This window comes from Ochotona princeps, chromosome 4, assembly GCF_030435755.1.
Source record: "Ochotona princeps isolate mOchPri1 chromosome 4, mOchPri1.hap1, whole genome shotgun sequence".
NCBI classification, from domain to species: Eukaryota; Metazoa; Chordata; class Mammalia; order Lagomorpha; family Ochotonidae; genus Ochotona; species Ochotona princeps.
The window spans coordinates 78,766,503-78,838,591 of NC_080835.1; the positions used below are offsets into that span (position 1 = coordinate 78,766,503).

A 72,089-nucleotide genomic window follows, 5' to 3' on the forward strand; every position below is an offset into this window, starting at 1 on the left:
TTTAAAAGGTAAGTTTACAGAGAAAGACAGACCCACACACTCAGGCAGAGAGACAGAGCAATCCTCCATCTGCTGATTCACTCCTCAAGTGGCCACAATGGCTTGGGCTGGGCAATACTGAAGCCAGGAGCCTGGAGTTTCATCTGATTCTCCGTCAAGGGTGGCAAAGCCCAGTCAAGACTTAGGCCACTTTCCACAACATTCCCAGATGCATTAGTGGGCAGTTGGATGGGAAGTGGAGTAGCCAGGATTTAAAAGGGCAGCCATAAGCAACAGCTTTACCTGCTGTGCCACAATGCCACCCCACATTGTCTTGATTACTTTAGATTCATAATAAGTCTTTCTTCTTTTTTTTTTAATAGGAAAGGCAGATCTATAAAGAGAAGGAGAGACAGAACTTCATTCTGCTAGTTTACTCCACAGGTGGCCACAATGGCCAGATCTGAGCTGATCCAAAATTCAAAGCCAGGAGCCTCTTCAGTTTCCCACGCGGGTGCAGGGTCCCAAAACTGGGCAGTTCTCCACTGCTTTCTCAAGCCACAAGCAGGGAGCTGGGTGGGAAATAGAGCAGCTGGAACCCAAACCTGTGCCCATATGGGATCTTGGTGTGTACTGGGCAAGGATTTAGTCACTGAGCCATTGTGCCAGACCCCATAGTAACCTTAAACTAAGGTACTAACCATCCTCAAGCTTTATTCTTCTTCACATTGTTTGGGTTATTTTAAATTCTGTGCATTTCTATGTGTTTACAGAATAAATTCATCAATTGCTACAAAGAAATCGGAAATTTTGACTGGGAAGGTGTTGAATCCATGAATACATTAAGAAACAACTTTCATCTTAACAACACTGTCTCTTAATCCATGGAATTGGGACAAAAATCCATAAAATTGATTTTTTCGATGTTTCTTCGTGCATACTCACTGCAATCCTAGCCCCTCAGCAAAGTCACAGTCATGAATGCATGCTGATAAGCATGTTGGGGTTGTATTTGTTTTAAAAGTATGAAAAATGACAAATTTCATATTTCAATCAGCATATTAAGTTCCAGCACAAGTTGTGTGGCACAAATAGTGGAAAGCTTGTAGGAAAATGAGTCCCTACAAATTTAGTGAAACTTTGGCAGTGGAATTAATGGTTCAGGAAAGATACTATCTAGATCGCAGAAGCTAAAAGGCATCTGGTTACATCCAGGTCACAAACAGAAGTTTCCTTCCATGAGATATAAGTCTGTCTCCCCATAGAAGCCACCTCAGATATGTCTCCTTATATTTAGTGGGATCAGATCAAAACAAAAAAAATTTTTTTTTAAATCTACTCATCATACTCCACAGGATACAAGGCTCAATAACTTTGGAATCCAACTCATTTTTCTAGCAATTAGTAATCCACATGTATTTAATCACCTTATAAGCTACCCAGCTTTGGAAGGCAGCCAACTCTGAGTTAGGAAAGTCTTGGTCTCCTTTCCTGTTTGCTTTCTTTCTTTCTGCTTTCTCTCTTCCTCTTTCTCGTTACTCCCTCTCCCACTGCTTCTGTTTTCCTGTTCTCCTGTTTAAATGTAAGTGCTCCAGGGATCAGCACCATGACATTGCAAACTAATCCTCTTCTAATCCAGCTCCCTGTGGGCAGTGGAGGATGGCCCAAATCCATGGGTCCATCACTCCCAGTTTCAGACTAGCCCAACTCTGGCCATAGCAAACATTTGGGGTGTGATCCAGCAGATGAAAGCTCTCTGTCTCCCTCCCTCACCCCCTCCCCTCTTTTTTTTTCACTGTCAAGTAAAATGACCAATGTCCAGCGCAATGGTCCAATGGCTAAATACTAACCCAGCATACACTGGGATCCAATGTGGGTGCCAGTTCATGTTCCTGATGCTCTACTTCCCATCCAGCTCCCTGCTTGTGGCCTGAGAAAGCAGTAGAGGCTGGCCCAAAGCCTTGGGACATTGTATCCATGTGGAAAACTTAGAAGAAGCTCCTAGTTCCTGCCTTTGGATTAGCTCAGCTCTGACCATTGTGGTCACCTGTGGAGTGAATTAGTGGCAGAAGATCTTTCTGTCTCTCCTTCTCTCTGTAAATCTGCCTTTCAATAAAAATAAATACTTTTAAATGAACAAATCTTTCATTTTTCTCTTTTTAACAAGCATAATGATCATACCTCTCCTTAACTTTGATCCCTCCAAGGTTTTGGTATACCTTAGAAGAGTGGGCTCCTCACACTTCTCTCTTACGTACAACACAGCATTGTCCAACAATAGTTGAAAGTCTACATATCTCTACTTGTTTCCCAAGCTATGGAAAAATTTTTGGCTTTCCCTGCTTATACTGTTTTCTGTAAACAGATTCAATCTCACAATCTCTGGATCAGCCATGGGAACCATTGGAATTGTCCACAGGACAGAATTCTTATTTTTCAGCAGCTTCTTCACAACCTGAGGATTTCTGCGTAGCTACACTCTGCCTTACTTCCACTAGGAAGAGAACAACAGGAAAGCAACATGCACCCTTTCTCTGGGACTTAAACTGTATCTCAACAGAAGAAAGAACTGAACAAATAAACTATAGCCATGAAAGAAAGAAGAAGAAAAAAGAAGGGAGGAAGGGAAGGGAGAAGGAAAGAAAAAAGGAAGGGAAGGGAAGCGAAGGGACAGAGGGAAAAGGTAGAGAGGGAGAGAGAACTCTTCAATTATTTTTATGGTTCTTGTTTCTAGTAATGTTCCCAGTTACTGACCAAAGGAAAGCCTGTCTCTTGTTGTAAACGCTGTGCAGAATAACCTCCTGGGGCAGGTGTTGTGTAGATCAGGTTAGGCTGCCGGTTGAAAAACGAACATCTCTTTTGAACGCTAGCTTGAGTCCCTGCTCCACTTCTGATTCAGCTCTTTGTTAATGTGCCTGGGAAAGCAGCGGCAGATGGCTCAAGTGCTTTGGTGCCTGTACCCACATGGGAGGCCTGGAGAGAGTTCCAGGCTCCTGCTTCAGTCTTAACAGCCCAGTTATCGTGACCACTTAGGTCACAGTGGAAGGCCTCACTTTCTCTCCTCCTGTGTAACCCTGCCTTGCAAATAAATAGAATAAATCAATAACTTGAACATGGATAGCGGTTCTCTCTGAAAAAAACAAAAAGCGTCAGCCAGCACAGTGGTGTAGTAAGCTAAGGATCCACCTGTGTCACTGGCATCCCTTATGGGCACCAGCTTGAGTAACCAGAGGCTCCACTTCAGATCCAGCTCCCTGTTTATGAGCTGGAAAAGCAATGGAAGATGACTTAAGTCCTTGGACCTCTGCACCCAAATGGGAGACCTGAAATAAGCTCCTGGCTCCTAGTTTCAGAGGCCTCTCTCTCTCCTGTCTCTGTGTGTCTCTCTGTGTCCCTCTGTAACTTTGCCTTTCAATTAAAAATAAAATCTCTTTTTTAAAAAGCCTGAAAGAGCATACTTGATGGGGTATTGAGAACACTTGTCCTGGCTTTCACTTAGTCAACATTTCTATCAGTGACTTGCTAGCAGACACAGGAAGCTGTGGCACTGGGACAGTTATTGTGGCAGAGAAGTCAGTCTCACCAAAATATCCTATTTTCCAACCCTCCTCGAAGTCAGCTGGGATCATGTATCTATTTCTGGCTAATGGGTTAGGAGCCAAGTGCCCCATCCACGTTTTTTCCCCGCAGCAGAGCTCGGAGGCCTGTGTCCCAAATGGTTTGTCATAGAATCGAAGTTGGCAGCCAAACCCACAGTGTACTTAATGTAAATGGAAGTAGACCTTTGTGCTTAATCACTGAGGCTTTTGTCCATGAGGGTAGCCAACTGCTCATTACGTCAATGAGTGTGGTCAAACGTCTTCTTGCAGCTGAGAGCCACCCTAGTGGAGGATCAGCACTTTCAATCACAAGGCTTCTCCTTTGCCTTTCTTTTAACTGATACACTGAGCTTACAGACATGTCTCAGCACAACGTGATCAAAGGCAGCAGGAGGAAACATTTCAGGGATGAAACAAAGGGTTTCGTGAAACAGGAATTTCAGCAACCAGTCTTCACACGAACCTAACCATCCCCAGCCTTACAGGGCTTTGGGGTGCAGACTGGACATCGGGACACCTCTGCATGCCCTGCAGCACAGCCCCAGTAAGTGGGCTTTCCTTTGGAGGAAGATGGATTCCCAATCCATGCCAAGGGGGAGACTCAGCAGTGTGCTGTGCCAGGAGAAAGTCGAGGGGTACTGGCCTGCTCATCACAGTCTGCAGCTCATTGTCACAGGCGGGGTTGAGGGAGGAGAGGCGATTTCTGGGATGCCAGAGGTGGTTTGACCTGATGCCCTGGCTCAATAATACTCTGTGCAACCAGGTAATACAGATTGAAGATGGAGAAGCACTGGCGGCCCTTCCCCCACATCAATACACCCACAAAGCTCTCTAACACCAAATCTCTTGAGACTTGCCTTGGAATAATCACAAGGGAAGTTCTAGGATTGGAATCCCCTGTAAGAACAAATATTATCTAAAGAGAAAACTAGGAAGCGCCAGTACAGCTGTATTTCCTTTTGCATGAGGACTATTTATTTATCTGTATTTTGATCCAACCTATTTAGAGTCAATTGCTTAAGTAGCAAAGTGAGCTCCGAGACAAAAAGCAAAGGAACTTCAAAACTTTTAATCTACTAAATTTTATTTTATTTTATTATTTTATTTTATAAAAAGGCAGAGAGAGAGAAAGAGGGCTTCATCTACTGATTCACTCTCCAAATGCCCACAACAGGCTTGGGTCAGACTGAAACCAAAACCCTGGAACTCAGTCCAGGTCTCTCATGTGGACCTCTTGCCTCCCAGCATGCACGCTCATTAGCAGGAAACCAGAGTAGAAAACAAAACCAGGACTCAAACCCAAGCCCTCCAACATGGAACAGCAGCAGCTCAAGCAGGGGCATAACCACATACCCACCCAGGACAGGAGCCTTCAGTAGCCCATGAGTGTCACCACAGCCAGGTGTCCAGGTGAAAACAGAGAACAAATCCTCAGCATGGTGTTCAGCTCACCGTGGAGCCCAGGCAATACAGACTTACTGCAGACTTGGAATGCTAAGAATTTTGGACAAGTCAGCCTAAATGATGGCCCGAGGTGACAGGCCTGCCCATGCAGCTGCCAAGCTGTTACTTGGAGGAGACCTGGGTGCCTTAGAACATGTCTGCAGAAGCATTCTGGGGTCTGCTGGGCAGTTGCAGTGTGCTACATGCACAGAGCTAGGCCTGGGGCCAGGGTGCAACAGGGACAGTCAGTCCTACTGGCCTCCAGGCATCCCAGGTGTCCTTGATTAGGTTTATCTGCGTGAGGCTGTGGCCTGAGATGATGCTGGGCCGGGTCCCAGCTGGGGGAATGCCCTCAAGTCAGCACAATGACTGTATTCCTGGCTCCACCCGACTGAGGTTTTTGTTTTTGTTTCTCCTGGGAAAACTATTTAAATCCTCAGTGTTCGGGCTCCTTCTCCATCAATGACCCTCCTAAAAGGACCTGCATCCCAGGGCTGTGGTAATCATGAAATATGACAACCCACATCAAATACTTCCCACAGGTGGTGGCACCAGGCAGCCACTGGGCATGCTATAGGTGGCGACTGAGCAGGAGAGTGGTTAACGGCTTGAGAATCAGAGCAAACAGCCTGCAGATTAGACAGGTCTGTACCACCTCCTCCTTCCCCCTCAGTAATTTACTTACCTTCTCTGGGTCAAGTGTATCCGATCACCTTCTACCTGCTGAGTAGTTTGTGCCTACTGACCCAAATGGTCCACCCAACCATTGGGTAAGAATCTCATCTCCACATACCCATTACTCAGTTTCAGTCTCAGCTTCTAGGGATCACTGCTTCATTTCATAACCTCTCCTGATTCCCTGGCTGATTTCAAGCAAACCCCAGGTTTCTAGAAAAAAGCGGTTCATCTGTCAATATATTCTACATCTGTGCTGTTCCTGGAAGCTTTATCGTCCACATAAACACACATGGTTCTGAACAAGGCACACAGTCGAGTGCCTAGCCCATTGCTGCATTCTTACCTTCTAGTCTCAGAATGGCATTTCTGAGCTCCCTGCTGAGCCCACTGGGCTCTGGCCACAGGCCAAGGCGGACTGAGCAGAAAGACAGCGAGGCTTCCGGCTCCCCAGCAAGCTCAGCAGGGACTATGTCCGGACATTATCTCTGGCCTCAGCCTCACTCAGATAAGCTTCATGAAGGATACCTGGGATGTCTCTTCTGAGCCATGTGGACCACGGCCCTCTTGGTGCCAAACTATGGGCAGGCAGAGCCACTTCGAGGGGTGGAAAGCTGTGGACTAGCTCCAGGTCACCCCAGAGCTGCCTTGGAGTGCTGAGATAGTAACCAGTATTCTTCCCCTGTCTCATGCCTGTTACCCCTAAGACCACTTCTCCTGGTTCCCACAATTCTGCTTCTTTCCTCTACTCTTTCGCAGGTTTTTGTAGTTCCCTTCACTGGGCTATTTATCTTTTCAGATTACATTTGCCTAATTTCTCCTCTCCTCTCCTCCCCTAAAAGACCTAAGTGGACACAGCCTGGTTGTGAAGGCAAGTATTGAAAGTGGCTCATCAGCCACCCAGTGCCCAGCAAAAGAGGTTCCCTGACAGGTTACCAATGGGACACCCACTGCTTACACATGCAGGAGTTCGGAATGGGGCATACATGAACACAACCCAGGTTCCTTCCCCAAAGCTTTCATTATGAGGAAAACCAGAGGGGTCAGCATTGAAACATGATGAAATTGGGTACACAGGTATGTGACAAGATGGAACTATTAAGCCGCCACCTCTGACGCAGGTATCCAATCTGAATACTGGTTCAAGTCCTGGCTGTTGCACTTCCAACCCAGCTCCTTGCTAATGCACCTGGGAAACCAGAGGAAGATGGCCCAAATATCTGGATTGCAGGCTCTTGGTTCAGCTTGGCCCAGCCACAGTCATTGTGGCAATTTGGGCAGAAGATCTGTTTCTCTGTCCCTTCTGTGTAACTTTGCCTTTCAAATAAAATATATAAAAAGAAAAACTGGGGAGCATTAAGTATTGAAAGTCCTGTTAATAAACAGAGAATGAGACAGCACGGGTAAACTGACACTGCAGTGAATTTTAGTAGGTGTCGATTCTTTGTTAGGAGAGCTGGGTGTTTCAGAACACAAAAAAGACACCCGAGCCGAGTATGAAGGCCCAAGAACACCTGGCGAGCACGGCCTGCGTGCAGAGCAAGCAGCACAGACCTGGATTCAGGCAGCAGAGTGCCACAACTCTGTGGCACAGCTGTAGCTAGCAGGAGGATCTGAGGCCAAATCACAGAGAATCCTGCCTGCAGCTGAGACACGCCCGGACTCTGCTGGCCTGTGTCTTTCCTGAACTTGCTTGGTAAGTATCACCAGGGTGCTCGTTAAAAGCTGTTTTCCAAGTGCCACCCTAAACCTCCTGCATCAAAACCTGCAGCTGAGGTTTCACGTAGGGGTTTTGGACAAGCCCTCAGGTGCTTCTTCCCATTAGACAAGTTTAGAAGAAAACCCGGGAATGAAGTCAAGCAATGGAATTCATTCCGGACCAGTTCTCACCTATGTGTCCCAGGCACTCAGGATAACCGGGCCTTGCAGATCTCCATGGCCTGAACCTCCAGAAGCCTCGCTTTGCAGCAGAGGCTGGCATGCTGACCTGGCCTGCAGATTTCCAGAACTCATGACCTAGGAACCTGTACATGACCTTTGCTGCCGGGAACATCTCTGCCAATCAGTATTTAGACTGAGAAAGAGCAAACCTAGAGTAATATGGAATGGACCTTCTTCCTTTTCACTTTTTTGCCTTTTCTATTAGACTATAAGGGCTTACAATTGCAAGGTACTAGCCACGGACTGACCCAACACTGAAATAACAGGGGTTGAAGAAGACACATCTGGGGAGAGGGATTATGGTAGTGAATAGAAATTTTTATGGATCAGAAGACCATATTTGTAACCATTTGGCAAACTGTAGTAGGATATGCCTTGATGGAGAGATATATAGAGGCTCTTCCTGCGAGTATTCTTAATACTGGTGGGCCCGGCGTGGTAGCCCAGCAGCTAAAGTCCTCGCCTTGCACACCCCGGGATCCCATATGGGCACCAGTTCTAACTCCAGCGGCCCGGCTTCACATGCAGCTTCCTGCTTGTGGCCTGGGAAAGCAGTTGAGGATGGCCTAAAGCCTTGGGACCCTGCACCTGCATGGGAGACCTGGAGGAGGCTCCTGGCTCCTGGCTCCTGGCTTTGGATCAGCTCAGTTCCAGTCACTGCAGTCACTTGGGGAGTGAATCATTGGATGGAAGATCTTCCTCTCTGTATATCTGACTTTTCAATAAAAAATAAAATAAATCTTAAAAAAAGAATACTGGTGAAAGCTTCCTTCCAGAGAGTGCTGAGTGATCTGCCAACACAGATTCTACCTATGCAGTGTGTATGGGGGCTGGGATTAGATTTCATAATAGCAGGCTGGTGTTGCTAAACCTGCCATGATGGAAAAATGCACTCTGTGTTGGCTCTCTTGGCTTCGGACAGTTCAGAAAGGATTAGTGTGAGATTCTATTGCAATTCACGGTTGATACAAAATATATAGAGAGAGGGGGAGGGGGAAGGGTAGAGCGGAGAAAGAAGGAAAAGAGGCAAAGCCAAAATGAAAACTCATTTTAGCTCTTCTATTAAAGCCAGATGTATTTTAGGCCTCGTTTCCAGGCAACTGCATAATGGTAATATTCTTGAAGCCTTTCTTTAAAGACTCACAACTGTCAGAGACAGGGAAGGTCAGAAGGTAATTATAAAGTAATAAGGATGACGTGCAAGAAGCAAAATCACTCCAGCATCGCTTGGGAAGCAGTGACATTTTGAATTTTGCATTCATTGTCAGAAACTCTAAGACCTTCCTTGGGCACTTAGCCATGCCCCTTTGGCAAGAGCTAATCAAACTCAGGACATTGGCATTTAATATGACCGTCATGTCGCCACACCTCTCAAGTCACTCACCAAGGACTGATGGAGTTCCCGCTGTGTATATAATCCTGCATGAGCTGATCAGGAAAGCATGTAACAAGCATCTAAGACAATGTAGAATCAATGAAGATCTTGGAAATGGCCCTGGAGAGCAGCCCAGCACACTCAACATGCAGACAAGGAAACAGAAAAGCAGAGAGCGGGAGGTGAGAACTCCCTAAGTGCCTGCATGTGCCTGCCTTGGATTGTCCACAGTGGTGACTCGAAGTTGTTTCTCTGTGTGTGTGTGAGTCACTATGCAACAAAGAAGGAAATTAACATTTACTGAGTTTCCCAAGCACTTTTCTGGGCCCTTTATGTTCCATGATCATTTGATTTTCATAATATCCCAGGGCTTATTGGTATCATTTTCCTAGTATTCAAACAAACAAAGCTGGGACTTGGAGAGGTTCCCAGCCTTCCTGGATCTCCTGCTTACTGTAGAGATGATATCATGGAAGCTCTGTGTTAATCCTCACCTGCAGGTTGATGACCATACCATGTCTTGCAGGATCTACTGCAAGATTCAGTGAGGTAGCTTGCACTAGTCTACAGTAAATCAGCCATTTCTTTTCTCAAAACCTTCCAGCAAGGTCCCATCAAATGAAGACAGACTCTGTGACCTACTCAGCCTTTACTGTCTGGAAACTTGGTCCCCAACACTGACCTTCCTGATCACCCTCCTATCACTCCCTACCTCTCCCCATTCCACGCTCTGCCAACACCTGCCCACATTCCTGTGCCGTCTGCCTGAGACCACCATGTTGGATATGGCAGCTTCTCCCTCTTCTCCCACTCCCATCCCTCCCCACTGCGTTACTGAGCTCCATAGCACTTAGCACCAACTAAAACACCTTACACATTAACTTTATTCTCTCTACACACAGGAAAGTAAACTGTGAGGATGGAAATTTATTAGTTTTTTTGTTCCAAATCCCCGACACCTGGAAAATGTTCAGCAATCTGTTACATGAATATGTGGTTACCATCTTCTTTCTTCCTTTCTTTTCCTTCCTTCCTTCTATCCTCCTCCAAGATCATAAGCCTCTTACTCAAGCAAAAGATCCTACACTTCCAAAGCACAAAAAAGATGAGAAAAACTGGAACTGCCAGCACTATGAAACACATTACCAAGGTTCCAAGACAAAGAGCATGTGCAAACTAGGGATGCATAATGCTGCTGTGACCTCTAACCCATTTCAACTCCTTCCTGAGTTTGCAAGCTCTAGGATTTTGTTCCTTTTTTCCCACTCTATCCCCCAGGACCCTGTAGCATGAAAGCATCCACTTTCTACTTTCCAACATTCAGTACAATATTTATTGCCTGACTACTGTGTGTCAGGCTCCATGCTCCAGCAACTATAGGACACAGTATGTGTTAACAGCTTAATGAAAGGCAAACTCCAACAACCAATCTCAATATATTACAAAATGGTGACTGCCAAGATGGAATCACATCCCAGGAGTTCCAAAGAAAAGGAGAGAGGCACTTAACCTGCTCTGCAAATTCAGAGGCTTTCCAAAGACATTTTGAAGGATAAACTAAAGTTAGTGAAGCCCAGAAGGGGCAGGAAAGGACTCCAGAGCGGCACCGGTGCTCTGGAGGTTATAAAACAGGGTTTCATGTTGTTTCAGGGTTATGAAATAGCACGATGTATTCAGTGAACCATGAAGGGTTGTTACTGGAATCTAAGACAAGCAGCTCCCCAAAGGCTGGACTTACGTAAAGTCAAGTAACTCAACTTGTTTTTGGATTGATCGTCTTACTGGACGGTGATTTCAATCCAGACTTATTAAAACATTAGGAAGGCCTGTCGAAACAAGACATGTGGAGACTATTTAAATGATTTTCAGTAAGAGGGAATCCCCTGGCTACAACTTAGGGAATATATCCAGCTTTTTCCACAGGCCAGCAGGAGTGAATCCTTCAGAAACCCATGTAACCTCAAGCACAGTCTTTGTGGAGACTGGGTGATGCGTCCCAGTCCATGCAGGTTCACTCCAGATCAGCCAGTCTCCAAAGACCAGAGAAGTCCTTCAGCAGACGAATCAACGTGGAGGTTCCTTGAAGAGGAAATTTACTGAAAAACCCTACTGACATGTCAGAAACTTCTGAATATGGCTGACTTCTCATGGAATCTCTAAACCCCAATCTTCTGAACATTGGCAGCTACTATACCCATCCACCAATGTTTTATTTCCAAAATATTAAAAACAAACAATGTAAAATTCTTGCAAACATACAAGAATCAGAAGATTCCACAGGAAATGTTGGGTTCCAGCTTTTCTTTAAAAAAAAAAAAAAACTCTAAAAATGGAGTCCTTCTTTTGGATTTAGTGACAGCAGCCAGCTAGACAGAGACAGCAGTTGCTGGGACCCTCCCCTCCACCTCCTCCCAGGTGAGGCAGGACCCCATTTGCAAGTTTTCAAAAACTGACTCCAAACATTCTTGGATGTCTCTTCCTTATGCAGTAACTCCCTCTCCCAGTTTCCCCTTAACCTTCACCAACCCTCTTACCCTCACCCCAACCCCACTCTCCCAACTGCCTGCTTCCCTTCCCATGTCTTTGGTATAGTCTTATCAGGGGACCAAATTCAAAAATTCTTTCAGAAAGTGCTACCTAAAATGAGTGCTTTCAAAATGAGTCCTCCCAATACTCTCTCCCCTACATATTACTTGGTGCCCTTTATTTATTCCATTGTTCCATATTTATTCCATTGCCCAGGCATGGAAGATCCCTTGAGAAAGGAAGAGATATGCACAATACAAAGGAAAAGACAGAAAAGAAGAGCCAAGCGAGGGATGCAGTAGACATCTCCCAGAGAATCAGATCCTGAAGCCTGAGGATGCTGCATAGTGCACTAACAACAACAATAAAAAAAAGGGATGGGGACGGATTCCTCTCATTCTCAAGCCCCATGGACAAATATTTTTCTAAAAGTATTAATAGCTATGCACTTCTACATTGCACTACTAATTAGAACTGAACATGCTTGGGAGTTTTGAATGAGGTGTTAAGTGCAAAGTATGTTAACTTGGGCAAGGGTAAGCTTTTTCCAGTTCAAAATTAATATCCCTACAAAAGAAATAACAGTGATGAAATGTTTCGCCCAGATGGTTTGGCTCTTTGATATCTACAAACATTTTAAAAACACTTAAAATATTTTCAACTTTCCTATGCACTTCCATTAGGTGATGACGGCTGACTTACTTGTTTCCTGTTTGGTTTTTCCTTTGCTCTCGCTCCAAGTAACTCTCGACTTGGTAGGCTGCAGTCAATCCACAAAATCAGATTTGTGGCATTAAAAAAGTTGGGTAATCATTGGGTCACAAGCATGCCAACAGGTGGTTTCATAATCTAATGCCTTGTGATTAGCTCTGCTGTCCTGCTCAGCCTAACTTCTGAGTATTAAGATTTTTTTTTAAGATTTACTTATTTTCTTATTGGGAAAGTCAGATATACAAGGAGAATGAGAGACAGAGAAGAAGATCTTCCATCTGATCATTCACTCCCCAAGTGGCCACAATGGTTGGAGCTGAGCCAATCCGAAGCTAGGAGCCAGGAGCTTCTTCCAGGTCTCCCACAAGGGTGCAGGGTCCCAAGGTTTTGGGCCATCCTCGACTGCTTTCCCAGGCCACAGGCAGGGAGCTGCATGGGAAGTGGTGCCACCAGGATTAGAACTGATGCCCATATGGGATCCCAGGGTGTGCAAGACGAGGCCTTAGCTGCTGGGCTACTGCACCGGGCCCACCAGTATTAACATTTTGAGGTGTACACATTAACTGCTTCAACTTGAGACCATATTCTTCCATAGAATGGAGCACCACAGTTTCTGGAGAGCTCCAGGAATCTTGTTCAAGTCATTTTTGTGCATGATTACCATACCAGTTGGTTGAGTGATGGACACAAAACGTTTTAGTCCCTGATGAACAGAAGGAAATGTCAAGAAAGCGCCCAAGGAACTTTTGTCTTCTACAAGAACCTTCTGCCTGCTAAAGGCATGGCCTCCCCAGTACTACCCCTCAAGCACACGAGCAAGTCCTAATAGGGCATGCCACATCAAAGTGCGTCCAGACACTCTGCATGGACACAAACACTTCACTTTCATTCTTGTAAATTCTGTAAGTATTCTTAAAATAATCAATTTGTTCTGAAGGGCACAGTTATCAGGCAAAAGCAATAATGACTTTAAAGCACTTGAAAGCCAATCTCATTAATCTAGGATTTCAAACCAAAGCCTATTGGCAGTGTAACCTTTCAGGGTTCCTCATTTAACATGATCATACTTACTAATCAAATGTTTGATCACAAGATTTTTTTCATCCTCAGGCTCCCACTATTTTACCCCAAAAGTCTTCTGGTACACACTGGTAGGCAAAGGAAGGAAAAAAAATTTGAGATTTACTTATTTTTGGGCCTGGCACAGTTACCTAGTGGCTAAATCCTCACCTTGCAACTGCCGGGATCTCATATGGGCACCAGTTCATGTCCCAGCTGCTCCACTTCCCATCCAGCTTCTTGCTTGTGGCCTGGGAAATATAAAACTTTCACAACTTGCAATCCTTTCCAAGGTATTATCTAACTTTAGAGTTTCAAAGTCTAGGAACTCACAGGAAGTCAAAGTTACCTTCCTCTGCAGCAGGGCTCAGCAAACACTTTCTGTATAAGACAGGAAGTGAGTTTTTTAATCTTTATAGGCCATATGGTCTCCATCACAACTCAACTTTGCTATTGTAGGATGAAAGCAGCTATCAGTAGTAAATAATTAATGAGCATGGCTATATTCCAACAAAACTTTAATAAAAAAAAAAATACAGGAGGTGGGTTGGATTTGACCCACAAAGCACAGTCTGCCAAGCCCTGTCTTAGAGTAACTGATGATCCTTAGGCAACCCAAATGGACATTTCTCTCAGGTACAACTCTGAAGAGACATGCTCCAATGTTTTTCCTTTACTTCCAAGTTTTAGATGACTTTTTAAACAGAACCTGAGTCTTCTCCAAATGATAAATCTCATGTTCTGCCACCAAATGAAGAGCTTTGCTGTCTCTCTGAGTCTCACTCATGTCTTTGGAGATCAGAAAATAAACAAATAAGCCTCTACTAAAGAAAGGTTGGGACCAGCGCCATGGTGGCATCAACATCCCATTTAGGGGCCAGTTCATATCCCTGCTGCTCCACTGAAGATCCAGCTCCTTGGGCCCGGCAGCGTGGCCTAGCAGCTAAAGTCCTCACCTTGAACACACCGCGATCCCATATGGTCGCTGGTTCTAATCCCAGTAGCTCCACTTCCCATCCAGCTCCCTGCTTGTGGCCTGGGAAAGCAGTCGAGGACGGCCCAAAGCTTTGGGACCCTGCACCCGCGTGGGAGACCCAGAAGAGATTCCTGGTTCCCGGCATCGGATCGGCACAGCACCGGCCCGTTGCAGCTCACCGGGGGAGTGAAACATCGGATGGAAGATCTTTCTCTCTGTCTCTCCTCCTCTGTATATCCGGCTTTCCAATAATAATACATCTTTAAAAAAAAAAAGATCCAGCTCCTTGCTAAAATATCTAGAAGTATCTAGATATTTTATATCTAAATATCTAGAAATATCTAGCCCAACTCTTGGGCCCCTGTCCCCATGTGTGGGACCTGCAGTAAGCTCCCGGCTTCTGCCTGGACTAGCCCCAGCCATTGAGACCATGTGGGGAATGAGCTAGTAGATGGAAGATCTGTCTCCTCTTCTCCTAAAACTTTGTCTTTCAAATAAAAATAAATAAAACTTTTTTTAAAAGACACAAAAAAGACATGAAGAAAACCACTTCCCAGTATTCCCACCTTTGGCCTGCTTACCTGAGGAAAATATTCTGTGAACCACACCATCCCCTCTCCCTGTTCTGAGGAATCCTCGTTGGGACCAACTACCATGGATGAGAAACCACTGAAGGCCGTCAGAAACCACAATCCCAGATACTTCCCAATGGGGGCCTCATTTAGAAACAAGGAAGCAGCTGGAGTAACCACCACTGACTAACCTACAAGATCAAAACCAGGAGAAAGATCTGCACTATAATCAATCAAAAGTTATTACAGCCAAAAAATGTTGAAGGGGGAGGGGAGTCATGAGTTGAGTTGATGAGAGTCCCTTGTGAGATAGTGCAAATTAAATGATATCTCGGAATCTTATGTATCCTAACTCCCCATAAGTCAGAAAAAGAATGCAGAGGGCCCGGCACAGTAGCCTAGCAGCTAAAGTCCTCACATTGAATGTGCCAGGATCCCATATGGGCACCAGCTCTAATGCTGGCAGCCCTGCTTACCATCCAGCTCCCTGCCTGTGGCCTGGGAAAGCAGATGCGGATGGCCCAAAGCCTTGGGACCCTGCACTCACGCATGGGAGACCTGGAAGAAGTTCCTGGCTCCTGGCTTCAGATTGGCACACTACCGGCCGTTGCAGTCACTTGGGGAGTGAATGATCAGATGGAAGGTCTTCCTCTCTGTCTCTCCTCCTCTCTGTATATCTGACTTTGCATAAATAAATAAATAAATAAATAAATAAATAAATAAATAAATCTTAAGAAAAAATAGAATGCAGACTCAGTATACTGGCTCATCCTAACAGATAACTGCTATAGACACAGGCAGGAAACGTATTCCTTACAGGTTTTACTAATCTGAACATGTATTATATATCTACTAAATTAGCAACTATGAAAGGCACTGCAGTTTAGATCATTAACACAGAGATCAAAGAGTCAAGCGCTATCCCATCAAAAGAGTGATACAGTGCGAGCTGACCACTGTGGCCGCTAAACACTGGCAGGGATGGTTTCAGGCAGCGGTAGGTAAGACAGAGGCAAGAACTATAAACTCAGTTCATTCTGTGCTGCTTCTAGCACAACACTGCAGGCTAACTTCCAAACACCAGAAACATATGCAGCTCGGTTTTAAAGGCTGAGAAGTCCCCGAAGTAGGGGCTGCACCTGCTAAGGGCTGTTGTACTGTATCCTAACATGGTGAAAGACGGAGGTACAAAGAGTGCCAAGAGAGATGGCAGGAAAGAGGGCCAAACTCCTCCCCCTTTTATCAAGACCCCACTACTGCCATGAAGGCAGTAACCCACTTACAAGGGCAGAGCCCCCCTACCCATCCACCCCTTAAAGGGACTTTCAACACAGCTGCGCTGGGTGTAAAGTTTTCAATGCCTAAACTTCAGAGACACTCAGGCCCCAGCTGCTACTGGACAATCAGGCTGAATGCCGACTTCAGAAATGCCTGGTTCACAAGGGGACCCAGCATGGATCACTGGCTCTGCTTAATTTTATATTATCAAGTATCAAGCCTAAAAATTAAGTATTTTAGCTAAGCAAATAAAAGTCAAATAGAAAAAAAAGGGTAACTGTGAGAAGTATTACTAACAGTTACTGCCCAAGTGAGGCCTCTCATTGTACACATCTTTATCCGCTCCACCAGCAATGTGCTCCCTTGAACTTCCTTCCCAGTCCGGCTCGGCTCAGGCTGCTAGTGATCACGCCTTCCTCCTGCCAGCTGGCTGGCTAATTTTTCATTTTTTAGAAACAAAAGCTTTGATAAAAATAACCTGATATCATGTGATGTGTTGACACATTAAAGGATTCTTGTTGCTCAACTAAGATTATATTTCTATTCTTCAGTTATTTCTTTAATAGGAAATAAACATCATACATAATTTCTTAATGTCTTACTATGATTTATACTTAGTTTCATTTGCTATTTTTAGGAAATTATTTCTATCTTTATGTGCAGAACTATCAGTTCTCTTACAAATAAGAAGGCACTTAAACAAATGCTGATCATGAATGTAGCTCATCAGAAAATCTCAGTTCAGGGAAACAAGTTTAAAAGGGCATCATAAAGAGACTATATCCTTCAGAAAACAATGTTTAAAAAAAAAGCTTTATTTATTTGTTCGAAGGGCAGAGTGACAGGAAGAGGAGGAGAAATAGATGTTCCATCCACTGATTGCTTCCCCCAGAAGCCACAACAGGTGGGGTTGGGCCAGGATGAAGCCTGGAGACTGGACTCAGGTCTCCAAAATGGGTGGCAGTGGCCCAAGTACTTGGGCCATCTTCTTCTGCTTTTTCAAATACATCAGCAGAAACTGGAAGCCAAGATTCAAACCAGCATTCTGATACAGGATGCCAGCATGACAGGCAATTGCTCAACTCGCCACATCACAATACCAACTGCAGAAAACAACTTTTCAATGGAAATGCAATTGCTTTAATAAATGCTTATTGCCAACTATGGAGACTACACAAATCATTTAGGTTATTTAAATAGCTATCGAAAAATAGGAAACCTGTCATTTAAGACAGAAAAGTGAGATTTTTACAAAGAAATGGCAAGGATTTTAGAAATTCTTAGAAAGGTTCATGTATAAAATAATTCAGTGGTTCTCAATTACTTACATAATTATAGGTTAATTTTATCTGTGACAACGAAATACAATATTAGCTCATAATTAACAAACACAAGAAATACTGTGTGCAACAAAAAAATGCCTTTTCTGATGGCAAATAAATAAATAAAATTATATAGCATTACACAGGAGCCCCCACCCGCATTTTTCCTTTTCATTTAATAGGCACCCACCATTTTTTTCCTTTCAAGAGAGAAAAATAGGAGTCCTACAATAAAATAAATGAGCCATCTAAATAAAGAAGACATATAATCTTTAAGGCTTTAAAACGGGTCTTTAAATTCTTTCATAACTCATCCCTTTAAATAATGGCCCAGATATGATACCTTCTTTTAAAGGGAGAGAGATTTATTCATTTGAAAGGCAGAGTGACAAAGAGAGCAAGAGATACATAGAGACGTTTTCCACCTAATTCACTCACTAAGGGGCCAGAAAAGCTAGGACTGGACCAGGCAGAAGCCAGATGCCCAGAACTTCATCTGAGTGTCCCACGTGGGCGACATCTGCATCATCATCCACGGCTTCCCCAAGGTTTATCAGCAGGGAATTGGATTGGAAGTGGAGCAGACAGGACTTAGGCCTGATATGGGATAGCAACTTAACTCACTGTGCCACCACATATGGCTGGCCCCCTAATAATATTGTGTGGCTTCTGCAACCTGCTCAAAGATGGATAGTCTCTACCTGGCATGTGGGTGCTCTCCTAGGGTGCTTGCCATTCTTATAAGCCCAGCATCTTGTGACAAAGTCTAGGCCACATGGAGAGGCCACATGTGGGTGCTCTAGCCAACAGTCCCTCCTAGATGCCTGGTGGGATGTCAATAAGTGGCTTGTCACGTAAGGGACCAGCTGGCGGACAATCTCAGCAACTGGCCTTGCAGTCCCAGATACTGTGGAGCAGATATAAGCCATTCCTGCTCTGCACTCTGAATTTCTGACCCAAGGAAACTGAGGTAATAAAGGATTACAGTTTTTCTAAGTTAACAAATGAGGCAATTTATTTTGCAATAATAAAACAATTCTCTAGAATGTACATTCATCATATAGAAGGATTTTTTTGAGATTTATTTATTTTTATTGGAAAGTCAGATATACAGAGAGGAGGAGAGACAGACAGGAAGATCTTCCGTCTGATGATTCACTCCCCCAAGTGACTGCAACGGCCGGTAGTGTGCCAATCCGAAGCCAAGGTCCAGGAATTTTTTCCAAGTCTCCCATGCGGGTGCAGGGTCCCAAGGCTTTGGGCCATCCTCGATTGCTTTCCCAGGACACAAGCAGGGAGCTGGATGGAAAGCTGGGCGTTGGGATTAGAACTGGCGCCCATTTGGGATCCCGGGCTGTGCAACACGAGGACTTTAACCACTATGCTAGCGTGCTGGGCCCACAAGCATTTTTTTTTTCAAACTGGAGAAAAACCATTATAATTACAGAATACATACCCCATTCAATAAGTTCAGAAGGCTTTATTTAGGTAGCAAAACTAAGCTGCATTAATTTAAACTTTACTAATTTTAAATCTAAGATGATTTAGACCAAATTTGAATGTTTGGACTGAATGTTACCATTCAAGTACCTCTGGAAAGGTGAGTTGAGTTAATCCCAAACTAAGAGCATAAGTTGCTTTCTGGTACTTTGAAAGTGTGAAATAACTCTATCTAGAAAGCATTCAATAGTTATTCAGTGTCAAATGAACATGAGATGCCTCAAGTTCTTATTCATTTTTCACACATTATTCCATTGAAATCCTATTAGGCAAACAGGTCAGTTTAGTGCAAGCAAATTACCTGTGCACACATATTTTCACTTCTCCTAACTACAGGTGAGCTCCCTCAGGTGTTCCTTGCCCCATCCACCTCTCCATTCTCAATGACAACACAATGTTGTTTGTCAAGTTACACACTTAATGAGTATTTATTCAAATGATTAAAGTGTCACTATGAACTTGAAGCTAAATTCCAATTTACTTTACATTTTTTAGTAATTCGTCTTGCATTCTCTCACAATTATATTAGAATTTTTAGTGTATTTCCAAAGAGGATAGCATGTACGTCTTTTTTACCTTTTATGAATTTATTTGTAGTGAAAATGAGTATACAAAGGTTTTGCATACATCCCTGGTAATCAATAGTGCTCCCTCCTAGGACAGCAGGACAGTGCCCGTGCAGCTCCAGCCCAGGCTCAGGGAACAGCATCTCAGGGACGCACTGCACAGCGGGCCCCTCACTCCCTTCTCCAGCTCAGGACACAGAGACCCAATGCACAAGCTTTCCCCGTTAGACATCAGCTTATTTTTAAAGGATTACAAAGATATACGTCTCTGCTGGAAATAGAAAACAATGAAGGCATCTAATTTTAGTTTATTCCTCTAGTTTAGTCAGAGAGGAGATCAAATTTTGACAGTGTTCTAAGGCCTATCCTCAGACTTCTACTGCTCATTAAATCCAAAATTTTAAATTCTTATTTATAAACTAGAAATAAGACATTTGTACTTTTCCTAGTTTCAATGTGAATATGATGTGTAGTAACAAGATCCAAATTCAGGTGTCTAGTCCCATCCTTACTTAGCTCTAAGGTCCCAAATAAGCCACTTCAGACCTCCGCCTGCACTCACACCAAACTTTCACCTTTCATGAACTTCCTCCCAGATAAGCAAACACAGATCAAATGGCAACATTCTGCTCAAGTGGATAAACATACAGAAGTAAAAGACGTCATGTCTCTATCCTGCTGGCTGTTTTCTTATTTTTGACAGACATTTCTGTGCAATTTAAAATAAAAACTGCTTATTTCCAGAACTATGAAAGTCATAAGGCAAAATAAGTACCAAGCTAGTCATATTAATATATCCACCCATTCATTATTATATTAAGAAACAGTAATTATAAAAATAGGTAAAATTGTGTAAAATGTATCTCTTTATTCCAGGTTAGGAGTTCTTGCCCATATCAACAGACTGTCTGGCATCAGACACTGCATCAGGTACTCGAACAGTCATATTGTCCATAGACTTTGTCAAACAGATTTGGCAGCCCAACCGTGATCTGCACAAAAACGGAGAAAGTAGAGTTTAGTAGTAAGCATACACTATTCACATTGTTACATGTTCCTATTCCAAAGCAGCTAAACAGTTTATTAGTACTTTTCATTTCCTTGTATAAACAGATATAATCAATCCTGTCAACCAGAGGCTACAGAAAGTCAACATGAAAAACAAAGAAACCTACAGTGCTGAAGTTTCACATTAGCCTTCTGTTTCTACCACTGACAACCAAAACTACTACTATTCACCATGTTCCCATTGGGTGGAAGAGCTGTCAAGCACTGAAATCATCAAAGGATACAACTCAGCGCAGAAAAGAGGCTCTGAGTAAGACCAAGACAATAATTAGCCAATTTTCAGATAACTACAACTATACAGACTATAAAAGGAAGCTACACTATTATAAAGGCCTATAAAACAAGAAATTTGGAATAAACACCTAGAGATAGGTCAGAAATGGTAAGAGTATTTTTCCCACTTTTTTAACTTCTTTGAAGCTAAAACAATCCTAGTATCAATGGCAACCCACAGTCACTGCTACCCTGTGGGAACATTAAAGCTGCAAATTCAGGGCCCGGCAGCATGGCCTAGCAGCTAAAGTCCTCACCTTGAAAGCCCCGGGATCCCATATGGGCGCTGGTTCTAGTCCCGGCAGCTCCACTTCCCATCCAGCTCCCTGCTTGTGGCCTGGGAAAGCAGTTGAGGACGGCCCAAAGCTTTGGGACCCTGCACCCGTGTGGGAGACCTGGAAGAGGTTCCAGGTTCCTGGCTTCGGATCGGCACAGCACCAGCCGTTGCGGTCACTTGGGGAGTGAATCATTGGACGGAAGATCTTCCTCTCTGTCTCTCCTCCTCTCTGTATCCGACTTTGCAATGAAAATAAATAAATCTTTAAAAAAAAAAATGCTGCGAATTCAGCTACTGAACTCACACAGGCGTCCCTTCAACTCGGTTCTAGAAACTATGTTAGACCACATGTGAATGTTAAAGCTTTTCCAAGTAAGTTCACAGATTACAAAACAAACATCAAGACAGAAACACAGCAGAGTATAAACCAGAAATTAGCGAACCTAATTTTTGTTATTGGAGCAATAACCGTAATTCCATTGCCTTTTTCTTACAGAATTATCACTAATTTTATTTTATTTGCACTTTCTGTTTTAAACAACTGTTATTTAAAACTATAAATACATCTAAATGACTTTCAATATGCACAAATATTAAGCAATAAGGTGACACTGACATGTTTACATGTTTTAATTAGCACTGCTTTTCTTAGTTAAAACATACAAAAAAATGTCAATTTTTTAGTCAAATTCTCCTTGATTTAATGAAGTGTGAAAAGCAGGTCTTGGTTTTGTCAATGTGTCCACAAAATATTCATCAATCACCCAGAAGTACAACACCAAATTCCAGTGAGCAACACAACTCAGCAGTCTACATTTAACACAGAAGAGACAGCACAGCAGTTAGAACCACGCCAGTGGTCCAGTACCCAGCACTTACTACAACTTGCTTACAGATAACTTCCTCTTCGTTTCCTAAACTAATTTTCAAATAAAGAAAGGGAACATGAATATGCAAATAAGAAAGAGCATGGATAATTACCTTTTGAGACTGACAAAAGCTAGGAGACTGAAAAAAACAACCGACAGTGAAAGTCGACAGGAAATAGTACTTCTGACCAGAGGAGATGGTGCTAGAAGGGGCTCTGCAGGATGGGTAACATTTAAGTCAGTACATAAATAAACAAATGGACAAAGCATTTATGCAAGGAAATTGCAGGCACTTATCAGGCAACAGATGTATTATAACTTGACTGCTGTACAGCAAAGAGAATGACAGGGCTTGAAAGGTGGTCAGGGACACAAGAAGCTCTGAGTGCCAATCAACGGGTGGTAACTGTGAGCAGTGCGAGGTCAGGGAGAGTCTGGAGTAAAGGTGTATTACCAACCATAGGAAATACTGACTGCTGACAGGAAAAAACAACACTGTCTTCCACCAATACTTCCTTGTAGAATTACAAACAGCCTTGAAGAAACACAATCATGTATTAAGCTCTGTCTGCAAGAGAAAATGTAGCAAACCAGCTTGGATAAATTCATTAGCCCCAGAGAAAACTTGCTCTTGACATTCATAAAGAGAAATCAAATAGTATTACTCTTCGAGGAACTGTTAATTTAGTAAGAAGAAACAGTCACCAGTGAAACCAGGCAAATCGCAGCAAGAGCAGTGACAGAAAAACACAAAGTGTGTCACAGCAACAAGGAAAGGCAGCACCTCTCACTCCTCCCACAAGAGGAAGCAGTGCAGGGCTAGCTGTTTCCTTCCTCTACCTCCTTACTGGTTTTGGACTCTACTATTCAGCCAAAACAGACAGTGCCTTACACCCCTGGAGGAGACAGATGGCAAGGCTCCCTTCATTTCCCACAACATTCCGACATTTGTGCAAATCAGTCCCTCTTGTCATCTACCACAAGACATGGAAAGAGGAAATAACATCGGATGTTTACTTTTCTTCTAAGATTCAGGTTTTCGAATCAGAGCAGCAGCTTGAAATTGTAAAACACCAAGGGCTTGGGGCCCAATGGAAAACTAAATTCTTCAAGTCAGCCTCTGAAATGTGCTAACTCTGTCAGCAAACATACGACGAAACCTAATTTTCCACCTATAAAATGGTTATAATACTATCCAATCCTGGAGATTAGAAACAATTTTCCTCGTGTGTCTGTACATTTTAGTGAATATCCAACACCAAGGCTAGTTTGATTATAGCTATAATTCTTGAACTTTGGGGCCAGCATTGCGGCATACTGCTTAAAGCTGATACCTGCGATACCAGCATCCCATTTGTATACTGGTTTCAGTCCCAGCTGCTCCACTTCCAGTCCAGCTCCCTGCTTGTGGCCTGGGAAAGCAACAGAGGATAATCCAACTGTGTGGGCCCTTGCAGCCACATGGATGACCAGGAAGAAACCACTGGCCCCTAGCTTTGGAATGGCCTAGCTCCAGCAGTTGTAGCTACTTGGGGAGAGAACCAGAGGATGAAAGACTTCTCTCGCTGCCTTTCTATAACTCTGCCTTACAAATAAATAAATCTTTCTAAGAGATTTTGTAAAATTCTTAAATATCCCTCCCATCAACTATTAGTTCCACAATAGTTGTTTATCTCTTATTGTGGATCTCACACTTGAGATGCAATGATGAAATAAGATACGGGGTCCTGCCATAAAAAGAGTGAGGAAAAAGTACAATATAGCCTATCAAGATCAAATCTGGTAATTCATAGACAACAGACGCAAAGCGGCACCAAACAACAATAAAACTACTATACCAATGCATGAGGGGGGAATCGGGTGCGATCCTGACAACCTCTTAACAGGAGGTCATGTGCGTGGAGCAGGGGGGCACTCCAGAGTGGAGCAGGTGGTAAGGAGGAAGCTTGGATCCAAACCATGAAGACTCCCAGACCTTCACCACAAACTATTAATACGAGCAACAAGGACTATATCCCAACTGCCAAGGAGGCCACAGGGAATTGGATGCCCTCGGAGGCTGAGTACTCTGAGGTCACCCACCCCCAACCGGAGCTTCCGCAGGGGATGGAAGAAGTCCAAACACTACCGCGCAGAAACCAACGTCATCGGAAAGACAACCAGAAGCCCTGAGCGGTCCTCAGAAACAGAAGAACAATAAACGTCCTTCGGGACCAGGGAGGAGAGCTTTCTCTGGTCCGAGCCTGGCTCCATCTCTGGACCCCCGCCCTCCCTTGCAATGACCATCAGGATCGCTCCGAAAACCCCTCATAGCAAACAAACAATCATACAAACTAAAAAAACCTAAAATAAATAGACAAACAACAGAAAGTAGAGCTTGGAATCTGACAGGAAAGAGCTGGCGTGGATTGGCTCATGCCTCGCTGGGTGGGACACAAAGATTAGTCACTCCTCACCATGGTGTTGAGGATTTTCCTGCACACGCCCTCCCCCCAAAAAAAATGTTCTGCACCTTAACTGTCAACAAATGTCTTGTTAGAGTTACAAGCCAGTCTAGATTACCCTAAAATCTGCCAAGATCAGTAAAATTATACTTCAATACAACAAATGGCTAAATACTAAAATGAAATAGACACGAGACAGCTGAATGGTACCTTATAGCCATTTTAAGGTATATAGCAGCCGGTCCTATACATAAACTAAAATTGAAATGTCAATGAACTAATCATAGGTTGTGGTTAAGAATTTGCTTTTTTTTTTTAAACATACTGGTTACTCAAAACCATGTCAATTCCATAATGTTGCAAATTGCTGTTGATGTTATATTGGGACTCTTAATTGACTGGGATGATATTCTACCAGCTCTAACTTCGGACCAGAAATGATCTCCCCAAGAAACTGTTCAACCCATCTGGACAATAAGTAGCTGGACTCTATGCTTGGTATACTTATGCAAGGAAAAAATCTTGATTGAATTTGAACTGTAATACTACATCAAAGTGGAGGAATCCACCAGGGGGGAGGGGCGTGAGGCGGGGTGGGGGGATTCCCAGAGCCTATGAAACTGTCACATAATGCAAAATAATTAATTTAAAAAAAGAAAAAAAAAGATACGGGGTCCTGAAACTAGTACAGTAGCTAATCCTCTGTACTGTAACACTGGCGTCCTTCCACTTTGGATGCCAGTTCATGCTCCAGCTGCTTCACTTTTTTTTTTAAGATTTATTTGTTTTTATTGGAAAGGCAGATACACAGAGAGGAGAGACAGAGAGGAAGATCTTCCGTCCGATGAGTCAGCCCTCAAGTAACCACAACAGCCAGAGCTGAGCTGATCTGAAGTCAGGAACCCGGAGCCTCCTCCAGGTCTCCCACGTGGGTGCAGGTTCCCAAAGTTCTGGGCCGTCCTTGACTGCTTTCCCAGGACACAAGCAGGGAGCTGGATGGGAAGCAGGGCTGCCGGGATTAGAACCAGCACCCATATGGGATCCCGGTGCCTTCTAAGGGGAGGACGTTAGCCACTAGGCCACTGAGCCGGGCCCTGGTTAACTTCTAATCCAAATCCCTGTTTGTGGCCTGGAAAAGCAGAAGATGGCCCAAGGCCTTGAAAACCTGCACCCACATGGGAGATGCAGATGAAGTTCCTGGCTCCTCACTCTTAGCCTTAGAACAGCTCAGCTCTGGTCATTGTGGCTACTTGGGAAATGAACCAGCAGATGGAAGACTTTCTGTATCTCTCCTTCTTCCTCTGTAAAATCTGCCTTTAAAAAAAAAAAAAGACATGGGGGCCAGTGTTGTGCATAGTGGGGTGGGTTAAGTTACCACCTATAACGCTGACATCCCATATGGGTGCCAATTCAAGTCTCAGCTGCTCCATTTCCAACTCACCTCCCTGCTAATGTGCCTGGGAGAGCAATGGAAGATGGCCAACTGCTCAGGCTCCTACACCCCATGTGAGACCTGGGATGGAGTTCGAGGCTCCTGGCTGCAACCTGGCCTAGGTCTCTCTGGCTACCATAGCCATTTGAATGAATGAAAGATATGCCTCTATCTGCCTATCTCTATCTTCTCTCTTTGAAATTCAGTCTTTCAAATAAAACAAAGGTTGGATGGATGGATGGGAAAGAGGATAATGGCATAAAAGGCAGAGATGGAAGTGGAAAAGGGAAGGCAGAAAAGAAAAAGAAAGGAGACACCACCGCGGCTGCAACAGGAGAATGGGGAGGTGACCTGTACGGAAACAGACACACGAGAGCACGCACTTTCAAGCCCATCCAGCCAAGGTGAAGAACACCTGATAGACACTGAAGCAACAGTGTTTTAACTTAAAACTAAAAGACATCTAAATAGCACTTAATTTTAAAATAACCATAAAAACTAAATGGCCAAATTTTCCTATTTATTTGTTTTGGAACTATATGGTATCCTAAAAATAGGAATTTACATGTGAGTACTTGTTTTGAGCAAAATTCCATTCCAAATACATCCCAGTGTTTTGTAGTGCTACACAAAACACATTTTATTCCTTTGTTACCAACTCTCTCTAGAAAAATTCCAGGTGCTTCTAAACATGGAACATTTCCTTAGGGATATTCTTGGCTACTTTGCAGTTATTAGTGGCCCTTTGCATCCTTTCAGAGTCTGTTTCTCTTCTATCTGGAGCTCTGCCTCTTTTCCTTCTTTTGCTTTTCTGTTAGGATGTAACTACACCTACAGATTTTATCACATTGAATGGGCACTCTAAATGCTTGTCTCTTATTAAGAAATCAGATTCTTGGGCCCGGCAGCATGGCCTAGTGGCTAAAGTCCTCGCCTTGAAAGCCCCGGGATCCCATATGGGCACTGGTTCTAATCCCGGCAGCTCCACTTCCCATCCAGCTCCCTGCTTGTGGCCTGGGAAAGCAGTCGAGGACGGCCCAATGCATTGGGACCCTGCACCCGCATGGGAGGACCCGGAAGAGGTTCCAGGTTCCCGGCTTCGGATTGGCGCGCACCGGAATGTTGCGGCTCACTTGGGGAGTGAATCATTGGACAGAAGAACTTCCTCTCTGTCTCTCCTCCTCTGTATATCTGGCTGTAATAAAATGGATAAATCTTTTAAAAAAAAAAAAGAAAAGAAATCAGATTCTCAAAACCAACTAATATAGTCACCAAATGCCCTTGCTAGCACTATTCTTTAGGGGGAAACTGAAGAGCGAACAGATGGTGTAAGGGAGGGACAAGTGAATGGTAGCCACAGTCCACTGTCTCTTTTTTTTTTAAGATGTAGTTTATTTTTATTACAAAGTCAGATATACAGAGAGGAGGAGAGACAGAGAGGAAGATCTTCCGTCCGATGATTCACTCCCCAAGTGACCACAACGGCTGGTGCCATGCCAATCCGAAGACGGGAACCTGGAACCTGCTCCAGGTCTCCCACGCAGGTGCAGGGTCCCAAAGCATTGGGCCGTCCTCGACTGCTTTCCCAGGCCACAAGCAGGGAGCTGGATGGGAAGTGGAGCTGCCGGGATTAGAACCGGCGCCCATATGGGATCCCGGGGCATTCAAGGTGAGGACCTTAGCTGCTAGGCCACGTCACCGGGCCCCCACAGTCCACTGTCTTTCCCAGTGTCTCTTCCAGGGTCCCAGCCTCACTTCCAATGAGAGAGAAGCGTAAAATATGATTCTCCTTCAGTAAATAAACACAAATGACCCGAACATTTCTGTGAGGATAACATGACAAAGTAGCTAACAACTGTAGTTACCTAACACACGTGAAATGAATAAGGCTACTATGGCTACTTTTAGCTTTTAAGAAATTGTTTATCAATAGGGTCACCAAATTTCAGTTAAACAAACATAATCTTAATTAAATAACATACCCTCATTAGCTTTCCTCTTTGAGACAGTAAACCAGCTAGCTAAATTTCTTGACTCCAACCGAAGTCTAGATAATTTGAAAAGCAGTGTGGTATCACTTGACGTCATTTTCTTTCTTTCTTTTTTTAATATCATTTTATGACACAGTTTCATAGGCTCTGGGATTCCCCCAGCCCCTCTCCAAACCCTCCCACATACTGAATTCCTCCATATTGTTACAGTAGTGCAGATCATATCCAGTCATGATTCCTTCATTCCAGGAATGGACCATGCGGACAGTCCTGCATCTTATTGTTCAGATAAATTCAACAGTTCCACTGGGAGACCATCCTTGGTCTGAAAGTAGAGCTGGCAGAGTATCATCTCCTCCAATGAGATGTCAGATGTCACTTTCTATTGTAAAATCTTAACCACTTAAGAGTAACTCTACCTATTAGTTAAAAACTATGGACTAATTTTAATATACTTTTAAAAGCCTTCTTCACTTTAACATAATTACTATTCTATATTAGGTTTCTTTAAAAATTCTATTCAATCAAACAGGAAAACTTTCCACTATAATTATCAAATCCATCCTTCAGGAATATGTAAAAAGCACTAAACTTACTTCCATCCATTAAATTATGATAAATTTTAATTCTCAGAGTAAAAATAACGAAGTTCTAGAATCTAAAACTTCCAGTTATAATACTTCCAATTAATTTTGTTTTACTTTCATAAAAAAGAAAACTTCATAAAGGCTAAACTGTGCAAAAGGGAGAACACAGAAATGCCACGTTTGCCATCTAAAACCTGCGGCTGCTATTCAGGCTGGGAGTGCACTGTCACAACCTGAAATCGACACACTGTAATGAAAGGTACCCTCCCATGCTACTAATACAACTGAGGCAATCCTCAACTTTTACCTGTCTGTTAGTCCATACGCCAGGTCAAGCATGTCATTCTCCTCATCAGTGACTGGCTGTAACTTGTCATATATGTGTTCTTCAAAAATGAGGTGACACGTGGAGCAGGCCAAGGTTCCCTCACACGCACCTGCAAAAGCAGCACCTGGTGAGCATGCTCCCCTCTACAGCAAACACTGTTCACACTGAGCTCATTCAAGTTACACATTCTGACATTTCAGAACACAAGAACAAAAGGACTTTCTCTCTCACTAACAATGGAAATTAGGAACAATTATTCTACTCTCAAAACCACCCACAGAGTTTGAAAGCACTCACTTCACAAAGATTCTGGGCTAGACCTTGTGAAAGCAAACATAAAAATATGCAGGCCCAGCATCAAAAGATTAATCAGTTAATAAGCTGAGATACATGCACATACAAAACTATGCATCTGAACATTCCCATGGCAATATTTTGCATCAAAGCTATGCAAACTATACACCTTTTCCTGGGGAGCACAACACAGTTTATGAAGACTTGTGTAGTAGGGGAGAACTAGAATGCAACCAAATTTACACTTGTCTCAAGTTAAATATCCTTTCCTTTTAGTCACCCCTTATATTCAGGACAGAATCAAACAAACCATTTTAAAATTAGCTGTGCGTGGTTTTACATGAGGTTAAGAATTTTTTTCTTCTTCCAATATTAACTCCTTATTTACTGAGCACCTACTATGTACTCAACACCATGAAAAAAGATAACTAAAAAATTCATCCCACCCAAGCAAACCAGGACAGAGCCTGTTCTACAACCTCCCTCTCCCAGGGCTACCCAGTGTCTGCTTCAAACATTTCATGACAGAAGAGCAGCTACTGTAGTAAGTCAGCCATTGTTGCCAATCACAGAGCTGAAATCTGTCACTCACTCTGCCACTCTCACTTACTGGCCCACTCTTACCCACCAGAGTAGAATCTACACAGTACAATTTTCTTGTGTATCTGAAACGATTCTTCTCCAGCCTGAGCATCCCCAGAAGCCTTTAGATTTTTCTTACAGAAAACATCTTCAATTAATTGCCCTTGATCTGCCTAGGCTTTTCTTAAAATATGACACCCAGGGGCTGGCACTATGGCACAGGCTAATCCTCTGCACTGTAGCGCTGGCATCCCAAATGGGAGGCCAGGCCATGTCCCGGCTGCTCCACTTATGATCCAGTTCTGACTATGGCCTAGAAAGCAGCTGAGGACGGCACAATTCCGTGGGACCCTACACCTTCGTGGGAGACCTGAAGATCTTGGATCCCAGCTTCTGAGCAGCTCAGCTCCAGCCAATGCACCCATTTGGGGAGTGAATCAGCAGATGGAAGACCTTTCTGTCTCTCCTCTCTCTCTGCTCTGTAAAAATCTGCCTTTTAAATGAAAATTAATAAATCTCTTTAAAAATATGACATCCAGAACATATTGGTATAAAGGCTACACACATACTCAGGGTCCAGCCTTTCACAGTGAGTTGTCACAAGGGAGTCATTAGCCGAGTGGTTACACAAACCTATCACTCATCTCTCCTCTGGATCCAGCTCCTGCAGCTCTGGTGGGTGTGAATATCTGCTATAAGTACTAGAGGCTGATAAAAGGATTTAAGCAGGAATGTGGCAACTTTCATTTTGAATAAACCTCAATAATCAGTGTATGAAGGATACAGCTGAGGTGAACAAGACAGAAGCAAAAGTTGTAAGACATCACCAAGGAGAAGGGGGTCAACAGGAAAGAAGAGGAGATGGGCATCAGAAGCAGAGAAGGTCAAGCAGATAATCCACCGAGAAGGGAAGGGGAAAATGGTCTAAAAGAGAGGTCATGGAAGTGCAGAAGGGAAAGCCCAGGCAGGAAGAAGGTGGCTGCAACAGTTTCCGTCATCTTGGGATGGAGAGAAAGATTCAGACACCAAGACAGTCCCCTTGAAGAATGCAGGACACAGTCACCTATGACCTGGTCCAATGAAGAGCTACCACTCCTCCTCGACTCTCCACTGGCTTCAAACTCGCCCCTCCCCACCCTACGAAACCTCAGTTCTGTTTTCCATCACTCAAAAATCTTACTTCTACTGGCTAATAATTAGCATTGCCCTTCTCGTGAATCATGCCAATTATTTTCAGATCTTAGGTTGCCTTGTCCAGAACTGAAAACAGTATTCTAATTAAGCATCTGACAAAAGACAATTACACAGAGATTAACTCTGGGGTTGTACACGTTACATTCCATACTCCAGTCCCACTTCTGCGAACAAGTGCATGACTTCATGACTCCTTACTTTACAGCCCTTTCAAACTTTTTTCTGCCACAAAAAGTTGTCAACAGATGATACTTTTTTTTTTTTTTTTGGCCTAGAGAGAAACTCAAATATAACGAACTATAAAACTTAGAATGAAATCCACTCCAAGTGTGTGAAAGGGCCAACCAGCAGTGAGCCAGAGAAGCCCCATGCACACACTGGGCTATATGTTTTACTCCAGAAACAAATCTGTAGGAAAGACTGCCAAGAGCCCGTGGATAGCACTTATTCAGAGAACTATTCAATTCTGTAAAGTGTTGTAGTAAGTAGGCAATCTGAGTTTTATAGTTTGATATTTAACCTATAAAAAAGTAAAACATGTATCTGAAAAGGATGGTTAGAAGGGGAAAAATCAATTAAGTTTTAGATACAGAGCAGCCTAAAACTAGGAGAAGTCTGTTTAAAATCACAATTGTTACTGCTTTTCTGTTGTTTTCACCAGTAACTGGTGACTTCCTAATGTATTCTCAATTTATTAGTTTCTTCATTTGACAATTACAAGTAACCACCAAATAATCAATCATCTGATTTGCCTTTTTTTGGGTGCAGTTCTACAAATCTAACACATGTAGTGATGTGTGTAACATCTACCATAACCTGCATTCAAAAGGTTCCCTTTCGCCCTTCCCCCCTCCTCCCTAACCACCACTGATCTGTCCCCATCGTTGTCCTTTCGCCTTTTCTAAATTATTTACATAGATCACATAGCATAGAAAATTCTAAAACTGGTTTCTTTCACTCACAACAACATCTTTAGGATTCATCTATTTGCTGTAGGTGCCTATTTTTAATACATAGCCAATTTTTGCATTAGGTGTGAGGTTTAGGGCAGGATTCTTTTTTTACTCCATAGGAATATCCAGTTGCTCTAACATTATTTACTGAAAAGTGAATCATTTCTTAAGTAATTAATTGCCTCTACACCTTTCTCAAAACCCCCTAGGTGACAGCCAGGAGGTAGAAACAGCCTGAACACCCATGCGATGAGTAAACATGAGGCAGCACTCTGTAAGACAGAATGTGGTCATAGAAAAAGCATGAAGTGCTCACAGTTTGTACAACTTACACAACCTTGAAAACATCATGCCAAGTGTAAGAAGTGTCACAAAAAAACACCCACTATGTGATTTCATTTCTAGGACACGTCTAGGAGAGGCAAATCAACAGATACAGGAGTACTTCAGAGGTCACTTGGGAAATGAAAGGTTGAGGAAAACCAACGGTTACAGAATTTGCTTGGAGGGATGAAAATATTTTACAATTGAGTATATTCATGATTTTATAAAGATTTATTTTTATTATCTGAAAGGCAGAGTTACAGTGGGTTTTGGAGGGAGATAGTAAGGGATCTTCCATTTGCTGATTTACTCCCCAGTGGCCAGAATAGCAGGAGCCAAAATGAACCAAAGCCAGGAACCAGGAGCTTCTTCCAGGTCTCCCATACGGGTGCATGGGTTTAACCACTTGGACCACTTGGGGCTTTCCCCAGCCATAAGCAGAGAGCTAGATCAGAAGTGAAGAGCTGAAACACAGACTGGCATTGCAGGCAGAGGCTCAGCCTACCATACCACAGCACCAGCCCAAGTATATTCACAATTCTGAACACTTAAAAAGCAAAACACTGTAGGCCTTAAGTGGATGTATGCTATGTGAATTGCATCTCAGCACATTCTGAATCTTGGTTTCCAACTGCTCATTGTTAATAATATAAAAATTCTACCAATTTTGGTGTATTACCTGAGTCCTTAGGACCTCACTGACTTCACTTACAGCACTTACGAAGCTTTTTGTAGATTTCTTATGACTTTTCTATGTAAAAGCATGCCATCTAAAAACAGCTGCTCTGTTTCTTCCTTTTTGCATCTAGGCCCTTTACTCTCTACCCCTTTCCTTAGTCTCACACACTGGCTGAGATTTTCAACGTGAGAACATGTAAGAGGAATGTGAGCAGACCTCCTTGGCACACACATATCATGCCAACGTATACACACGTGCATAAAGGGATCTATTTTGTGAATGATGTCTTCCCAAACATTTCAAAAATTGTAGAAGTTTCCTTTTTAAGAGTCATTTTCTCAATGATATAAAATGTCAAACAGGTTAAATCCCTGGATTCCTTCCACCTGAACCGGAAACCTGGATGGAACACCTGGCTTTGGGCTTTAGCCCAGACCCAGCTCCACCTGCTGCAGGCACAGGGGAACAAACCATGAGACAGAAAAGCAATCTGTCACTCTGCCATTCAAATAAACACTCTTAAAAGAATAATGCGGGCCCGGCGCAATAGCATAGTGGCTATAGTCCTCTCCTTGCACGCCCAGGATCCCACATGGGCGCTGGTTCTAATCCTGGCAGCCCTGCTTCCCATCCAGCTCCCTGCTTGTGGCCTGGGAAAGCAGTTGAGGACAACCCTAAGCCTTGGGACCCTGCACCTGCATGGGAGACCAGAAGAAGCTCCTGGCTCCTGGCTTCAGATCAGCTCAGCTCTGGCCATTGCGGTCACTTGGGGAGTGAACCATAGGATGGAAGATCTTCCTCACTGTCTCTCCTCCTTACTGTATATCTGCCTTTCAATAAAAATAAATAAATCTTAAAAAAAGAATAACGCATATTGACATTGATAACAGAATGTTTCCAGTATCTCTACCAAAAAAAAAGTGATAATATGTTAAACAGCTTGATTTGCTCAGTCTACTAGCCAGACATTTCTCAAAACACCAAACAGGACTGGCGCTGTGGCATAGCCAGTCAAGCCTCCACCCAGAATGCCAACATCCCATATGGGCACCGGTTCATGCCCTGGATCCTCCACTTCAGATCCAGCTCCCTGCTAATGCACCTGGGAAGGCAGCAGATGGCTCTAGGGCCTGAGCCTCTGCACCCAGGTGGGGGACATGAATGGAGCTCTTGGTTCTCAGCTCAGCACTGTAGCCATTTGGGGAGTGAACCAGTACACAGAAGATCTACCTCTCTCCCGCCCTACAATTTTTTTTAAGATTTATTTATTTTTATTGGAAAGGCAGATACAGAGAGGAGGAGAAACAGAGAGGAAGATCCTCTGTTCGATGGTTCACTCCCCAAGCAGCCACAACAGCTGGAGCTGAGCCAATCCCAAGCCAGGAGCCAGGAACTTCCTCCAGGTCTCCCACACAGGTGCAGGGTTCCAAGGCTTTGGGCCATCCGCCACTGCTTTCCCAAGCCACAGGCAGGGAGCTGCATGGGAAATGAGGCAGCCAAGTTCATGTTTGACTGGAAGTGATTCTAACAGTACCAGCACCATGGTCAACAAGATCCCATGGACAATGACAATGGAGATGACAGGAACGGCATGATTCATGCGACATGTGGTTCACTTGGCGACACGTCACCAAGGAGGGCAGGCATCCATCAGAAATGCAGAATTCACAATTCAGACTGTCTGTCAGCTCGACATTACAGAATCCCTGAGAACATTTTTGGTTCTTACAACACTTCTTATTTTGCTTGAGTAATAATCTTAAAATTGTTGTTGCTCTGAATAATTTCAGATTTACATAATTTTAAAATTACACTAGAAATAGTAAGGTTTGGTTACTAACTTCAAGGTTGGGAATTAAAAGTTCTCATTGATTGAGAGGTTTTTAAAAACAAGAATAATGATACTACATGTTTGTGCAAGTTCTCAGAAATTGTTGCCATAAAATTCTCAGAAAAATTACGTACTTGCAAACTATTGCCCCATTTCCATTCATGTAATTCAAATGTTTACAACGGTGATAGAGTTTTGTGTGCATGCACTGTACTGACAAACCAGACTGTCCACCTTCTAACCACTTACTCAAAAGTCTGCATAAAAATGTTATTCATGTATGTATACAAATAAATGCATAAGTTGCATATAAGTGCTTATATATATAATTTCTGAACAGCGACCTAGCATAGTCAGAAATACATCATACTAATAAGTCAATAAGCATGATGGAACTACAGATTTATACAAACATTATCAAGATCTCCCAATCTGAACAGCCTCTTAAAACAGAAATCATAAACCAGGCAGACCAGATCACAGATGATGTGCTACGGCTGCCCCCTAGTGACAGACAGTGTAGTTAGCAATAAAAATGTTTACAATTTACATTATAATTGTCCCTGCTTCTCATTTTTTCACTCATTTTTTTCACCTTACGTACACAATGAGAAATTAAAATAAGAGTGACTTTTATCTTCATCACAGTCAATGGGCAAATAGACACAAAAGTAAACAAAGAAACATACACTTAGTAGATTAGTGACAAATGCTACCACAATAAAAATGAACAGGACGGGGCTGGCTTTGTGACACAGTAGGTTAAGCCACCACCTGCAGTGCCAGCAGCCCATATGGACTCAGATTTGAGTCCCAGCTGCTCCACTTTCAATCCAGTTTCCCACTAATGTTCCTGGGAAAGCAGCACAGGATAGCCAAGTGCTTGGACCCCTGCATTCACATGGAAGCCTGGAAGACGCACTTGACTTCGTCTAGCTCAGCCCTGGCCACTGCAGCCATCTGGGTTGTGAACCAGGGGATAAAAGACCTCATCCTTTCCTCTCTAACTCTGCCTTTCAGATAAATAAAATAGATTTTAAAAAATGGAATAGGATCCTGTGATGGAAGATAATGAGTTTAAAGTAACAAGAAAAACCCTAATTTGAATCAAGAGGCCAGCAAAACCTTGCCAAGGGAGTATCCTCCAAACTTATAAAAAGCAGTAAGTAGGAGCTTTGGGAACGAAGGACAGGACACATCCCAGCAGAGGGTAAAGTGTGCATGAAGTCTGAAGGACAGCAACTTGGGGTGAGTTCAAGCTCTCCGGGAGAGGCCACTGAGGTCGAAGAGAGAGGGAACAGCAAGAGCTGGGGGAAGGAAAGGCCAGCAGCTGGGCAGATCACGCAGAGCCTTCTGAGCTGGGGCAGGGTGGATGTGGCCCTACGCGCAAAGGGAAGTCCGCAGGATTCCCATCAGGGACTGCCATGCGTGTTTTCTGTAGGACAAATCAGCCCAGCTATTGGGCTCAAGACCAGAAGCAGGTTAGCACAGCTCCAGGCATGCAGGTACCAGGCAGCACCCCGGTAACTAAAGATCAAGGCCAGAGGAAGTACAGGAGGCCTTAGAGGTACAACTGACAGGAGTCACTGCTAGATGGAAGGCAGGTGATGGGACAGGAGGAGCAGCAAAAGACAGTCCCCAGCCGCAGGCTGCCGTGGTGGTCATCACTGGGCAGTGGTCATTACTGACACAGAAGACTCCAGCAAGGACTGGTTCCAAGGGGAGGAATGGGAGAAGCAGGTACTATCTTAAATACCTGGAGTTTAAAATATCTGTGAATTTCACTCTACAGAATTGTATCACAAAATTCAAAATTAAAAAAAAAAATCTGTGGACTTCCAAGAGATGTAAAGCAGGAAATTCAATCTCTAAGTCTGGAGATCAGAGGAAAGGTCTGAGCTAGAAAGATAGACAAGTTTAGCAGCACCTAGAAAGGATTAAAGGTTAATGAAACTGACGTGGTCAACCCCATCTGGAGTAGTACAGTGTTCATCTGAGTAACACTTAAGAAAGTGCAGTACTTCCAGGGTCTCCTATAATGCTTTTACCATAACAGTTCAGACTTCTACATTTCATTTCTGTCATCTTTTTTTAAAAGACTCATTTTTTATTTCTTTCGGAAAATCAAATATACAGAGAGGAGAGACAGTGATGAAGATCTTCCATCCAATGATTCACTCCCCAAAATTGCCACAACAGCCAGAGCTGAGCTGATCTGAAGCCAGGAGCCAGGAGCTTCTTCCAGGTCTCCCATGCGGGTGCAGGGTCCCAAGGCTTAGGGTTGTCCTCAACTGCTTTCCCAGGCCACAAGCAGGGAGCTGGATGGGAAACAGAACTGCTGTGTTTAGAACCATCGCCCATATGGGATCCTGGCATGTTCAAGGTGAGGACTACAGTCACTAGGCTACTGCTCCGGGCCCCATTTCTGTCATCTTTTTTCTAAAAATAGGTTTAGGGTTAACTCTATCTTCTGTGAAAATACTTTAACTTAACTCAAACTAAGATTTCTAGAAATGTTAGATCCCAGATTTTTAAGCTTTTAAGTCTAGCATACAAAATCTTCTGTTTTTTTAAGATTTATTTCGTTTTATTTGATGGGCAGCTTTATAGAAGAGGAGAGACAGAAAGATCTTCCATTCACTAGCTCACTCCCCCAAGTGGCTGCAATGGCTAGAGATAAGCTGATCCCAAGCCAGGAGCCAGGAGCTTCTTCCAGGTCTCTCACAAAAGTACAGGGTCCCAAGGCTTTGGGCCATCCTCCACTGCTTTCCTAGGCCATAAGCAGGGCGTTGGCTCAAAAGTGGAGCAATGAGGAGAGTGGAATGAGAAATCACTGAGCTTACGGAACTATATCATGAAAAATATCTTTTTTTTTATAATGGAGCAGCTAGGACACAAACTGGCTCCCATATGGTATGTCAGCACTTACAGGCAAAGGGTTAGTCAGTTGAGCCATTGCTGCCAGCCCCTGACATGTGAATTTCTATGATACCAAGACAATTTTTATCAGACTAAAGACTGTGTTGGCTTTAAATTACCTATGTTTCTGGAATAATACGAAAAAGAATTTTCTTTTTTAATGTATTTCTAAAGTTGCCATAACAATGAATCTAAGTAAATACCTATGCCAATAGCTAAGAATTTATTTACCACCTGCTTGAATTAACTCATTACATTTTTACAGCAACCCTATGAGGTAACAGTAACCCCATTTTACAAATGAGATGACAAGTTATAAAACAAACCCAGGCAGGAATACTCCATTGTTAATCACTGTAATCAATAACTTGCAAACACAAGGCTTTCCAGGGCTGGTGCTGTGGCAATCAGTATAGCACACAGGCATACCAGGCAGTTCAAGTCCCCGCTCCTCCACTCCTGCTCCAGTTCCCTATTAATGTCCCTGGGAAAGCAGCAGAAGATGGCCCAACTGCTTCGGTCCCTGCACCCACATGGGAGACCAGAAGAAGCTCCCTGCCCTGACTTCAGCATGGCCTAGATCCAGCTGCTGTGGCCATCTGGGGAGTGAACCAGCAGATGGAAGATCTGTCTGTGTCTCTCCCATTCTCTGTAACTCTGCCTTAGGTAAATAAAATAAATATTAAAAAAAAAACACCTAATCCTGAATAAAACCAATTACAGCTGCAACTGGGACTCAATGAACTTCAGGAAAAAAAAAGAGGAGACAGACATTGACTATGTCATTTAATTTCTGTAACGTGCTCACACAGAAAGATACTTCTTAAAGAAAAATAGCATGAAAGAAAAAGCATAAGCTAAGCTAGGTGGTAGAAGGACTTAAGTTGAAATCTATCTTTGTATATTAGTTCCTGCACCAATAAAATGGTGGAGTTAAAAATAAAAATTATCAGGGCCAGTGTGAAGCCTCAAATGGGGAGTGAACCAGCAGGTGTAAGATATTTGTCTCTCCTCTCTGTAAATCTGCCTTTCCAATAAAAAGAAAAATAAAATCTTAAAAAAAAAACTATCTGCAGTAAAACATGCTACAAGGTAGTATACACTCATACGGCAGCTGCAATAATTATCTTAAAACTGAAAAAAAAAACATTATACTTAGAAATTCAGCAACTGTTTCTGAATGCAAACCCTGGACACGGACACTGCATGTGGTCACTTGAGTGACAGTTTTTCAAGAACTCACAGTCTAACAAAGGACAGGGGCATTCTTTCTGAAAAGAGAAACTATGGTAAACATGAACATAGAGATGTAAACTTAATGTATCATAGGAAAATGGAAGACAGAGAAATTAATTCTGACCTAGAAATGGTCCTTAAATGGATGTTCCAGAGATGTTCCTCTAGTGGTTGGTCATATATATGGTTGGTTCTATATAAATAATTCTGTAGTTCCTCAGAGTTGGTTCTCAAGCTTGGAACTGGCATCTCCAAAACCACAAAGGATAGCTTGTGAGAACACTCATTGCAGACTCCGTCTTAGACAAGGCTCTGCAGGTCCCAAGGGAGAGTTGATGGCTCTTTCAGAACCATCTTCCTAGACAGAGCTTAACCAAAACTGACAGGGGATAGTCAGGGTATTCCTGAAGAGTTGCAAAATGAGTGTTGATGAAAGGGCACAAGCCAAGTGGCCCAAGGGCTTCACCCCGTGCCACTGGCACCCAGGCCACCTGGCAGTGGGATCTTGAAGGGGGAACGCAAGGACCTATAATGTTCAGACCAAAGTGTCAGCCCTTCTGGGACAGCAGAGCTGGGGTAGTTAGTATTGACCATTGCCAAATACCACTCACTAGTGCACACTAAAGCTAGGGCTGGGGGCCTATCTGGCAGAGCTAGATCACACAACTCACCAAAGAGTGTAAAAACAGGGGATGGGTAATGTTAGGTTGGGCCATGGCACTAACTAGCACTCAAGAGAATTGGGTCTGGGAACAAATTCTTTGGGCAAGGTGTGGACCCACCCCTGTGAGCTGCAGTTTCAGCTGGTTTGCTTATAGCTGGGGGTGATGATAGGCTGAGCTAGGAATGAACATGGAATGCCCCTGACACTCATGGGTACTGGGGTGGGGTACACGCTGGGTTGGTCCAGGCTGTAGCATCCACAGACACAGACAAGAGTATGGTGCGGGGCAGACTGAATCACAACACCCAGCACTCACACATATGCAGGACAGAGGGGGTAGCCTATGACAAGTATGGGCCTAGCACCCACTGACATGGACAAGATCTGGGTCTGGGAGTGGATCCGGTGAGGGAACTAGGGAAACTTCCTTGATGGGCCGTTGCTCCCACTGGTGAGCATGCGATTCAGGTCCGAGTATAGGTCAGACCAGGTAGGGGAGCTCCACCTGTCTGCATGTGTGTGCGGAGGTTTTGGAAGAGGGTGGACCGGGCAGAGCCAGGCCAACCCTAGCTCACTGGCAAGTGCAGGAGCCAGGCTGGAATGCGGAGCTTGCCAGGCTAAGCCATCATACCTGCTGGTTTGCATGAGTCAGGGATGGGAGTGGACTGAGCAGGGCCAGGGTGTAGCACTCGCCAATAAGAGCTGGGACTGGGGGTGGGCCGGGTCAGGCCAGGATGCAGCATCTGATGGCAAAGGTCAAAACAGAGGATGCAGTGCTGGGTCAGAACAACCACTGGCATGCACATGGTCTGGGGCTGGGAACAGGTCTGGTTGGGGAGCTAAGAGGAGATGCCCTGGCTAGGTTGTGGTTCCCACCAGTGAGAGCAAGAACCAGAATAGGGGAGGTGGTCTGGACGTTGCTTCAGTGTCCCTCGGCATGGGCATGGACAGGGACTGGGGCACACCAGACTGGGGTAGACTGCAGCACCCACTGTACTCATGAAAACCAGAGTGGGTAAAGGACAGGCTGGGCTGGGTTTCCGCTACCACTGGGCCACATGAGAGCCGTGTCAAGGCGTGGACTAAGTGTGACTGGACTGTAACACCCAACAGTAAGAACAGGTTGGGTATGGGCCAGTTAGGCAAGGTTATTGTTTCTGCCAGGACAGGAGGTGGACTAAATCAGCCCAGGACAAGGACCCACCAGTGTGCGCAAGATCTGCCACTGAGAGAAGACCCAATAAAGCAGCTTAGGGAACTCCTTTGTCAGGGTGCAGTCTCTGCAGGTGAGCGCTACAACCAAAGCAGGGAGCACCCCAGAGCAGACCAGGTTACAGTACCTGCCAGCTTACGAGTGGCTCAGGTATGGGGGCATGCCAGGCTGGGCAATTCATAACACCCACTGGCAGATCCAAGAACTAGGATGGGGTGCAGGACAGGCTGGGTCTGGGCCACAGCACCTGCCGGCAAATGCCAAAGTGAGACGGGCCACACCAGACTGTGCTGCAACATCTACCAGCACATGCGAGACCAGGGCAGGGCGGAGGTGAGCCTGGTAGAGTAATGGGGACTCCAATGCTGGGCCACTGCTCATGCTGGCAAGCATGAGAGCTGGAATTGAGGGCAGACCAGGCTGGGCAGGGCTACAACACCTGTAGGCCTGCATGTGAACTGGGTTGGGGGAAGAGTCAGGCTGGGGTATCTGATTGTATCCACTGATACAGGCATGAGCCAGAATAAGGGCAGGCGCTTTGGGTTTTGCCGTAGCATCAGCTGGCAAGTGCTGTGACTAGGGGCAAATCCTGTTGAGCTAGGCTGCAGAACCACCTAGAGAGTGCAATATCCAGGGTGGGGAATGAGTCCAGTGGAGAAGTTATGGGTTCCTCTCTGATGGACAATAACTCCCACTGGTGACCGTGAGAACCAGGACTGGGGGCAGGCCTGGCTGGACAGGCGGTGGTACTCACTGTCCAGAATGTATGCTGGAGGGTGGAGCTGGTTGGGTTGAGTTAGGCTTCAATGCCCAGTGAAGTATATGAGATCTCAATGAGGTGTGGCAGACCAGACCAGTCCACTGCACATGCTGGCAAGCAAACAAACCAGAGCTGGGGGGCTGGTCCAGTGGGTTATTGAGGGGTCACTTTGATTGGGCTGCAACTCCCCCTGTGGTGCATGAGGGCTGAGTATGTATTGGGCAGGGCTGGGTTGGGCCGTAGTACTCACTGGTTTGCTGAGGACAGAGGACAGAACAAACTAATTAACTACCCCAGTAAAACTTAATGAAAATTTCTGGGCCAATGGAGACTTGGAGGTGGACTATGACAACCTGGGAGGGATTTCCTCATCCTTGGAGCGGCGATACCAGCAGCATCAGAACTGCTGAAACCACATGGGAAGAACCCTCAGATAATGCTCCACAATGGGGACCCTGAGATGACAACAGGTGGCAGTTCCCCATCCCCCGAATAACGCGGTGGTTTCTCCTCTTCCCCACATACAAGAAGAAAAGGAAAATGTATAAACAATCGTTTCATCCACTCTTCCCTGATCCTTGACCCTTCCCACCTTGATCAATTATGTAAACATCATCAATAATAAAATTAAAAAACAAAACCAAAAAAAAACTAATAATAAAAAAATTATAATTGAGTTTTAATTTTTTAATTATTTTTTTAATTTTTTAATTGATGAGACACAGACTTTGTGCACTTGTTTGAGAAATATAGTTGGAAGCCTCAAAATGAAAACTTTCTGGATAAAATACGCAAGTCAAGGTATGTTACCCTTCCTTCCCAGGTGAGTTAATATTCAAGATTAAATACCATCCCCTCAACAAGGCATTTAGTATACCCAACTTGGTGTTTTCCAGCTGCACTCCTACTCGGTTCTGCATCACACAGGAAAATAGGACAGTTCTGAGGCTACAGGTCTCTGGCCACACGGCTACCGAGGTGTCCAAAGGAGCAGAAGATGGGCTAGTGGCTCATGCCGGTCAGGACGCTCCTAGCCCAGCTGCAGTACCTGGCTCCTGACTCCGGCCCCTACAAAGGCACACCTGAGGAATGAGCAGCGATGGCTCCAGCAGCTGGCCTCCCGCACACACTCAGGAGGGCTGGAGTGGGCCAACTGACCACTGTGGGCACCGGGAGACTGAACCAGCACTTGACAACATGCACACTATTTTTCTCAAATTAATTAATGAAAAGAAAGCCAATGTAGCTAGGAAAACAGGGTCATTCTATTATTCTGTTAAGGAAGATTCTGACATTAAAACATTCTGAATTTTAGTATCTTTATGCAGCCACCATAGAAAAAAGCTGAAACCTATTCAGCAGTTTCACAGGAATTTCAAGCAATGTTCCATACTCACCAAAACCATCAATATCTAGATTATTTTCAATGACAACATCTAGCAGAGAGTCGCCAACTTTGCCTTTGGCTGTTAGTGTTTCACCATCACGGTTTATAAAGTTAACTGTTACTTTATCTTCTGAGCTGCAAGAGGAAACAATCCTTTAGTACTTTCAGTGATTTTGAAACATGACTTAAAGTAATTTTTACCTGCAGGAATATACATGAACATGCTTTTACAATTCTTTCCTTACCACGGCTTATTTTGGAAGAAGATCCCGCAAATGAAAGCCATGTCAATCTGCATATCAGCTAGGTGGTAACGTCTATCACCTTAAAGGAAATGCTAGCTATCACCTGGAAAGGCCACCTGACAGTGCAGTGGGGACCACCCCAGCAGCTACACATACATGAAACAAATCCTGCAATTATTACTGCTCTTTAAGTCCACTTTGCTCTCAGAAAGCCCTCTGAAAAACAATGTCTCGGGCCCGGCACGGAGGTGGGCAGATCCCATGTGGACACCAGTTCTAATCCCAGCAGCTCCACTTCCCATCCAGCTCCCTGCTTGTGGCCTGGGAAAGCAGTCGAGGACCGCCTAAAGCCTTGGGACCCTGCACCTGTGTGGGAGACCTGGTGGAAGTTCCTGGCTCCTGGCTTTGGATCAGCACAGAACCAGCCATTGTGGTCACTTGGGGAGTGAATCATCAAACAGAGGAACTTCCTCTCTGTCTCTCCTCCTCTCTGTATATCTGACTTTGCAATAAAAGTAAATAAATAAATCTTAAAAAAAAAAAAAAGGGCAGTCAAGAAGTGAGTATATTTAAAAAAAAAGTCTATGACACCATTGCTAAAGAACTAACTTAAGGTTGTAAAAAACTTTAAGAAAGCAAATCTTGGGCCTGACTTCGTAGCCCAGTGACTAAAGTCTTCACCTTACATGCCTGGGAACCCATATAGGCACCGGTTCATGTCCCGACGGCTCCACTTCCCATCCAGCTCCCCACTTGTGGCCTGGGAGAGCAGTCAAGGACAGGCCAAGGCCTTGGAACCCTGCACCTTCCTGGGACACCGGGAAGAGGCTTCAGGCTCCTGGCTTCGGACTGGCTCAGCTCCAGCCATTGAGCCACTTGGGGACTGAACCAGCAGACAGTCGCAAGATCTTTCTCTCTCTCTCCCTCTCTCTCTCTCTTATCTCTGCTTTTCCAAGAAAAATAAATACATCTTTAGAAAAAAAGGATGAAGGAAAAAGAAGAAAGAAAGAAAAAGAAAGCAAATCTTGGGACCAGTATTGTGGCACATGGGCTAAATTGCCACTTATAATGTGAGCAACCCATACGGTTGCAAGTTCAAGTCCCAGCTCCCTTACTTCTGATGCAGCTCCCTGCTAATCTCTCCGGGAATACAGCAGAAGAGGTGTGTCTGGATCCTTGCCACCTATGTGGGAGTTCCAGGTTCCTGACTTTACCTGGCACTGCCTAACCCAGACCCAGCTGTTGCTGCCTTTTAGAGAGTGAACCAATAGATTTCAGATCAATCTCTCTCTCTCTCTCTGTCTCTCTCTCTCTCTCTCTTTCCTTCTATCCCTATCTCTCCCTCACTCTCTATAATTCTGCCTTTCAAATATATCAATCATTGGGGGATAAAAAAGGAAGCAAATCCTGGAATGAGCATTTCCAACAGCAGTTAAGACACCATTTGGTTGGTTGGTTGGTTTTAAAGGCTTACTTATTTTTATTTAAAAGGCATATTTTTATAGAAAAAGACAGAGAGATCTTGCAATCACTGGCTCACTACCTAGATGGCTGCAATGGCCAGAGCTCAGCCCACCTGAAGGTGGCAGACAGGAGCTTCTCCCTGGCCTCCAACGTGAGTGCAGGGGCCTAGGGACTGTGCCCATCCTCTGCTGCTCTCCAAGGCCAAAAGCAGAGAGCTGGGGCCCGGCAGCGTGGCCTAGCAGCTAAAGTCCTCACCTTGAATGCCCCGGGATCCCATATGGCCACAGGCTCTAATCCCGGCAGCACCACTTCCCATCCAGCTCCCTGCTTGTGGCCTGGGAAAGCAGTTGAGGACGGCCCAATGCATTGGGACCCTGCACCAACGCTCACTTGGGGAGTGAAACATCGGACAGAAGATCTTCCTCTCTGTATATCTGACTTTGTAATAAAAATAAATAAATAAATAAATAAATCTTTAAAACAAAATCTTTATAAAAAAAAAAAAAAAGCAGACAGCTGGATTAGGAGTGGAGCAGCCAAGATGAAAACTGGTGATCGTATTGGATGCCAGCACTTGGAGGCAGCGGATTAGCCTGCTATTGCCATTGCATCAGCTCCAACACACCCTTTGTGATAACTGCAATCAAGCTCCGCTTCCAACTGGAGCCTTCTGTAAATATGCACTATGGGAAACACCAGATGACAGATCCTGGCCAGCAAGGTCTACAGGACACAGACTTAAGAGATAGTCAGGAGGCAGAGGCAACAGTATGGGGAAATACTTACACAAGGTAAATGGAGGAAAAGAAAATAAATAATGTTGAGACTTAAGCTTGGTAAGCTCAGGCTAGGGCTAAGGGAAGAGGATAAGGAGTTTTGGGGAACAGGGAAGTAAGTTTAAGTTTATAAGTGTTTAATAGAAAAACTAAGAATGTCCCCAAACCAGATTGAACCACAGTCCAACCACCAACCACTAGGTAAGTCTAGAGTTTTGAGATCACCAAGTGCTTGGTAGTTAAAGCTGCAGGGAACACAACAGAAAGGCATCCGTTGCTTGCACACACTGCTGAAGGCCTGAGCTGCCAGGACTGTTCTGCTGCACGCTACAGCTAAGCCTACACAAAGAAACAGGAAACTTCTTTTATGTTAGCCTCTTCTTTGGCAAAAACCAACACAGCGTTTATCTTCTGACAATGGACGCAGAAGAACTGATACATATATGCTGCCATATATTAAAGGCATACAGCCTTATTTTAATGAACTGCACAGAGTTAACTACATGTACTAAGGGACAGGCGAGGAAGCAAAGGGAAAGGTAATTTCACAGTTGAAAGAGTACAGAATCCCAGAGTCAAAACACATAGATGCCAGGCCAGGTGCTAGCATACTCTCATCAGACAATCATGGGGAGCCGCTTTGGGCTAACTTGGACTTCTCCAAGTTGTAAATTAAAGACCAAATTAATTTTAATTTAAAGAATTACAAGAGGGAACTGGCATTTGGGGCATAGAGGGCAAAACCACTACCTACAAAACTTCTTCAATCTAAATGCTGTTTAAATGTTGAGATTTCAAATTCAGAACCACAGTTTGCAGCATGAGACCATTCAGTCACTGTATAATAAGGGAGCTATTTCTCTACTTGCAATATCCATTACCACAGCTCACCTAGACTCACACAACTACTAAGTACCTGAAATGTGGCTACTGTAACTTGGAAACTGAGTCTTCCTTTATACTTAAGCTTCAGCAGCTGTGTGTTGCCAGTAGCTACTGCGCTGGGACAGTACAAATTGTTGATAACTACTACAAAACCTAGATGTAGCTAGAAAGTCTTAACACATAGTACAAGGTCATCACTGGCCACCGTGCCAATGAGTGGAAATGCTACAGATGTGCTGCCCTTTAAAACAATCTGACCTATTTAAATCCAAGCAGCAGCACTGGGGGACCTACAGCCCTTCTACAAAAGCACCCCCATTCCCATACATACTAGGCACACAAATATGTTTCACAGACATCCTGACATTACACATAGCTTTTCAAGAATGCATCCAGTATAGAAAACAAGGAACAGAGATACAAAAGGCAAGGACACGCAGAGAAAACAGGGACACATAAAGCCAGCCTGCCTTCTCCATGATCTCCCTCAGAAATAACACAAGGAAAAATCCACTGAGTACCACTACCTTACAGGGCTAAGAGACAAAACATGAGTGTGTCCTAGGCTGGCTTCCTGGAACCATTACAGAAAAGCAGCTCCCCCCACTCCCGACCTCACAGGCTGGCCCTGCTGCTCTAGCTTCCAGCTACCCTAATCCAGGGTTCAAAGGGTTGTTCAAAGATTTGCATTACAAACCTCCTGCAGGGAACTACTCTGAAACAAGTCAGCAATTTGTATCTCCCCTGGTCTATGGCAGGTGAGCCCAGCTCACTGAAAACAGCAACAGAGATCCACATATATGCACAAGAATATACAAGTTCGCCACACGCTGGGAACCTGTTCTCACACCTCTTTCAATATTGAACACAAGCCCCTCTCTTGAGACAGGGAGCCTCAGCTGCTGCTGCCGCTGACACGCGCTTTGGAGCCCTCACCATCTGCCAGGCACAAGACACCCTGTATCACCTGTACTGTTTATTTTCCTGGAATTTATTTTCCACTGACCAACAAGGGAAACCAGGATTTGTTTGCAGGGTTTGTTAACAAGAGGGTAAGACAAAACTCTGCTTTGCCACTACTCTTCCCAAACTACATGGACATCCCGTGGACAGCAACGGGGCACAGAATATCCCGGAAACGAACGGCTGTCACGAGTGTCAGGCCCCGCCTACAACACGGAGCATCTCTTGAAGGTCACTGCGTGTCGCAGGCAGAGCAAGGGTTAGCTCCGGGCAGGGGACACCAAGAGCCGCGGCGGCAAAGCGCCGGCTTCCGGAGGAGAGGCTCGGAACGCGCGGCCCAGGGTTCCCAGCTCCGACTAGACACGCGAGGCTTTGGGAGGCAACTCCGGGCAGTCAACAAACGGGGCCCGAAGAGGGGACGACGCGACCCCCGAACTCCTGGCTCGGCCGCTGAAAGCCCGCGGAAGGCGGAGCGAGAGGCAGGCAGGCGGGCGCTGGGCGCTGGGCGCTGGGCGCTCGGCGCTCCGGGGACGGCCCACCCAGGGCGGCCGCCGCAGCCTTCGCCGCCGCCGGCCCGGGGCCCCTCAGCCGCCCGCGCACGCGCCGCGGCACCCGCGCCTCACCTGCTCCGCGCCGGAGCCGACTGGCTGAGGGGCCGCCTCGCTCCCGCGCGCCCGCCGCCCAGTCCCGCCTCGGCGCTGCTCCCCGGCCCCCGGCTCCCCGGCAGGCCGCCGGCTCCCGCGCGAGATCCGGCCAGCAGCAGCCAGCGGCGGGCCGGGCCGCCGAGGGGCGCCGAGACGGCGCGCAGGAGCCGAGTGCACCCCGCGGCCGCCATAGCCCGCGGGCGGGTAACTACCGGACGCGGCGCGGGTGCGAGAAGGTTCGCGAACGCGGACGGACGGCTGCCGAGGGTCGCGAGCCGCCGGCAACGCGGTACTCCGAGCGACCGGCCGAGGACTGAGCCTGCCTTCCGGGTGACTTATAAACCCGGCAGCGCCGCGAGCGCAGCCCCACCCCCTGCCCGTTACTACGCCTTCGGATCGGGGTGGCTTTTAAAGGGGCGGAGCCAAGTGTTTTCCTAGCTTTACCTAGTGACAAGGTGCCCGGTCCTTGAGTTTCCAGAATTGCTGCGCAGGGACAATAAATTTAAAAGATAGCAGAACATGTGACAGATGAAAAGCAACCTCCAGTGTCTAAAACCCTCTGTTCTGTTCTTCCCACACTTCCCCACTGTTGGAAAAATAAATAAATTTGTCGCCTGTGAGTTAAAATTACGTCAAAGGGGGATTTCTGGGCATTGACAAGGGTAGTAGGAAATTTTAGAGTGCCAGCAGATATTGTACACAGAGAAAGAATTACGACTCCGGAGTTATAAGTCATCCCAGTAATGAACGTGTTTAGGGCTGCTGGAGAAGGTAGATGGTAATGCTAGGCCTATGACCAGCTGCTAGTTAAATCCATGAAGACTGTGAGACTTACTGGAAGATGTGTGAATGAGCTAAGATTTCTAAAAGGCCTTTTAACAAATGCCAGAAAGATGATTTTTAAAATACAATTTATCTCGGTTGATACGCTGTGGGTCCAAGCTGCACTTCAAGGCCAGGAATGACAGCGTTCAGATCCAAGGTCTACCGCTTATGATCTCTTAAGACCTTGGAGAAATTATTCCCAGAGGATGCACATTTCCACAACCTACAGATAAGATGGCCCTGCTTCAGGGCCATTCTGAGGGTTACACAAACTAGCCCGTGCATCACCAAATGCGTCACAAGCTATGAGCAACAGCTCCTGCTGGCCTCCCACTTAGCCGGGCCCACGAGGCAACTCAAGTGCAGAGACAAGAGGATGTTGCACATGTGCTCATCACAGGAAAAAACAATCTTCCAAACACACAATCCATGCCCCGAGTCTCTCCGGATGACACTGAACCCAGTAGCAGAGAGAATGCTGCCACTAGGCTCCTAACTGCCACACCTTCAAAGAGGCAAAACAATCAGGACACCAACAAAAAATACCAACCCCAAAAGTTAATCCTGGAAAGCAAAGGGTGCAAGAAAAGTTAACTTTTTTTTCTTAATATTTATTTATTTTTATTGGAAAATCAGATATACAGACAGAGAGGGAGATTTTCCATCCAACGATTCACTCCCCAAGTAGCCACAAGGGCCGGAGCTGAGCCAATCCAAGCCAGGAGCCCTGAGCTTCCGCCAGGTCTCCCACACAGGTGTAGGATCCCAAGGCTTTGGGCCATCCTTGACTGTTTTCCCATGCCATAAGCAGGGAGCTGAATGGGAAGCGTGGCTGCCAGGATTAGAACTGGTACCCACACTGGATTCTGGCGCATGCAAGGTGAGAACTCTAGCCGTTAGGCTACTGCGTCGGGCCCCCTGCTAAGTTTTCTTATAGATGAGGTCTCTGAAGTTAGATGGATGAGTTCAATGCAGAGCCCTCTCCTAGCAAATCCCGGTTTCACCTGGTTGGCATAGAGCTTTCTGCCGGGAAGACTTGCCTTTGTATGCATGGGGTGGTTGTTGACACAGCTCATCTTGCCCTGGCAATATCAGATAGAGGCTGTTGACCATATCAAGTGCTCAGCAAATATTTGTGAGTGAATTAACGTTAGCAAGTTAACTTGCATTAAATCATCAGAATTCATTACCTATAAAAAAGGAAGGGTAAAGATAGCCAAAAACGACTCAGAAGAAATGCCCACACTGCCCAAAGCAATTTATAGATTCAAGAAGGTAGAAATCATGTTTATCAAGATATCACCTACATTCACATCATTATAAATAATTCATATGGGACAATGGAAAAATTATATAAAACTTACATGCAAATACAAAAGACCAAATATCCCAAACAACCAAAAACAATAAAAACAAGTTCAAAGGCATTACAAAATACTAGAGCTGAAGAAATACCACAAGGCTATTATAACCAAAACACATGGTACTGGCATAAGTAGACCATGTTCAATAAAACAGAATAAAAGCTTCAGAAATAAATGCACACACTTACAAGGAATGTACCTTAGATGAATTGTGAAACCATTCGCTGTTGAAAGGACAGTCTCCTCAATAAATGGTGGTGAGAGAAGTGAATTTGCACATGAGCAAGTTTTAAGCCATATATCCTATGCAAAAAAATCCATTGAAAATGGATCAAGAATCCAGAGGGAAGACCTGAAACTGTGAAACTACCAGAGAAAAGTATAGAGCAACACTCCAAGACATTGGCACCGTGAGCTTTGAATAAGACCCTAAACGCATGGGCATTGAAAGCCAAAACAGACAAGTGGGATTGTGTCAAGCCAGACTCTGGCCAGCAAAGAAAACAACAGAGTGAAGAGACACCCATCACCATGGGAGACTCTTCTCAAGTCATAGGGGTTGATATCCAGAATATGTAAGGAGCTCAAGAAATTGTAACAACAAAGAAAACAATCCAGTTAGGAATTGAGCAGAAGGTCTGATGAGACATTTTTCAAAGGCAAAATTGCAAATGACCACACACACATTAGAAGCAATGCTCAAGGGTCACTATTAGGAAAATGCAAATAAAAGCCATAATGAGATACTCACCACCCCATCACCTGCTAAAAGCCCCAGCCCTTAATGATGTTGCAATGGGAATCGGGTTGCAATATGAATTTTGGAAGGGACTCAAAGATTCAAATTATAGCAACCTTTGTCAAACATGGTGAATCCATGCCCACTCACCCCAACAGACCATCTTATCCTTTACTGTGATCTAAGGCCTTTGTTTATTCTCATGAAACATGTTTCAAATGAGATAATGTCCGTGAAAGTGCTTTGTCAAGTATTAAGTACAAACAAACCTCCACTGAACACTTAACTCTGAGCCTCCTGATGTGTTCTGTCTTCACTCACAAAATGTGTGTCGCTCCTCCAGATTCAAGTTTCCAAACAGTAGGGAGGCTGTTTTGTTCATTCCCATGAACGATGCCAGCACCTGGCACCGGGCCCCGAGGAGAGCACACTCTTAGTATCTATGTTAGCAACTTTCACAGGTTTCTCTTTTTCTCATGCATTTATCACAACAACCCTTCATAGCAGATATCCTTTGATCAATAAACATGAACATTAGAAATGTATGAATAATTATGCTTGTGTTGGAGACACAGTTGTTAATAAGACATAACAATGCTCTCTCTCTTTTTTTTTTTTATCCTCTTAGGGGCCGGAATCGTGGCATAGTGGGAAAAGCTTCTTCCCCATATCGGTAATTGTTCGTGTCCTGGCTGCCCTAAGCAACAGAAGACGGTCCAGGTACTTGGGCCCCTGTCACCCATAGGGGAGACATGGGAAAAGCTTCCGGCTTCTGCCTGGGCTGGCCCTGGCTCTTGCAGCCCTCTAGGAGTTGAACCAGCAGGTGGAAGCTCTCCCCTCTCTCTTTCCCCATCTGTCTCTCTTTCTACAACTGAGACTTTCAAATAAATAAATAAATTTAAAAAGAAAGAAATTATTGGAGCCAGCGCTGCAGAATAGCCAGCAAAGCTGCCTCCTGTGGTGCCAGTCTCCCATACAGGTGCTGATTCAAGTCCTTACTGCTCCCACATCCAGTCCTGCTCCCTGCTAAGGTACTTGGGAAAGCAGTGCAGAGTGGCCCAAGTACTTGGGCTCCTACACCCACATGACAGACCCAGATGAATCTCCTGGCTTCAAATTGGCCCAGCTCTGACCAGTGTGGCCACATGGGAAATGAACCAGCAGATGGAAGATTTCTCTTATTCTCTCTCCCTCTGTAACTCTGCCTTTTAAATAAATAAATAAATCTAAAAAGAAAAAGAAACTGCCATTTTTACTAGCGTACATATTTTTCCAATTCTGTATTCAATGGTTGATGCTTAAGAATCCACAAAATTCATATAATCTAAGAATAAGAACAGAATGTATAGGGCCTAGCACAATAAGCTAGTAGCTATATCTTTACTTTGCATGTGCCAGGATCCCATGTGGGCCCCAGTTTGTATCCAAGCTGCGCCACTTCCCATCCTTCTCCCCTCAAGGGTGTAGAAGCTCCAGGCTCCTGGCTTCCGGTCAACTCAGCTCCAGCTATTACAGCCACTTGGGGAGTCAATCAGTAAGTAGAAGATCATTCTCTCTGTCTCCCTTTCTTAGTAAAATCTGCTTTTCCAATAAAAATAATTAACTTTTTTAAAAGGAACTAACATTTTTTAAAAAGAACAGAATGTATATGAACAGAGAAAAAAATATGTAATTATACCTAAATAGATTTCATTCGAAGAAATTACATTCCACTTCAAGGTATTCAAGTGTAGCTGATGATATTGCTGACTTTCCTATAGTTAAATTAAAAATATAACTGATATTTAAATTAACTAGAACTGGCACCCATATGGGATCCTGGCGCGTGCAAGGCGAGGACTTTAACCGCTACGCTATTGGGCCAGGCCCAAAAATAAATCTTAAAAAAAAATAATAATAACATAAATGTTGATTTCAAAAGGTTTTTTTTAGAAAATCACATATTTCACCTACCTTTTTGAAATCTATTAGCACAAATTATTTCCTATTATTTACTTAATTAAAAAAATAAACTTTGTAGTGGGGCCAGCACCATGGAATAGCAAGCTAAGCCTCCACCTGTGGTGCCATTTGAGTTCGGCCCGCTCCACTTCCAAACCAGTTTTATGCTAATGGCCTGAAAAAGCAATAGAGGCTGGGTCCCAGCACCTATGTGGGGGTCCCAGAGGAAGCTTGTAGCTGCTAGCTTTGGACCAGCCCAGGTCATAGTATTGCAACCGTTTTTGGAAGATGTCTGTCTCTGTGAGTCTGCCTTTCCAATAAAGATAAGTAAATCTTAAACAAATAAACAAAAAAAGAAACCTTCCTGGTACATCAATAGTTATCTTGCATTTATGATTTTTGTCTGATTTTCTGGGTCTTCTATTTTTTTTTAAGAGGAAGATGTAGGCCTAGAGGCTTAAGTCCTTGATTTGCACGTGCCAGGATTCCATATGGGTGCCAGTTCTAATCCCAGCGGCCCCACTTCCCATTCAGCTCCCTGCTTGTGGCCTGGGGGAGCAGTCGAGGACGGCCCAAACCTTTGGAGACCTGGAAGAAGTTCCTGACTCCTGGCTTCGGATCGGTGCAGCACCGGCCGTTGCAGTCACTTGGGGAGTGAACCATCGGACGGAAGGTCTTTCTCTCTGTCTCTGCTCCTCTCTGCATATCTGACTTTGCAATAAAAAATGAAATTAAATAAAAAAGGATAAATCCTGCACAGATTTCAGGAAATTTTTTTTCCTCAAAACAGCAAACTAATCCTAGAGAAAGTGCTGGAAGTTAATATATACTGTTGAAACATGCAATTCCCTCTCAGAATAAAAACTGGTATTGTTTGCTGTTGCAAAAGTGAAAATGGGCATGAGTATACTATGAAAATATGAAGAGTCGATGAGATAAAGAAAAGTAACTTTTTCATATTTTACATTTGTTATTTGAAGAGGGAATGTCTGGGAGATGAGGGTCTGATCACCATGAACAATTACAATCCACTTTTTTTAAATTGAGTTTTTTTTAAGATTTCTGTATTCATTTGAAAGTCAAGTTTACAGAGAGAAAGAGATCTTCCTTCTGCTGATTGACTCCCAAGATATTCACAATAACTGGGGCTGGGCCAGGCCAGAGCCCAGAGCCAGGATCATCTTCTGGGTCTCTTACGTGGCTGTGGAGATCCAAGCACTTGGACCATCCTCCACCATTTTCCCAGGAACATTAGCAGGGAACTGGATCAGAAGTGGAACACCTGGGAACCGAATTGGTACCCATATGGGATGCCAGCAATGCAGGTGATAGCCTAAGCCACTTAACTCAGTGAGCCGCAGGAGCCCAACCTTTGATGCTTACTTAAAATACAAACAGTACACGTGGGGTAAATGGATTGTAAAACTGAGTTATGAAACTGGAGGATCCCCGGCTTGCTTTGGCAGCACGTATAGTAAAATTCGAACGAAACTGGAGAATCCATATGATTACTCTTGCTGAGAACATTTGGAAAATCAGAATGCACCGAATAAGGGCCAGCACTGTGGCATAGCAAGTAAAACGTCCATCTGCACTGCTGACAGCCCATAAAAGCACTGGTTGGAGTCCTGGTTGCTCTGCTTCCCATCCAGTTCCCTGCAAACATGCCTGAGAAAGCAGTAAAAGATGACCCAGATGCTTGGGACCTTGGACCTACATGGAGACATGGAGGAAGCTCCAGGCTCCTGGGTTTTGACTGACCCAGCTCTGGCCATTGAGGCCATTTGGAACGTTAACAAGCTAAGAGAATATCTTTCTCTCTCCCTGTCTCTCTGTCTCTCTGTCTCTCTCTCTGTCTCTGTCTCTGCTAAAACAGCCCAGTCCAAATCACCACACATCAACCACTATTGATTTTCAGAAGAATAGGGAGTAACTATAATTTGGGGGTAGATTACCATTATGTTTTAATAATTTCATAATTCTAAGCTTGCCTCTGGATTTCCGGGGTCCCTCAGTTTATCCCTCGTGCCCCAAGACAGGGAGAAGGTCTGGGGATGAAATGAACTATGCCCCTCCAAAGTTCCAGGGGCCCCTCAGATTGTCCCTCATGCCCAGAACAGGGAGAGGGTCTGGGGATGAAATCAACTATGCCCCTCCAGAGTTCCAGGGGTCTCTCAGATTGTCCCTCGTGCCCTAGGACAGGGAGAGGGTCTGGAGATGAAATCACTATGCCCCTACAAAATTTTTCTTAGAAATGTCCGAGTCAATTATCGACTCACCTTATTTGCCTCGCATCCCAAACGCTTCAGCCGAAGTCTTCGCCACGAGGTTCCTCAGTAGCTCCACCGTATCAGGGTCCCCGTACGGGTCACCAATTTGTCCCGACCTGCAGGACACGACGCTCAAACCCTGAGGGTGGACTGGGAATGCCGGGCTGGTAGCCCCGGGCTGCTGGCCCAAGAAACACACAGACACGCGTACTTGGTGGAAAAAAGTGCCTCCCTCTTTATTTTTACTCCTCATATATATATCTTCTTCTCTAGGGGCGGGGGAGAAAAGGAGGGGTTTCTTGGGAGTAATTATCTTCACTGAAGCAGGGAAGGAACTAATCATCTATATTGAAACAGGGGAGGAACTAGTTATTTGAACAGGAACAAGGGTGGAGGTTCTATTCTGCTTGCTCTACAGAGGATGTTTTGGCCTAATATCCTGCTTGCTGTAGCCCTGCTTGCAGGCTTTTGCAATGCAACAGGCTGTCAGGTAGGCCAAGTCTAAGGCCCATAAGTCTGTGACTCCTAACACTCTGCAACTGCCTTTAAATAAGCGCGACAAACATTTTCAATAATGATAATAAACTGAACTTTACATATTTACCTTTGACTTAAAAAGGAAAGGGTTTATGGACTGTAAATGAGATTTTGCTTGATAGAAGAGAAATTACAGGTTTATCATCTCTTTTCTTCTTTTTGTTACTGTTGTTATTTATTCAAGAGACAGAGAGGAAGAGTGTGCCAAACCACTGGTTTATTTCCCTAATGCATGCTACAGTTAGACAAGAACCGAAACCAGGAGCCAGAAGCTCAAGTGAGGTGTCTAGCATGAGGGACAGGACTTCAATCGGCTACATCATCATTGCTGTACCCCAGGATGGTTGCAAAGCTCAAGGCCAAGTCAGAGCCAAGAATTGAACTCAAGTATTTAAATGTAAGACACTGGCATCTTAACAGAAAAGCTTGTATTTTTCACTTTGAGAATCTGATCCAAAACATTTCTGCATGATAGTAATGACCTGAATTTCTTACCAATAGTTCAACAGTTTTATTCTGCCACAGGCCTGGACAAGTTTCTTGCAGACATCTTTAGAGTAGCAAAGTGGCAGCACTGTGTATCTCATCTGCGGTTCAAGTCAGTGAAATACATCATATTTGGTGCTGTTTATTCACCCCGATATGATTCTTTGTAAACTTTATTTAGTATAGGACAGGTGATAAGTGCATGTGAGTTCCATGTCCTCATTTTAAAAAATGGTTATCTTGGTTTATTTATTATCAATCACTGCTGGAGCAAAACTATTGTTTTACAGTTCAATAGGTCTGAAGCCTGAAATAGGACTCAATGATTTATTATTCCAAAAGCCCACGGGTCAGAAATCTGAGACAGACTTCAAGAGGTCAAGCAGGGCCACACTCCTGTCTGCAGGTTCTGGCAGGACACTGGTTTCCTTGTTGTCCCTGACTTGCAGCAGCTGCTTCCACTTCTGGTTCAATGTCTCTGTCTTTAGTGTCAACAACAGCTGGTCAACTTCTTATCTTGCATCTCTCTGACCCTTTTTTTTTTCCCATCACATCTCTGGTCACAGCAGGGGAGCTGTTTTGCTTTTAAAGACTCATGTGATTAGGTTAGGTTCAACTAGATAAGCCAGGATATTCTCTCATATCAAGGTATATGCCCTAATTACAGTCGCAAAATCCCCTTGTGCATGTCAAGTACTATAGTTACAAATTCCGAGGATGACAGCGTCAACATCCGTGAAAGCCAGAATTTTGCTTTCCGCAATTAGAATTGGATGGAGTCGGCCAAACATTAGCCGTCAGAGAGTCCTTTCCATAGTCGTAGATTTTGACCTGTCTTTGATCACTCTGCATGAGTGAGGCTTTCAAAACTTACCTCAATACAGAGAATGCTTGCGTGTCACACCTAACATGCACCTTTGGTGGCATCCAAAGATTCCACAGTCAGAAAACCATTCTTACTAACAACAACAACAAAAAAAAAAATGTAAATATAACCCTGAAAGAATTCTGTGCCAAGAAGTCCTCAAGAAGCTTTACACATTTTCATTTATTTAATCTTCACCAAAAAAACCTATAAGGTGGGTTTTAGCATCATTATCATGTTACTGTTGGATAAACTGAGGGACCATGTATATTGAAATTAAATGAGTTTTGAGTATTACCTAAAGAAAAACTATTCAGCCTTCACTAGAGTAGCCTTTATAATTTATAAATGCGACAGATACAGGGTACATTGTATTATGCAGAAAAAGCAGATTTATGCACTTCTATAGCAGAGAGAACAACAGAATGGAGTCTCTACATTCTGTCTGTATCTGAAATAGATGATGTTTCTGCTGGTGTGTGTGTACGCGCACGTGCATTAAAGAGAAAGAGAGGGATGTGGATGGTTTAATATCAAAAGAACTTCCCATTGTTCTCTTTATTATATTGTTTCTACCATTTTGCTCTAGGGTATTTAAAGTATTAGACAATGCATTTTTTTGTCTCTGATGCTTAGTAATATTCAGTCATTAATTTGCAGTTGTTAATAAGCAGGTCAGATCAGAGCCCAACTACAAAGAAAATTTGGTGAATAATTGTGGGTAATTCAAGGCCAGCCCTCAGGACTGCAGAATTTGATCTCTTGCTTTAAGATTGAGTAACTAGAGCAACTGCCAAGCTTCCTTGAACCTGGCTGACATAATGCTTGGATTACAAGAAAATACTTCGCTCTGTTCCAGTGTCATGTAAAATTATTTCCAAGAGTTTCTAAATATTAGCTAACCACAAAGCACCAGAATAAGGAATGCTTGGGAATACATTTCTCTCAAATCTTGCCTTAAATTTTGATGGGCATTTCATCTTCCCAACTCTTTCTTAAAAGCTTCTCAGCAGCCAGTGTTGTGGCACAGCAGATAAGGATATTGCCTGTGACACTGGCATCCCATTTGGTGGCTCCATTGTCTATCCAACTCCATGTTAATTCACTTTGCAGCCCTGGAAAAAGCTCGTGTCTCCTGGCTTTGGCCTGGTGCATCCCTGGTCATTGTGGCCATCCAGGGCCACTGTAGTGGGAAGAGTCCCTCTCTCTCCTCCATCTTTCCCCTTATTGTGTAATTCTGACTTTTAAATAAAATAAAAACTTCTTTAAAAAATGAAAGTTTCTCCAAATTACACTCTGCATATCATTTCCCTACTAGATTATTTAAAAGTTTAACATTTAATAATAAACTGTGTCAAAGAAGCAGTAAAAAAAAAAAAAAGCAGCTCCTCTGTTACACTTCTTATGAGCAAGCAAAGTAGTCTAGCTTTTTGTTGAGAGATACGACAATGGCTATATGATGACATGTGTGTTTCTGAGGGTTATATAGAGAGAAGTTGGCAAGAGGCAGAAAGCATTCCCATCTGTTGGTTCACTGACCCAAATACCCAATAGTCAAATCTGGGGCCAGGTGACACCAAGATCTAGGGACCTGAAGCAGTTTTCCCATATCGGTATATGGGGACCCAACCACTTGGGTCTGCTCCCTCTTCAGGTGCAGCCTAGCTGGACTCGGGATTGATGCTGAAACTCACACTTAGCCACCCTGAAATGGAATGTGGATGACCCAACTGCCTGCCACCTTAACTGTTAGGCCAGATGCCCACTCCTGATAACATTTTTTCAAGTTACAAGTTTCTCTCTTTTCCCCCAGAAATCCAATAAAATGTGTACAGTTTATTTTTTACTTACAGCATTTTCTGGAATAAACAAAATACAGTTTAATGACCTTCACCAAAACATTAGTTTAGTGAAATAAGATTCTACCCCACAATTAAATAATATGAGGCTGAAAAAAAATAACAGAGGGGAAGAAGTTTTTTGTGTGATGACATATGAAAATTCCCAGAACGTATTATTCAGTGAAAAATGTGACACGTCTAACAGTAAATACAATATATTATCTTCTTTTAAAAAGGGGGAGAAATTAGGAATGGTGGCACTCACATTGTTTGAACTTGCATAGGTAAACACTGGAAAGTGAGTTAAGAAAATAAAGGAAAGCAGGAGAAAGGCAGTAGGCTAGAGCAGACTTATAACAGAATGCTGGTTTTAGGTCAATGTAAATGCATTACTGGCTCAAAACAACAACAAAAAAAACTTTGGGTAATAAGTCTATTTGCCACAGCTTATTCTTGGCATGATAAGGGCTGATCTTGTACCACAGAGGGTTAAGCTGTTGAAGCCAGCCTGCTCTGCTTCTGATCCAGCTCCCTGCTAATGCTCCCGGGGTAACAGTGGAAGATGGCCTCTTGAGAGACCTGAATGCGCCACTAGGTTCTTCTGCCTGATCCAGCCCTGGCCATTACAGCTATCTGGGGAGTGAACCAGCTAATTGAAGAACTCTCTCTCTCACCCTGTCTCTCACTTTGTGTTTCACATGTAATACACAAACACACACACACTGCGCTTTTTGGTAATCTTGTACATGACCTGAAGACAAGACAAGTAAGGAGAACCATACAACCATCTCTTAAGAGATGAACAAGAAGAAGAAAGCTCATAGCCAGCATATGAGAGAACGCCAAGTCAGAATAATAAGAAAATGACAAAAGGACACAATTCTATAGCTAGATGCGTCTAAATGACGCCTGTTTTTATAGATTAGGCAAATTGAGGCCCCAGATGGTCTGATTTATCACAGTCCTGCTCAGCTAATTCATGGATAACAAGACTAGAATCCCAGGCCTCTTGATGAACGATGTCAATGCTCACGTCTTTGTATCATAATGCCCCTGTCCTGATTCATGATACTGTCTCTAACGAGGTAACAATCATTTAATTCATGCAAGTGGATTAAGCTGCTTCTATACACATCACCTATTCTGATTGTCTTAGTATTGTTGTGATGAGACATATGGAGGGAGAGAACCTCGATTTCTCCCTTTAGCTTCGATCTGGGCTCTTTGGATCTTGGAAGCCAATTAATACAAGATTAATTTCTGTTCTCCTGTTCCTATGATTAACAAGAGAAAAGTATAAAAGTTTCATTCATTCCACAAGGACTTTTTACAAGGACAAAGAATCTTTACAAGAGCGTGGAACCTGAAGAAATGACCACATCACAGTGGATGCTTTGGTACTGTTTAGTCACTAACAACAAGGTTTTCAAGGAATGATAGATAAATGGATCCATGGGGGGATGTTGTAAAAATCATGGGGTGAGAAGTCAGAGCTGGGGAGATAAGGGTTGCTCCAAGGAGCTTGCCTTTTTCAGGTTCACTGCAGTCCTCAAGGTGATCAAGGCTCTTTTCCAGCCCTTGTATATGAAGGACAACCCTCCCAAAAGAATCTATAGTTGGCTCCTTATAATAAAAGGCAGGTCAAATGATCTATTGTGAAGTTACACTTCCTTGTATAATTTTAGCTTGAAATAATCAAAATATGAAGATATTTCAAGAGCTCATAGAAAGTGAAATTAAAAGATAAGATTGCCCAAACAGCACACATGAGAACCAGGGAAGGAAGCAGCAAGGCCAGCAGGTGGAATGTGGGCTCCCCTGCTGGACAACCACTCCTACTGGAGAGCGTGAGGTGGGATGGGGGCAGGCCAGACTGAGCAGGGCTACAACACCTGTGGGCCTCAATCAGGGAAAATCCAGGTTGGGCTGATTGTTCCAACTGGTACAAGCAATAATTAGAATGGGTGAGGGTTGGTTGGACTTTGTCACAGCATCAACTAGCAGAGGCTGGCGCTGGAGGTGGAATCTGTCAAGTTAAACTCTAGAACCACCTGGAGAGTGCATAATCTGGGAGTGGGAGTAGCCTAGAAGGGAAATAGTGGGCTCCTCCCTCTTAGATTACCACTCCCATTGGATAGCACGAAAACCAGGTCAGGGCAGGGGTGACTAAACAAAAAGGCACCACCAGCATGTGTGTGGGCTGGATAGAGGAGCTGGTTGGGTTGAACTAGGCTTCAATGCCCGTTGACATGTATGAGAGCTGAATGTCTGCTGTACATACCGGCAGGCACAGGAATCAGGGCAGGGGGCAGGTCTGGTGGGGGTTATTTTAGGTCGCTCCAACTAGGCTGCAGCTCCCATGTGGGGGCCAAGTGTGTGCTGGGCAGAATCAGGCTGGACTGCAACACCCATTGGTTCCAGTGGAAGACAGGGCTGGAAATAGAACTGACCCAGCAATTGCAACCACCAGCTGATTGGGGCGATGGACTGTGCCAGGCCCTGTACTTGCAAGTACACACAAGAATTTGGTCTGGGATCACCTCAGACAAAGTTTCTTTTGGGATCTCCCCAACTGAACTGCCAGACTCAGAACCCTAACCACAAACAGAAGTGCATGTTTCATGGTCTGCCATGGAGTGCAAGTGTCAAAGCCGAGCCTCCTCAGAGGCTCAGACGGAGCAGTGGACAGCACAATCAGGTGCCCATGGAGGATATAGCAGTCTACCGGAACCTGCAGAGAATACCTGGCACCACAACAGAGGACAGAACAAATCAACTACCCCAGCCATATGTTGGCAGTGAAAAACTGGGCAAACGGAGACTCTAAGGTGGACTGTGTCAATCAGTGGACTCTTCAATGACCTCATCATGCTTGGAATGGGGAGATTGGCAGCAATTTATGAGCCATATGATAGTTACACTTCATATGTATGCAGTATTCACATATATCTCATCACACTAGGGTCCTTTTTTGTCCTCCAAGGTCTTGTCTTTTTAATGTCATCATTTTGCCAACACCATTCATGTCCTTTGTGCTTCTTCTCAGATGACTATTACAAAAGTGATTGGGTTTCATCTTCTCTCTTCGCTGTGAGCTCCTTTGTCTTGTTCTAATGTTGCTGATCCCCAATGTGTGTATCCTGATATTTATAAGCCCTTCTTTATGCAACATTGAAGACAAAGTGGGGGTGGGGATGATTCATATTACAGGTTGCCTAGTGAGGTGGGATGAAAAACAAAAAAACTGCGAAGGCCTTGTCTAGATTCAGCAATAGAGACAGCAAGCCACCCTGACAGGAATGCACCAAGCCCTGTAGCGTTTTCTAGCTTGGCAAAGGCTGTAGATTTCATCCTCTGAGTGAAATGCAAGGATAGTGATCTAAGCAGTGGTAGCTCAGACACCAAAGCCAAATAGAGGTTAGCTTTTACATAAAGAGGTGTACTGTGAATGCATAATCAGGAGTCTGGAGCCAAGATATATCCAGAGTCATTCTGATTTTAGAGTATAATATTCAGAAATAGCCATGGAATAGGATCAGTGCTGCACTGTCACTAATAGTTTAATGGGAAATGATCTAGACTTTCAGGTAATTAATTCTGCCAAATTCTAAAGCTCCAAGCAGGCTACAGGTGACAGAAGGCTAGAGATGACAACCTACGAAGGCAAAGAGGCAAGGTCCACAATCTGAGGGGCACATAAGGACAAACGGGACAAGTTCCAGGTGAATGCAAATGAGGTGATAAAATAGGGGGTCAAGTTCAAAGTTCAGAAAATAAATTACAGCTAGAAAAGAATAAAAGGTTTAGGCCACCGTGGTGGCTCAATGGCTAAATCCTCACCTTGCAAGCACCAGCAACCCATATGGGTGCTGATTCGTGTGTCAGTTGCTCCACTTCGCATCCAGCTCCCTGCTCGTGGCCTGGGAAAGCAGTTGAGGATGGCCCAAAGCCTTGGGACCCTGTACCTGCATGGGAGATCCAGAAAAAGCTCCTGGCTTTGGATCAGCTCAGCTTCAGCCTTTGTGGCCATTTGAGAAGTAAACCAGTGATTAGAAGACATCCTTTGCACCATTAATCTGCTTTTCCAACAAAAATAAATCTTTTTTTTAAAAAAAGTCAGACAATGCTTACTTCGGCAGCACAAATACTAAAAAAAGTCAGACATCCAGAGAGGAGGAGGGACAGAGAGGAAGATCTTCCGTCCACTGATTCACTCCCCAAGTGGCCACAGGGGCCAGAGCTGTCAATCCAAAGCCAGGAGCCAGGAGCTTCTTCCAAGTCTCCCACGCAAATACAGGATTCTAAGGCTTTGGGCCGTCCTCTACTGCTTTCCCAGGCCACAAGCAGGGAGCTGGATGGGAAGAAGGGGGGCGGGCGGCACACAAGCTGGCGCCCATATGGAATTCCAGCGCATGCAGGTGAGGACTTTAGCTACTAGGCCACCGCGCTGGGCTAAAAAACAAATCAATCTTAACAAAACAAAGCAAACAAACAACAACAAAAGGCGCCATCCCAAGTTGTAAGTTCTGAGCCTAAATTACAAAATACTTTCTATTCAAAAGTTTTATTCCCTTTCAAACTGACAATTGCTTTCATCTGTCATGTTTTGCTCTTTGTTATTTTACTGGGTCTCTGAGTTATGTACTGGTAGTCAGAAAAGGGAGGGTCCTTCAGGCATTGGGTATACTGAAACATAAAAATCCAGCAGCAGAAGCTAGTGCGTAGTGGCTGCAGCATGAGTAGGGAAAGGCCTTACTTTTTAGGAACCTAAAGTTAGAAATGGCGAATTGCTCAGAGAAGATACAAGGAAAGCGGTACACAGGAAAGAAAGAAATCAATACTCCAGGCACAATCTGCGTTTCCCTGTGACTGAATCACTCCATCAGATGCAAGCACATGATCCTATTTTTCGCTCTAAGGATGTATCTTCTTGAGTTTTATTTCTGACTATGAAAGATCAAATGATGTCAAGCTAGTTCTTTCACATACCAGCACCGTACAACTGAAGGAACTGTCTGAGCCACTGCTTTCAGATGTGAAGCAAAAGAGGTAAGCCTATAGCTCCATACACATAGAAACACACAGAAACCCTAGGTAAAGGAGCTGATTTTTTAATGCAAATGAATCTTGCCTTGCCATGACAATGCTTTTTTTTTTTTTTGTCATGCTCATGTATCCTTGTTTGCATTTCCAGACTTACTTTGCCAATACTCACAAGTTTACGTTTGAATCTATGTTAGGGAGGATCTTACTTTACGATCTTCATCAGCTGTCATGGCTCTGGCTCTCACTTCCAGCTTACTGTTGATGCCGCCCTAGGAGGCAGCATCGGACATGCTCCGTCACCACCGGAGTTCCCAGCTGCTGGTGTTAGTCTGTGTCCTCCTGCTATAATAAAATACCCGAAGCCTGTTACTTATAATAGAGAGATTTAGTTAGTTCATATTTTTGAAGTCTGCAATCCAAGATCAGGTGACCTCTAGTGAGGGCCTGTTGGTGCGTGGTGTCATATGAAAAGAGATGTCATATGGTGGATGGTGTCATTGTGAGAAGAGATCACATGGTAAGACAGAAAGTTGAGAGGATATAAGGCTCTTTCTGTAACAACTATCTCATAGGAACTCACCCTGAGAGATCAATATTAATCCCCGTTGAAGGTAGTACCCACAATAACCTAAGACGTTTCACCTGGCCCTACTTCTTTAAAACACACACACATATTTGAAAGGCAGAGTTACACAGAAAGAGAGGAAGATAGAGAGATCTTTCATCTGCTGGTTCACTCCCCAAATGGCTACTACTTCCAGAGCTGGGATGGTTTGAAGCCACCCCAGTACAAGAGCTCTGGCATTTCAGCCATTCTCCATTGCTTTCTCAGGCACATCAGCAGGAAGCTGGATCAGAAGCAGAGCAGCTGGAGTGCTAACTGGCTCATGGCCCTAACTCTTCAAAGCTCTGTCACTCACAGGACTTGTACCATGGCTCAACAAGCTAATCCTTCACTGCAGCTCCACTTCCCGACTGCCTCTCTGCTTGTGGCCTGGGGAAGCAGTAGAGGACAGCTCAGGTACTTGAGACCCTACGCCCAGGTGGGAGACCAAGAAGCTCCTGGCTCCAGGTTTCCAATCAGCTCAGCTCAAGCAGTTGAGCCATTTGGGAAGTGAACCAGAGGATGGAAGATCATTTTCTCTCTGCCTCTTCCTCACTCTGTAAATCCTTGTTTTGAATAAAGATAGATAAATCTTTTTTTAAAAAAAGTTGCATCACTCTCAACATCAACACACCAAAGTCAGGTTTCCAGCATGTTAGTCCTTGGGAAATGTCCTCAAACAATATTCTACCTGTAGCAACTACCATGAGAGAAACACAGGAGACAATCCACTCAGGAAACATTCTACAATCACCTAAGTAGTTTTCCTTGGCACTACACCATTAAAAAAAACAGGAAGTGTGAATACAGTCACAACCACCAAGAGCCTGAGAAGACACAATGAAAGGTAACATGGGGCCCAGTGCCATGGTCTAGCAGCTAAAGTCCTCACCTTGAACGCCCCAGGATCCCATATGGGCGCCGGTTCTAATCCCAGCAGCTCCACTTCCCATCCAGCTCCCTGCTTGTGGTCTGGGACAGCAGTCGAGGACGGCCCAAAGCTTTGGGACCCTGCATCTGCTTGGGAGACCCAGAAGAGGTTCCTGGTTCCTGGCTTCGGATGAGCACAGCACCGGCCATTGCGGTCACTTGGGGAGTGAATCATCGGATGGAAGATCTTCCTCTCTGTCTCTCCTTCTCTCTGTATATCTGACTTTGTACTAAAATAAAAATAAATCTTAAAAAAAAAAAGGTAACATGGTACCCGGGATGGGATCCTATGGTCAAAGAAGATAGAAGTGCAAACCAGAGGCCGGCTCTGTAGAGCAGCACATCAAACCTTCAGCTGCAGTGCCAGCATCCCATACAGGTGCCACTTCCAGTCCCAGCTGCTCTGCTTCTGATCTAGCTCCCCTTCCCTCTGCACTTTTGTCTTTCAAGTAAATAAATAATCTTTTAAAAAAAAAAAAAAGCTAAAAAGTAGGGAAGTCTGGACTGAAAAGGATTTAAAGAAAGGGAGGGAGTAAGGAAGAAAACTAAAAAGGGCCTTAGGGTAGGGAGGGAGGAAAGGTGAGAACCAGCCAAATGTGGGTGGTCAGCGACTTTCAACAGAGTCATTGAACAAAGATATGACAGTCTGTTTTATTAATGGGACAGTCATCCTTTGGGGGGGAAAAAATCAGCCTTGATCTTACTTCAAAGCACAGATAATTCACTCAAATAGATCACAGATCTAAACAAAAGAGCATAACTTTTAAACCTTTCTGCAAGAAAACGTAAGTAAAAGCATTTTGTAACTAAGAGGCAGGCAAAGGAATCCTAGACAGGACAAAAAACACAGTCATGAAAGAAATATTATTAAAAATTAAAAATTACTATTCTCTAAAAGATCCAGAGACTTGGAGAAAATATTTACCAGACAAGAATCTAACAAAGGACTTGACCCAGAATATTAAAAAAATGCAAATTTTAAATGGCAAAAAAATGGCAAGAAAATTTTTACTGAACACCTCACAAAAAAAAAAAATAAATAAAGCATCCCTAGTAAACACTTGGATATATGCTCATTATTGTTACTTGTTGTAGAATTTATCACCACAAGAATACACTTGTATATTTCCATTGGAATGACTAAAATGAAAATGACTGATAAATTCAAGTGCTGGAGAGAATTAAGGTGATTAGAACACCACCAGTGGAAATGTAAAATCCACTTACTTGGGGAGCAGAAGGGGGGAGGTGCCTGGCACCATGGCATAGTAGGCTAAGCCTCTGCCTGCAGTGCTAGTATTCCATATGGGTGTCAGTTCCTGTCCCAGTTGTTCCACCTCCAATCCAGTTCCCTGATCATGGCCTGGGAAAGCAGAAGAATGACTCAAGTCCTTGGGACCCACTCCCATGTGGGAGACCTGGAAGATGCTACAGGTTTCCAACTTTGAATAGGCTCAGCTCTGAACATCACAGCAACAGGGGCTGGAGGGAAGATTTGTTTCTGTGTGTCTCTCCTCTATTTGCAAAATCCATCTTCCAAAACAAAACTACATAAATCTTTTAGAAAATCCATCACTTGGGAAGCTATTAGTCTCTACAAGCTTATGTACGTAACATATATGCTTACTGTGTGACCCAGAATTCCATACTTGAGAAAATAAATGCTAACTTAAAAGATGTGTACATAGTTGTTCTTAATGGTCTTATTAAATAGTTCAAATTGTAAGCAATCCAAATGAATATATTATCACAAATGAATATATTATCAAAGTGTGCACCTCTATGCAACAGTCAGCCGGGTGGAGCTGAGAGTATTGACAGTACAAAACGTGAAGGAATTTTCTAGGGTAACGGAAATGTCCTATTGACATATATGAATGATTACATTTGTCGGAACTCAGAAGAGCACTCTTAAAAACGCAAAGTTTACTGTATGTGAATCATGCCATAATACGTAATACATTTTAAAGGGGCAGGGGGGATGGTTGAGCTGGGCCATGTGGCTGCTATCAGCAACGGGCCCGGTGTTGGGGCTGTTCTGGGATTCTTTCCATGTCACTGACTGTCAGTCAGGTACCCCCTAACAGTGGGCTATGTTCTAGAAAACGTGTTGTTTAGCAACTGTGTTGATGGGTGAACCTCAAGGAGCGGATGTGCAGACTTCAATGCCTTACATATGTTGACCGTGTGTCATAACCTATTGCTCCAACACAATAAACCTGCAAGGCATCTCCACTATACTGAGAACTGTAGGTAACTATCACACAAAGGTAGGCATCATTGAATGTGGATGGTAAAAACTGACCCACCTGTGTAGGGCACTTACCATGAAAAGGGCTTGAGGACTGGAAGTTACCCTGAGCAAGCCTATGAGTGAATGTCAAGGCCTGCGATATTAACTACTACTCCCTGCTGTAGATTTGATAAACACTCCTGAAGACTCCTAGATCTTCCTGAAGACTCCTAGATCCTCACCAAGGACTATCAGTAGGAGCACCAAGGACTACATCCCTACTGCCAAGGAGACCACAGGGAAATGGAGTGCCTTTGGAGGCCAAGAACTCTGAGGTCACCCACCCCCAACTGGATCTACCACATGGGATGGAAGAAGCCCAAATCCTGCCTTGCAGGATCCAAGGTCATTGGAACAACAACCAGGATCCCTGAGCGGTCCGCAGAAACAGAAGAACAGTAAACTTCCTTCGGAACTAGGGAGAGGAGCTTTCTCTGGTCCTTGTCTGCTTCCAATTTTGGGTCCCCACCCCCTCTCATAATAACCATCAGGAGCGCTCCAGAAACCCTTCAAAACAAACAAACAAAACTAGAATAGATAGACAGAGAAAAACAAGGAAAGCTTTGAAGACAGTAATGTTAAAGGAGGATGTATCGGGTGGGCCCGGCATGGGGCCTAGCAGCTAAAGTCCTCGGCTTGAATGTGCCCCAGGATCCCATATGGGCGCCGGTTCTAATCCCAGCAGCTCCACTTCCCATCCAGCTTCCTGCTTGTGGCCTAGGAAAGCAGTTGAGGAAGGCCCAAAACCTTGGGATCCTGCACCCATGTAGAAGACCTGGAGGAAGCTCCTGGCTCCTGGCTTTGGATTGGCGCAGCACCGGCCGTTGCGGCCATTTGGGGAATGGATCATCGGAGGGAACAGCTTCCTCTCTGTCTCTTCTCCTCTCTGTATATCTTACTTTCCAATAAAAAGAATAAAATTTTTTTTTAAAGGAAGATGTATCAGATTTCCTCAGGGGATCTGCAGGTTGCAAAGGGAGAAATGTAAACAACGCTTGTCTCTTGTGTCCACTAGATGGAGCCAGAGAAGAAAGAAAAGCAATCTGACAGTCCCCCACATCGTCCAAAGGGGGATTCAAAAAGGGAACCTGCCGTGGATTTCACACGCTGTGTCCATTAGGTGGCCTGCCAGAGTTTTCCCCAGTCAGCGGGAGTGAGGGACAGGGAGCATGAAATGAACTCACCAAGTAAACAGCAGAGCAGAGCAACACACAGCACAAAGAGCACCACGTCAGATTTTAATCTGAGCCCCAGGGCTTGTTTTGCAAATGTACGAAACTTTGAACTTTAGAAAATCTGGTGGGTTGAGTCTGGATTTCTGACATTCTGTATAAATAAAATATTTCTGATGGTCTTATAGAAAGCCAGTATATATATTTGACAGGGAAAATGAAATCACTAAAATGAAGGTTTATAATAATCAGGCACATGGAGTAGAGTTTGCTCAAAATTTGATGATTGTGATATTTTACTAAAATTTATCAAGTTAAATATGTTCAGTTCTAATTCATGGATGTGATTAGTGCTTGATCATTTTTTAAAAGATTAATTTATTTGGGCCCGGCAGCATGGCCTAGCGGCTAAAGTCCTCTCCTTGAACGCCCCGGGATCCCATATGGGCGCCGGTTCTAATCCCGGCAGCTCCACTTCCCATCCAGCTCCCTGCTTGTGGCCTGGGAAAGCAGTCGAGGACGGCCCAATGCTTTGGGACCCTGCACCCACGTGGGAGACCCGGAGGAGGTTCCTGGTTCCTGGCTTCGGATCGGAGCGCACCGGCTGTTGCGGCTCACTTGGGGAGTGAATCATTGGATGGAAGATCTTCCTCTCTGTCTCTCCTCCTCTCTGTATATCTGACTTTGTAATAAAATAAATAAATCTTAAAAAGAAAAGATTAATTTATTTGAAAGAGTTACAGAGAGAGAAGAAAGCGCCCCAGCAAAGTGGCTTTTCTTGCTATGCAACAACACCAGTTCCAGTCATTTTGTCTTTTCTTTGTTTTTAAGAGGTGAAGACACAAAGGGTTCTCATTGGCTGGTTCACTCCCCACATGCTGGCCAGAGCTGAGGCTTGGCTGAGCTGAAGCAGGGTGTCAGAATTCAATGTAGATCTCCTGTGCACGGTGGGGGCCATCACCCCTGCCTCCTGGATTCTACATTAGCAGGAAGCTGGAATTAGGAACAGACTGACAGGGGTGTGGATGGCTCACAGGCTGTCTTAACTGCCAGGCTAGTTACCCTTGTATCACTTGTAAATTTCCTCCCATATCATCATGGAGCAATTCTCAGAAACAGAAAGTGGTGATTTGCCCATGGCCGAGTGAAAAATCATCACGCATCATGCATTCTTTCATTGTTGTAGTTCCTGATGGCTACTAAAAACCAACTGCCCACTTTATTCTGTGAACAGGTTTTGTGGGTTTGACTGCATAAGAACTGTTTCTGGAGGCGAGAGTGGTTTGCCTTCCGGAGTGGCCTGTCCTGTTGTGGGTGGAGTGAGTGTGCTGGTGTGCAGCTGCCTCTCTTTCACCCTCTTGACAGCAGGGGTCGCAGAAAAGTCCTGGAATGAACAAGAGAATCACCAAAGGACTCTTCTCATGTGGGGGAAGCAAAAGGATCCCCATAAATTGGAAGTGAGACAAGTTATGTCCGTCTTCTCACACTGCTATAGGCTTAGACCTCATACTAAGTAATTGAAAAATCTTAGACATGTATTACGTAGCATTGCTAGAAGCCACGGAGGCCAAGATGAAGCCACCAGCTGACTTGTGGTCTGGCGTGGGCCCTTTCAGATGGTCCTGTTGCTTGGTGCTCATGTGATGAAACAGGCAGTCGGGGCACATGTGTTCTATCTCTTTTGTAAGGGCACTGATACTCGCAACCCATAACATACACACATTGAACATTTATTTCATCATTTGTTACGCATAAAAATTTTAAACATAACCCACCTTCAGCAACCCCACTTCACACCTTTTCAACTTTCCAAAGTTACCAAAACCCCTCTTGCGACTTAATCACATCCCCAAAGGCCCCCACTTAGAGCTAGATTGATACAGAATTGGGAGCCAGGAGCTTCTTCTGGGTCTCTCATGTGGGTCCAAGGGTCCAAAGACTTGGGCTGTCTTTGGATGCTTTTCCCAAGCACATGAACAGGGAGCTGAGCCAGCCGTGCAGCAGGCGGAACTGCAGGTCGCAACTGCGCCCTGGGTTTATGATCTTTTCAAAGAGGAGATAATAATGATGGAGTCTTGCATTTAAGTCAGATAAGGAGGTTAATGAGGACAGATGGGTCACTGTCAGGACACATTCTCAATGGCCAGGGCTATGGGAGGACACAGGCCTCAAGAAGGCAAGGTGGAACCCTGTACTGCTGGCCTCTGACAGCAAGTAAAACCCAATCCATTTCTAAGCCACTGACCCAATTTCTCCCGCCTTGAACAGCTCTTGGCACTGCTGTCTGCATGTCATCATCAAGGCCATGCTGAGGAGCCCTCCTGGCTTGCCCAGCTCTCACAGGACTGCCCTGCTGCTCCCCATACACACACCCTGTTTATTCCCTTTTAGGTCTTCTCACCAGCTGTAATTACTTTTTTATTTTGTTTACACATGTACTGCCTTCCCAGCTGCCACCAAAGAATGCAAGCGCCACAAAATCAGGAATCTTGCATGTCGCAACCATCATCGCGGTCTTCTCACCACCTGGCAGACAGCCCAGCCCATGGTAAATATTCAATCAAAACTCACTCAACTAATTAGGTCATGTTCCAGGTTGCCTGAAGTGCCAGGCACTATGCTAAGATTTGTGTATCTATTTTCTCCTTTTCCTCTCATGAGGTAAACAGGGACTATGGGACAGCGAAAGCGTGGGGAAGCTGAGCACTTTATCGAAGGTCAGAGGCAGGCCAAGATTTGAAACTAGGTCTTTCTGATCCTGAAATCCTGTCACCTCAGCAACTTTCAGAAAAAAAAAAAAAACCAAACCAAACAAAAAACATTTCCTAAACAAGCAACAGCGTGTTGTACTCAGGCTTTCACAAGGAAGCCCTTGTGAAAAGGGAAAAAACCGGAGGTACAGGAGGAGGGGCCACGGTGCTAACCTGCATTACTGCTGTGACATTTATTCAGGAGCCAGGTACCCCATGTTCAGAATAAACATACTTTCTGATACTGGGTTCCAAAGTTTTCTCTTTCTTTCTTTCTTTCTTTCTTTCTTTCTTTCTTTCTTTCTTTCTTTTCTTTCTTTCTTTCTTTCTTTCTTTCTTTTTTTTTTTTTTTTTTTATTTGAGAGAGGGACAGTTCTCATCTACTGGTTCACTTCCCAACTGACCACAGTAGCCAAAGCTGGACCAGGCTGAAGCTGAGAGCCAGGAACTCCGTGAGGGTCTCCTGCAGGAGAGACAAGCACCCAGCTGCTTGAACTCTCACCCACTGCCTCCCAAGGTCTGCATCAGCAGGGGGCTGAGATCAGGAGCCGGAGCTGGGTACTCCGTGGTGAATGGTAACCAGTCGGAGCTGGGTGTGGGCGTCTTAAATGCCAGGCCAATT

General features: G+C 44.4%; 1 protein-coding gene across 2 annotated transcripts; it reads right to left on the minus strand.

The window, feature by feature from the left end:
* Positions 1–20,370: 20,370 nt before the first annotated feature.
* FDX1 (ferredoxin 1) lies at positions 20,371–48,101 on the minus strand. Of its 2 annotated transcripts, none has more exons than XM_058663943.1 (4): positions 47,784–48,099; positions 42,838–42,962; positions 28,771–28,900; positions 20,371–20,514 (listed from the first exon to the last, which is right to left on the minus strand). In XM_058663943.1, the coding sequence occupies exons 1-4, from the start codon at positions 47,993–47,995 to the stop codon at positions 20,400–20,402; spliced, it is 582 nt and encodes a 193-aa protein (XP_058519926.1). In that variant the 5' UTR covers positions 47,996–48,099; the 3' UTR covers positions 20,371–20,399. The 2 variants fall into 2 exon arrangements, with proteins under 2 accessions (XP_058519926.1, XP_058519925.1); XM_058663942.1 differs by lacking the exon at positions 20,371–20,514 and adding an exon at positions 21,806–21,950 and having other exon boundaries at positions 47,784–48,101.
* Between the last annotated feature and the right edge of the window lie 23,988 nt (positions 48,102–72,089).

Coding starts and splice junctions, on each gene's coding strand:
- FDX1 (XM_058663942.1), bottom strand. CDS start 47,995: ATGGCGGCCGCGGGGTGCACTCGGCTCCTGCGCGCCGTCTCGGCGCCC. Junction 42,963..47,783: donor TCGGCTCCGGCGCGGAGCAG/GTGAGGCGCGGG, acceptor TTCCTCTTGCAG/CTCAGAAGATAAAGTAACAG. Junction 28,901..42,837: donor TCTAGATATTGATGGTTTTG/GTGAGTATGGAA, acceptor CTGCTTTTGCAG/GTGCGTGTGAGGGAACCTTG.